At 46.2% G+C, this 72,089-nt stretch overlaps 1 protein-coding gene across 1 annotated transcript; it reads right to left on the reverse strand.

Moving 5' to 3' along the window:
• Window positions 1-3,913: 3,913 nt before the first annotated feature.
• SFXN1 (sideroflexin 1) lies at window positions 3,914-43,902 on the reverse strand. The gene is made up of 11 exons (XM_069764083.1): window positions 43,773-43,902; window positions 27,483-27,656; window positions 20,853-21,023; window positions 18,852-18,950; window positions 15,550-15,625; window positions 14,458-14,543; window positions 13,420-13,547; window positions 11,133-11,182; window positions 10,991-11,040; window positions 10,708-10,755; window positions 3,914-9,667 (listed from the first exon to the last, which is right to left on the reverse strand). Exons 2-11 carry the CDS (start codon window positions 27,644-27,646, stop codon window positions 9,571-9,573), a joined length of 969 nt encoding a protein of 322 aa, XP_069620184.1. The 5' UTR covers window positions 27,647-27,656; window positions 43,773-43,902; the 3' UTR covers window positions 3,914-9,570.
• Between the last annotated feature and the right edge of the window lie 28,187 nt (window positions 43,903-72,089).

A 72,089-nucleotide genomic window follows, 5' to 3' on the forward strand; every position in this document is an offset into this window, starting at 1 on the left:
ACACGTTCCTGATTTCCATCCTTTTTTGTTCAGGACTGTTTTTTAAAAAACTGCAGCTCTTGGCAGAAAACGCAGGTCCTTTTTTTGTCCTTTTTTGATGCGTTTTTTGATCCTTTTTTTTTATGTAGTTTTCTATGCAGAGTCTGTGTTTTCTAGGAAGTTTTTTAGGGTTAAAATGGCTGAAAATACCCTAACCCTACCCCTAACCCTATTCTAACCTTAGTGGAAAAAAAAAAAAAATTCTTAATTTTTTTTTTATTGTCCCTACCTATGGGGGTGACAAAGGGGGGGGGGGGGGGGGGGGTGTCATTTACTATTTTTTTTTTTATTTTGATCACTGAGATATAACCTATCTCAGTGATCAAAATGCACTTTGGAACGAATCTGCCGGCCGGCAGATTCGGCGGACGCACTGCGCATGCGCCCGCCGTTTTGCAAGATGGCGGCGCCCAGGGAGAAGACGGCTGGACGGACACCGGGTAAGTATAAGGGGGGGAGATTAGGGCACGGGGGGGGGGGCGGGATCGGAGCACGGGGGGGCAGCCACACTCCGCCCACGCACTTCCGCCCGCTTCCCCGCACTTCCTGCTGCAGCGGTTCTGCACCACAAACCGCAGTAAAACCCGCAGATATTTTTTTCAGGTCAATGGGTGCAGAACCGCTGCGGCTCCGAAAAAAGAAGTGACATGGTACTTCTTTTTTCCCGCAGCTATTCAGCGCGGCTTTTTTTTGATTTTCCGCATTGTGGGCACAGCAGTTCCTGTTTTCCATAGGGTACAATGTAATGTGCCCTGAATGGAAAACAGCTGCGGACCCGCAGCGGGAAAATCGCGGCAATTCCGCATGAAAAAAAAGAATCGTGTGAACATGGCCTTAGTGTTCGGAGATTTAGTTTTCATCACGGCAGCTGAATGATTTACAGCTATTAACCAGGCTGAGTACATGTGGGGGTTGCCTGGTTGCTAGTTAATCCCCACATGTAATCAAGCTGGCTAATAGCTGTAAATCATGCTGCTGAGGCGATGAAAACTTAATCTCCGAGCAGTCAAATACTCGGAGACCACCCGAGCAACGAGTACACTCGCTCATCACTAGTGGTGCACGTTTCTATTATACTTTTCCTCTGACTTTTCCACTCCTGGTTTTGGCTTACAAATACTGAGGTAAAGTACTGACAAATTACTGAATGTGTGAACGTGGCCTTAATGTTCTGGCTGATCCATATCTGCTTTTCTGTTAGGAATACTTAATTTGCTTTAATTGATACATCGCCATCTAGTGGAGACATTTGATATTTCAGTAATCATCACAAATTGAGTAATTGGTCTGTATTTTACCTCAGTATGTGTAAGCCAAAACCAGAAGTGGATCAAAGTATAACAAGAACATGTCACCACTTCTGTATTGTAGTAGGTCTCCTGGTTATGGCTTATAAATACGGAGGTAAATTACTGACCAAATACTGAACGTGTGAAAGTGGCCTTAATGCACGCTTGATGTGTAAAGCTCCCTCCCTGCTGCTATCTCTAAGGCCTCTCTCACACGTCAGTGTCACCAGTGGGTGTGCTGACAGTTTTCACATGTCCTGGAGACACGGACATGTCAAATTAATAGGTCTGTGAACATGTTTTTTTTACGGACTGTGTCCGAGTGACCCACACATGGACATGTCCGTTTTTATACAGCTGCACCAATCACACAAACCCATACAAGCCAATGGGTCCATGTAAACAAGTACTGCACACAGATGCCGTCTGTGTGATGCATCAGTATCACATGGACGGCCGCCGGGGAAGATGCGCTACAGTAAGCGCTGTTGTGGGTGATGAAGACACTCATAATTCTCCCCTGCTCTACTGGCAATCGGCGTGAGCAGAGGAGAAATCCTCATACAATAGACTACTGGCATTACAAGTGAATGGATTGTCTTATTTAATGCGGAGACAAAAATCATTATAGAATAATGAACATGATGCAAACTTAAGGGGTTGTCAGGCCTTGAGGTACAAGTCTGCAATCACTCTATATGACTGCAGATTTGTGAATCTTCGGCGCATGACCACAAGTATATGAGTTGCATACACGTGGTCAGGTGTCAGCTAGACATGCGCGACCTCAGTCAATGGAAGAGTATTGAGCAAAGTTGGACATGTCTAGCCTGAATATGGCTGGAAATTGCATATTTGCGGTCACATGAACGCCTGCTGCCAGCACATCCTCATAGCGCTAAGTGTGCATTCTGTGAGGATTCACAAATCTGTAGTCACAAAGAATGACTGCAGACTTGTACGTTAAAGCTGGATAACGCCTAAAATCCTTGGCATGTTCATTATTCCTTTGGATTCTGAATGGAAAACGTAAAAGTTAGCTCCATTGAATGAGATCAGGGCTAATCCACTTGCACAGCTGTTGTCCAAAACAATGCAAATATCAAAGTTTAGACTATGTGAACATAACATTAGGTTTATACACATCATAAAGTGTGATCCGCTGCTCTTCATAATTCCTCTTTTTACCAGAGATCAGCCAAAAAAAAAAAAAGCGCGCCTCTTGCTCTTGCAGAGGTGGTCATGTATTATACTTCAATCACAAATTAATTTTTTAAGCCAAATAATAGAGGTGACTCAAAAGAAAATGTCACAAAAACTAAGGCCCCAATTCATGAAAGTAATTACACCTTTGAAAAGCTTAAAAGTTTTTGCACACTGAGTAGTTAAAAGGTTTTGGCATTTTTGCCAGCTTCACTCAGCTATGTCAAACACACGAATGGTGACGTGACCCTACATCTTGTCTAAGTCAAGATGGGTTGTGTCTTTAGTTACGCCAGAAATCTTACTACTGGAGTAAGATTAGGATAGAAAAGTGATATACGGCACTCCCGGTGAGTGACTCTGGTGCCTAGGTAGGGTTCCAAGCCGTAATCTAGTAGTAGCAATAAACCGGACACTCAGGATAGTTTGAACAGATTTATTGGCAATCCACAATTTAACGTTTCGGTCACTTTAGACCTTCATCAGAACAGATTGCCGTGCGAGAACCGTCAGATAAGAGCGATGACACAAGGCGATCCGAATCGCTGGAGAAAGGTTCTCGCACGGCAATCTGTTCTCATGACCGAAACATTAAATTGTGGATTGCCAGTAACTGTGTTAGACATTCAAACTATCCTGAGTGCTAGGTTTATTGCTACTGTTGTAGTAAGATTAGTGACAAGGTGTGCACACGTCAAACGCTCCTCATTCACTAAGAGCGTCTGACTCCAACACGCACCCTTACCAAGGCCGGAGTGAACACAGCTTGTCTTGATGAATCGGGAGTCAAAGTGACATTTCTGCTTTGCCATTCGCTTTCCCTGCAGTCAAATGTATTAAGTTTAGAAATCAATCCTCCACGTTCTAGTAAGGCTACTTTCACACTAGCGTCAGAATCTCCCCGTCGCAATGCGTTGAGCAGAGATTCCGACGCTAGCGTTTGACGCACTGCACAACGGGTGAGGCGGATGCATTTCTCCGGCGCATCCGCTGCCCCATTGTGAGGTGCGGGGAGGTGGGGGCGGAGTTCCGGCTGCGCATGCGCGGTCGGAAAAAGTGGTCCGTCAGGAGCAAAAAACGTTACATTTAACGTTTTTTGCTCCCGGCGGTCCGCTACAACACGGTGCAACCGTCGCACGACGGTTGAGACGTGTGGCAAAGCGTCGCAAATGTTAATCTATGGGGCAAAAACGCATCCTGCAAACAACTTTGCAGGATGCGTTTTTTGCCATAAACGACGCATTGCGACGTATTGCAAAAAACGCTAGTGTGAAAGTAGCCTAATCCAATATCGAGTATCCACAAACCGGAGCAATATTTTCCATTCAGGAGTATGAACAGCCGGACCTTTATATAGCATTCAAATAAAAAGCAAACAAATATTGGATTTGTCCAGCCTTGGTTTATTTTATTTTCACTAGTTAAACTGAGAATTAAGAACATTTAAGATTTTCCTAACATTTTCTCACCACGAATACGGAACATAAGATGCAGTTGTTCACGGTCTAACATTATTTAGGTAACACGGCAGACAAAGTCACTTTTTCTTATCCCAGTTTTAGATCTTATTGCACATAACTTGGAGATTTCTCCCTCTAGAATATCTCACAATTACAGGAGTTACGTTTTCCAGTTTGTTCTTTCATGATACTACAAAAATGAATACAATTGATAAAAACATTAAAAGACTGAAGCTTTGGGTATGACGGTCTCAAAGTTCTTTGGTTCAAAGTAAATAAATACATGATTTGTACAGGAAAAAAAAAAAAAGATGTTGGCAAGAGTTTAAAAAGAAGTCTTATGGGAATATTAAAATACACCTTAAAAAAACAAAATCACACATAAAAGCGGATTTATCTATATATCAGTTTTAAACAGATGTTGAGGGGAGTAAGTACGCCTGTTAATAAATGTGGTACATTGCTGCCTGTTTATTCGCCAGAATTTCTAGGAATATGACTTCCCAATAATTCAGCCATAACTTGAATGGAAATGCAATACCAGCCACGGCCTGTGGACAAGAGTGGTGCTCTTTTTAATCGCAAACAACTCCTAAAAGTGTATTTAAATAGAACTATACAACATATTTTAAGAACGTATCTACCTGAAAACTAAAATTTGGTTTGGTCCAACGGCGTATTTTTGATACAGAAATGCTACTTAAAATCCACAGCACCAGTTATCCAACTTAAGTTACATTATCATGCATCTGTCACCAGGTCTTTGCTATGCAATCTGAGAGCAGCATAATGTAGGGGCAGTGAACCCGCTTCAAGGGATGATTTACTAACTGGGCTGTGTTTTGCTGTGTCAATACAATCAGTGTTTTATTGGCAGCAGATCATCACAACAGGACTAAGTACCTCGTGCCCCCTGGTCCAACCACGCCCCCAAAACGGATTCTAATCTCTATCACTATACGACGTACACAGGAAGCTGCCAATTTGTGGTGTGGGTGGATTATACACAGCTCAACATCTCAGTTCTGCAGAAAAAAAAAAACTTATTCTATCACAATCAGCAAACTAAGTGAATACATTGCCGAATTTAGGGTTATGCTGCTGTCGGATTACATAGCACAAGCCTGACAACAGATTCCTTTTAACCTGAACCGCCAGATTGTGTAGCATATTTTTGTTTTTCTAAGTAAACTGCTTTTTAAAGTGTAACTATTATTTTAAAAAAGCTTTGATATATTATAGGTGCTTTATAGATTAGCTGATCGGTGGAGGTCCAGGTCCTGGGACCGCCACTGATTGGTCAAAACACCGTTCTGAAGTGGACACACAAGGGGGGGGGGGGGGGGAGGGAAGGTACAACAGTAACTCTAAGGGTCTGTACACCACTGTGTGAGTTAATGTACAGACCTATAGACTTACTAATAAACTTGTAGAGCGCTCTGTGTGTCCTACGCACTCATGTAGAAGTGTCAAACTTCAGATCAGTGTTGTGACCGATCGATGGTGGTCCGGTTGCAAAGTCCGACACTATGCAGCACTTGAAATATCCAAAAACTTTTACAAAATGACAGCTACACTTTCAAATTAATTTGAGCTTTACCAACACATTTGTATCGAGAGAGAATAAAGTGAGAAAAGTATGAAGAATAGTCCACGATGCAATGTGTGACATAAACCAGTCAACCACTGGGCATCAGGTTCTCCATGGACCAAGCCCCAAATGTCTAGCTGGAGATACGGTAACAGACCTCTAGAACCACCTTCTGAAGATTCTGTGGGTGTTACAAGGGTAAAAAGAGTAACGATCTGACCTAGACTGAGGTCTCCTGATGAAGCCTCACTGGCTGTACAATGTGGACACTTTGGTTTCCCAGGCGGATAGCCCAAGCAGCTGCTGGACTATTAGTGGGGCTCTTTAGATCTTGGACAAATGTATTATTGCATTATCTGCTTAAACCCTGAGTTATAATTGACCTAGTGAAATGCAGTGGAAAAGGCAGATGATGTAATGGGGGAAAATGCTATTTGTTGTCAGTCATCCCTGGATACTACACTTTACAGAAATATTTTTATCGTAAGGCTTTTTACATAGAACATCTTGCCAACCCTTTTTATACTATATGATGGAGTAACTAACAAAAAGAGTTGAGTTTGGCACGGTTCAGAGTGTCAAAAAAACAAACAAAATAACCTTTCAGCGATGGCACAATCTTCAGATCTGTTAAGAGTTTGCTTTACACCAATGGCACATGACGTGTTCTTCACACAAAGCTTCATGAAAAGACTCAAGACGCTCCTCTTATATTTGTCTAGACCAGTCAGACTGATTTATCTATTTATTACGCTATTCTGTTTATAGCACGACTCACAGAACGCAATATCACAACAACAAGGTTTTACGATGGCAGATTTTCTAAGCGCTACTTCCATTCCTCGGTCATTCCAATAGTTCACAACCTTCACCTAAGAAATTAAATCATTCAAAATACATATTCGGCCCCCACCTTTTACCCCTAGCTCTTGTTCATCACCACTAAGCACCAAAAATATTGAAGAGAATTACTAGATGTATATTGCTGGGGGACGCTACCGGCAAGCAAATCAACCATCTTCCTCACATCTTGGACTCCATTGCCAAAAATATTTGGCTAAATGGCAAGAGAAAAATCACATTATTCCCAATTAGAGACCCCTGTGAACAGAATATACATTAAAACAAATTTATCGTAATTCAATATTTTTCATATATTCCCGGTATGGCACTGGAAGTCGGAAGAACAGAGACTATTAGAGCTATTGTTCGATGTTGATGGGATCTGTTAAGTCAAAGATAAACCTTAAAGGGAACCGGTCATGTGAAAAACCTCTATTAACCGGTCAGGAGACCTGCAGCAGAACGTACACGGTGGGCCGTACTTGGACTACGAAGGGTGGATGTGGGAAACTGGCCTAATACAAATTATGCAGTAGAATATTTCAAGTTCTCACAGTTAAATTGTGATTAACATACATAATCTAAACTCTATGTAAAACTATATATCAAAATCGTTTCTTAATAAGTAGTGCCCCCGTGTGTTTTGAAAAGCAATATTGGCTGGTGGATAAGGGGCAATTGCTTCCGAAAGAGCTTACTATACTAACTAAAACCATCCCTGTATTCACCATTGAAATATTTGGCTGAAATGGTGCAGCAATAATTATAATGATATCAAAAACTTATAAAAAGCAAAAAATACCTTCCAAGATTTTATAAACAGTGCAAACGATCCGGCAAAAACTGTGCTGTGATGATTAATGAAAATAGTCGGGAGCAGAATGATGTCTCTTGAGCAGTACGTGTAACAGCACAGGAGGATTAAAGAAAAGGCAGCTTATCGGGAGTTGGATCGTAGGCACCGAAGGGACACGTAGCTCTCAACAGGCAGAGATGCTCTGCTCCTTAATCTTATGGGGTAATGACTGCCGATACATTAGATCGCTATGTGCCTGATCGCTGTCTGTATGAGATAGCTGCCGCCATACTCTTCTAGCAGAAGAAACAGGCTGGACCCTTCTCGTTCCTGACACCAGGTTTCAGAGGTCCATCAGGAGGCCTCATACTCAGTTGGTCAATTCTCGGTTTGGCTGGATTTAATGTAATTCTAATGTGTAGGAGGGCCTTAGGTGTCAAAATGTGTACCACTTTAAACAAGTTCACTCAAGAAGTACCAGGATTAAGAAAAATGCATAAACCCATGAAGGTCTACTATGCAGTCGCTGTTCTTGGATTGTATGCAATATGGAGCTGCAGGACCCGTCAACAGCCACTATAGAGCACAGAGCTTGGCGTTCTGGCTCCAAGCACTATTCATCTCCAGGTACTGCCAATATCACTTGAGCGGTGGGGCTCCAAAGTGTCAAATCGCCACCAGGCTGATCTTGATGCCCAATCCCAAAAAGATAGGTGATCAATACTTGATGCACTTCTACAACTCTGATGATTTATCAGAACCCTATTTCAAGCTTAGAAGGAATATAATGGTCAACTAATGGGCAAGAACAGGCACGGCAGACAATAGGGTTGGGTGAGGAGCACCAAAAGGCCTTTTTAGATCAGAGTGGGTACTCATCTTCAGTATTAAGGAGTGTTTGTTATGCTCCTCTGAACAGACACAATTAAGATCCAGTATGTGATCACCATAAATTAAACTATTTGGCACAGGAAGTCGGAGCCTAAATATAAGTATGAATACCCTGCTTATGGCCATAGGTGTGATTAGCATAGAAATAAAAAACATCTTGTGCCTTCTATACTAAAAAAGGCAATGGATTTGCCATTGTAATACATTATATAATATATATATTGGAATGTTATGGCACCCATGTTGTCAACCTTTGAAACGTGTGCACTTAGTGGTTTCTGTTTAAGTAATGGTCACAAGGAAGTGACCTTTGGCAGTCAGGACGATGATTCCCAGTTGGGGTATGTGTAGTAAACCATAATTAATAGGCAAATACAGAAAAGTTACATTGAGTTGTTGGCAGTCAAAGTCAAGGCTCGCAATAAGAAAAAGTTTACACTGATGTAAACTGATGTATGGATATGTGCAACAGTTTATGGGTCCCGCTAAACAGGGCCTTTCTTGCTGACCGTAAAAACTAAAGCACAGAATTTACGATTAAGCGGCTGTCCTGGGCCATTCCGGTCTATGAGCTGTGTCTGGTATAGCCTCGTTAAAAGGGTTGTCCACTAGTAAGTAGTACATCTCCTCGTCACTCTGAATGTTTGCTCTCGTTAAAATAAAAACACCTAGGATAACCTCCTGTGCTGGCGCCATTCCAAAGGTGTCGGTATTCGTGTTCCCGAGCCTCATGTGAGGTTATTACGTCACGTGTGCCCGGCGCCCAATCAGCGCTGGCATCACTGTCCGCACCACCAGACGAAAAAGTAATCAAGAGGAAGTGAGAGCTGTGGCTGGCCGCTCCCTTCCTCTTCATTACTAATATGTTCAACAGCGGGGACAGTGACGCCAGCGCTGATTGGGCACAGGTCTCACGCTGGAACGGCGCTGGCACAAGAGGGTATTATAGGTGTTTATTTTAATGGGGGGCAAACATTCAAAGTGAGAAGGGGTGTCCTAGTAGTGGACAATCCCTTTAAAAGAGAATGCGACAGTGAGGCAATACTATATAGCTCATGGACATACGTGATACACTTTCATAAAGAAAAATTAATAGAAGTCCTAGGTGACCTTTCTAAAATCTGTCCAAAATAATAAAAAAGTGTATATTTGTTGTACACATACTACGTTTTTTTCCTTTTATTACTCACTACTTGCTTCCATTTGTTTCAATGCCCACATTATCTCCTGATAATATTTATGAGGACAACTACACGATAATGCTAATTGAGATGTACAACCCTGTTAAAAATCAAAATCAAAATGATTTCTACTGTATGGTGAAATAATACTTAAAAATAAAACCTGCAAGTTTGAAAACCTATAAAAAAAAATACTTTGTGTTCGTCTTTAAAACGGGTTTAAGACTTGCTTCCTTTCTCCTAGGAGCTCGGCATACGCGAGAGAGTGTGCTCAGGATTATAACCCTTTATTAAAGTACACCCTCTCCAGGCCCGGGCTGTTCTCTTTAATTTGTGCTTGCAGTCCAGGCTCCAGTCGGGACACAGACATTGAGCTATGTAAAAAAAGGAAAAAAATAATTTATTAACAAGGGAAGTGTAATCTTTGAGACGCAGTGGGACACAAAGACAATGACGACTAAGTAAACTCAGTAGTGGAAAAGCTGAGTAAAGGGGGAAGCTAACTTAGTTTTATGGACATGTTTATGATTGCACTTCTATACCTGAGTAAAATATGTTATTTTTTTATAGAACAAATGTATTTTATTGCAACGAACTGTAAACTGAAAAAAAAGTGTCAATTAGTGTAAAATTGTACATCTTTGACACATTGGTCTCCCTCTTTTCTAACATTGGTAAGTGCACTAATTAACATACATAATAGCAATAATTAAGATATTAGACTTCGGAATTAATATTGGAAAGTGTACTACCATCCTTATCCAAACATATTCGAGCCCGCATCTTTCCTGGCAGATGATGACTGTTTGGCGCCTCTAGAAGCTGCGGGTGGAGTGGGGCTCCGTTTGCGTCTGTCAACCTTTAAACACCGCTATCAACATCTGACAATGGCATTTACAGCGTGCGGCACAGGGCGAGTTATTCTATGTGTGATTGCGAGACACTGATAGGTTGCCATGATGGCCAGGGGTCTGCTGAAGACCTTGGGTTTCTGCCATGACTGAACGCCAGCCTACAGCTGGCATTCAAAGGAGACCGTGTTTTGCGCTATACATAGCAGCATTGTAGTATTGCTGTATATAGAGGAAGCGATAAGTCCCCTAAGGGGACTAACAAATACATAAAAAAAAAAAAATACCCCCCAAAAATCCATAAAATGTTCAAATCACCCCACTTTGCCCCCATTGAAAATATAGAACTAAAAATACACATATTTGGTATTGCTAAGTCCGTAAAAGTCAGATCAATCAAACTATAAAATTAATCAACACAATCGGCAAAGGGCGTAATGAGAAAATAGATCGAAACCCCAGAACTGTGGTTTTTCGGCTGCCGCAACACTGCAATAAAATGTGTTAAGAGGCAATTAGGACATTGCGTTGAAGAAGGGGAAAGTGCCTAAAATGAGTCTTACCTGTTCTGTGGAAATAATGCACAGCAAAGTGGTGTTGCAAAAACCAAGCTAAAAATAAAGAGGGGGAAAAAAAAATAAAAAAAATCGAGATGTTTAAACATGTTACTTTACAATTGTCAGAAACCATTTCTAACATTACTATATTCTACCAATTTAGAAACTCAGAAGTATGAGAAACTCACAAACACACTATTTTACAGCCTGGATTTCCGCTCACGCCACTGCGCCTCCTCTTTGCCTGCCCTATCTATTTGTAAGAGACCTTTATACCGCCACGACTTACCAGAATCCCACTAATCCCACTTGTATAGGGGCGCTCATCCATGGAAAGCGCTAAATCCAAAAAGAAATGCAAACCCGTGTCAGACATGAAGGCCAGCAGGCTGGAAGCGACTAATGTGCACGGAACAAACGGCCACTATTACCTTGAGGAAAGCTTTCTTTTCCAGACTGTTCATTATAAATGGGGGAATTGCTGTAAATGAGGAGAAAGGAAACATACGGATATTAGTGGGTTCTGGGTTTACATCAATTCTGCATGGGGGGGGGTGTCAGGGCTGGAGTGGTGCTTTAAATCTAAGCCCTGTGCCCCTTGCCTTATACTCACCCTCTGGCATCTTCACCTTTAGTCAATGCCACTCCGTTCTTGCGGCGCCATCTTGTGAGCACAGATTCTGACTGGCTGCAAGTCAGAAGCTACGCCACAAGTTCTCAATGCAAATCTATGAGAGCCAGAACAAGGCTTTCATAGACTTACATTGGAAAGTGACCTCTGCGCCACTCCATGAAACACTGGAGCAGTCAGCAGGTCACAAACAGCAAGAGACCGACCGGAGCAGCAATGATAACTGATGAAGATGCCGGAGGGTGAATATAAGATACGAGGCAGGAGACTTAAAGCACCACTCCAGAGCAGCTATAATAATAAAAAAAAAAAACAGCTGGAGTGGCGCTTTAATACTATACATTATTATAAATATTACCAACATTTATAAATAAAAGCGAATCTGTCAGTGTTTCTGCGATGCAATATGACAACAGCATGATGTAAGGACAGAGACCCTGATTCCAGTGATGTATTACTTAGGTGTAACAGTTATGATAAGAGTCACAGTTTTCTCTGCTACATATCTAGCAGAGCTGAGAATGCTGAGCTGTGTGTAACCTCACCATGAGGTTATGTCCCGAGGAAGAGGTCCTGCAAGACCTCGAAACGCGTTGACCTTCAACCTGTTTGAAATAAAGCCTCAAGAATATCGTCCGCCATTCATGTTTATCAGCAGCACAGATTTGGACACATACACCCAGTTTCACCTATAACCTCGTCACGTCACAGCTTTCTGTGTACATTGTATAATGACAGTAAGCAGATAGTCGGTGGTGGGAGCGTGGTTGGACTAAGAGGCATGAGGCCAGTTGTCCTGTAGTGATCATCTGCTGATAAATCACTGATTGTATTAAAACAGTCTAGTAAGTGACATCATTGTCATCAGGGTCTCCGCTCCTACATTATGGTGCTCTCAAAATACACTGTAAAAACCTGGTGACAGATTGCCTTTAATAGATGTATAGAGAGGTCCAGTGTGTGGCATAAAGCTCTTCTACATACAGTGATTGCAGTGATGCTCTGTAATAAACACAAAGACTACAATCTGATATCTACCAATTTTAATCCCTCTGGACAATTCTTGACAATAAGCAAATGATAAACCATCCCCATTGGGACCTCCAGTAGTGAGTGTGGAATCCTGACAGTAAGTGTTCAATTTTCTTGCAGCACCCCCAGAAATGGAGATGTACATTGAAGAATGATTCAAAGGGACAGAGCAGTCCCTCCAGAAAAAGACCCTCTTTATAAATGCTTCAAAGCCTGGCATAGAGAAGATGAACCTGAGCAATGGACCTCTGCTCAATCAACTCTGCATTCCCATGACAATGGGTTTTCTTATCCTGATAATCCCTTAAAAGGGGTTTTCCCATCTCCAAGATCCTATCCCAATATGTAGGTGTAATATTATTATTATTATTAACTTTCTCATGTACAGCACCATGAATTAATGGTGCTATATAAATAAATAGTAATTCGCAAATACATCCAATTATAAATGGAGTATAGTTCTTCTGACTCGCTACGTTGCTTACCCCATGTGCTGGGCATTGCAGTAGGTTAGGTATTCATGGTTACGACCACTAATAGCTAAATAACTAATTGTCACTATAGGGGTGGTCGTAACCATGGATACCTAACCTACTGCAATGCCCTGCACATGAGGTAAGGGATATAGCGAGTCAGAAGAACTATACTACACTTATAATTGGAGGTATTTGCTAATATTTTTACACCTACTACATACCGGAATAGGCTCTTGGAGATGGAAATACGCCTTTAACTTCATTTTTAATATTTAAAAAAATAAAAATGAAGCTAAGCAAATCTTCTATGAAAAGCAAGATGGACCTACTAGTGTTATATAACAACCATGGCTCTTATTGGTCTCCCGCCGCCCTCCTAAATGGAGAGAAGGTGCTCTACATACTAGATTTCCACGACCCTATAGGCCGTGACAACTACTGCTGCATGTTACTGGGCCGTACAGGAGACATGCTCTTCACTTTCTCTGCCCACCTATTAGTGAGAGGACTCTACCACGGTTCATCACTCTCGCCATGACACCAAACACTGCCATTAATGCATGTCTATGTAACACGTACCCATGCCTGGAGCAGCCATAAGGATCCTAGAGACGACCACCTGAGTGATGGCTTGTTTAGCAGCGTTGGCAGATTCTCCAATCCGGTTTCCATTTTCATCTGTGACAGGAATGCCGTACTTTAATTCCCTGTTACAGGCAATACAAAAAAAATGTTGTTACTGTATATGGCCATTCCTTCTCACATGGACCAATATTAGCCTTCGTGGGTTTACTTTGTACATGAAGCCATATACAATGGCCACCACTGGTAGCAGACAGTAGACGGCTCAGCACAATGGGCACACTGGAAAATGTGCAGTCATTGGGAAAACTGTGGGTGTCACCAGAATCATGCATACTTGTGGTTGGCCAATGGCGGCACAATTTGGATCTTCTAACCTTCGGCCATAAGTTCCCCGGACTACTCAGTCCTCTTTCCATGTTCTCTCTCCAGACTCTATGGGTCACACTGCGCTCTGCGGGACTCAGGAGGGGCTTTTACAATGCATTTGCTGAGCCATGAATCTTTGTCTATGGCGCGTCAGAACAAGGCTCCATAGGTTTACATTGTTAAAGAGACTTCAGGCCTACGCATAGAGCACAGAGTGAGCAGGAGAGTCTGAAGAGCAGTCACGTCACTGAGAAGAGGAGCAGAGCTTCCAGAGGAGTATATAACACATATACATTAGATTACATACATAATAAATACAAATCTTCCTTGGAAGGCTTCTTTAATAATGGAGTTGCGTCCAGTACGCCACTTGATTCTTTTTTACAGATGGGATCTTTTGTTCAACTAAACGTACAGATTTATGGCGCAGACTGAATGACTGTATTTGTGTGTCTGTAGGAAGCCACTTCACTGAGGAAGTACAGCTAGAACTGTGTTCAGACCAGACATAAGAAACCTACAAAAAGATATTCTATTGGATTAACCAGAAAGAGAAGGACCTAAAAGGAGGCCAAAGTGATTAATCAGACCCTAGTGAACCTAAAGGAAAATACAGCCCCGGTAACAAAGGGACATTCTACTTACTGAAAACATGACGCTTCTTACCGTTGTCTCATCAACGGGATGTTGATACAATTAGCAGCAGCTACAGCAGCAAACGGGACAAATCTTCCTATTAATGGTGAAACGTGCTAATAAAAAAAATATAGAAAGAGAGAGAGAAAAAAAAAAAAAAAGATATTGTCATCTGTCAAATTCAAAATATCCATGACTTGTCCCAAATCCCCATTTGTTATACTGCTGTGGATTTATACATAATGTAATGTGTTACTTATAAATATTTAGTACATTGTTGGAGAAAATCCTTACAATGGAAAATTGGAACCTTCATAATACATACACTAGATTTTAAAAACAGCAATAGGCTGTTTTATAGTTCAACGTAAAATAGTGAGAATCACATAGTGGACCCACATCATAAGCAACGCCTTGGGGTGGCAGAAGGTACTAGAAGACAGACGATACAGCCTGTGAGCATACATGAAAGCATCCAAAGCCTTCCATGCCGACTGGAGAGAAGGACACTGGTCTTCCTAGTCATTAGAACACCTTCTTTTCCTCCCAAACTACAAGCTGGAGGTGCTGTTTCGCTGCCTTGTTCATGCACCTGGAGTAGCTGATTTGAAGGAAAGGTCTGGAACACATCTGTGCTCCAGTGTGAGCTCAAACAAACGACCTCAGCGTACAGAAAATAGCTAAATGTGCAGTTTCCATCAGCTACACTAAGTGAATGAACAAGGCAGCTTAAACAGCACTTTCAGCATGAAACAAAAAAGGAAGCAAAAATTAGGTAAGAGTATATTATAAAGATTCATATATATGCAGAGACTGAGTTGTCCATTAACCACTGTAAGAAACGGTGTAGATATTCTTCCAAGTCACACCACAGAATGGAACAGCATTTTCAAGGAAAAAAAAAAAAACACCACAAAAGAAACTGCAGTAAAAACAAAAAAATTGGTGATAGACATAAGCAAAGCCGCACATATATTCAGGAACCTTAACACGCTCAAGACCTATTTTGTATGTTACCTGGATCAGGCATCACCTGCTGGACATGAAAGGTTAGAAGTGAGTGGTGATGAAATGGGTCATTAGTAAATGGAGCCATAATATAAGTAGGAACGCATGAAGTACCTTGGTTAGTGCGTTAAGTCCTAGAGCTGTGGCAACAGCACCTGTGGTGGCAGAAACATAAGCTGTTCCCAGTTGGCTAAAACAACAAGAGGTAAAAGTGTTTGCACAGGTAGGGGAACAGCAGGAAACCATTCTACGAAATGTCAATAATGAAAGTGAAGGGGAGACGTAGATTGCTTAGGCGCTGTGTTAGCGCTGTTACTGCCTCCAAATACGGGATCCCAACATCTGCAGATGGATACAGGCTGCGAGGGGTTGGCCACTGCTAGGATAACCCCTTCTTGATCAAAATGTCTGGCCCCGATAACATAATAAAGCCTATACTCCCCTCCGGTGCTGATGCCGTCCCCCCGATGTCTGCACTCGCGGTCCTGGGACACTCATGCCCAATCAGCGCCGGCGTCACTGTCTCAGCCTCCGGACAAATCGATCATGAAGAGGAAGTCCGGGATGCAACTGATCCCTGGCTTCCTTTTCATGTTTGATCTGTCCGAAGGCTGAGACAGTGACGCCGGCGCCGATTGGGTGCTGGAGTCACAACACCGCATAACAACCCCGGGAACGGCGCCGGCATGGGAGGTGAACATAAGCTTTACTATGTTATTGGGGCCAAGCGAGGGGCATGGGACAACAAAATCCCTATTGTAAGTGGCTAATAGACCATGGATTTAAAGCAGAGCTCTCCGCTTATTTTATTCCCACTGCTTCCAAGTAATTCGGATTTTGCTCTTCTTAAAGTTGCCATACACTTTCAGGAGTATATGTTTAGTGCTAATATTTATGGTCCGTACCAAGAGGGTAATAATACAGAGCAAACTAAAAACACGCCCTTGGTAATAACCATAAAACTTACCACTAAAAAAAAAATCCATATGTCTGGAACCGTATGGTGGATTAAAGTAAATCTAATATATAATTGCCTAGAATACTACTTCCTGCAATTTGTGCCAACTTCCGTGGCTTTGTCCGGAGCTAATGTCCGGAGATAAGTGACGTCAACAGTGTCCAGTGTCTGATTGGTTGCCGCCTGCTGCGAGCGACCAATCAGAAACGTGCCGTACTGTGACACACTCCGCCCGCCATTTTGGTGTGATTTTTGAATTTTTACCTCACAGCAAGTTTCTACTGCGTGGAGGCGGGCCCAGTGACGTTGCTCTTCAAGCTCCTGCCGAATTTCGTCAAAAAAATGATACCATTTACCAAAACTATATATATTTAGTTGTGAAGTGGTTCAGTGACATTTTCACACCAATTTTGAACTTTTGTTTGGTGTTTTCTCCATATACTGCCTATTATTTTTGTTCTTTCTTACTATTATTTATTAACTAGATGGCAGCCCGATTCTAAAGAATCGGGAGTCTAGAATCCATATATACTTTATTTATTCAAATGTAAGAATAATACAATTAATAAATAATAGTAAGAAAGAACAAAAATAATAGGCAGTATATGGAGAAAACACCAAACAAAAGTTCAAAATTGGTGTGAAAATGTCACTGAACCACTTCACAACTAAATATATATAGTTTTGGTAAATGGTATTATCATTTTTTTGACGAAATTCGGCAGGAGCTTGAAGAGCAACGTCACTGGGCCCGCCTCCACGCAGTAGAAACTTGCTGTGAGGTAAAAATTCAAAAATCACACCAAAATGGCGGGCGGAGTGTGTCACAGTACGGCACGTTTCTGATTGGTTGCCGCCTTGCTGCGAGCGACCAATCAGACACTGGACACTGTTGACGTCACTTATCTCCGGACATTAGCTCCGCACATTAGCTCCGGACATTAGCTCCGCACATTAGCTCCGCACATTAGCTCCGGACAAAGCCACGGAAGTTGGCACAAATTGCAGGAAGTAGTATTCTAGGCAATTATATATTAGATTGTATTATTCTTAAATTTGAATAAATAAAGTATATATGGATTCTAGACTCCCGATTCTTTAGAATCGGGCTGCCATCTAGTAAATAATAAAATCCTTAGGGAGCAGCGGGAATTCAATATGAGAAAAATCTGGTCACATTTGCCTTATCACAGCAGGTCTCATCTAAGCAATATCCCACAAATAAAACTTAATAAAGACTACAAAGCCAAAGTCAGATCAAAGCTTAATTTTCTAGTGCATATTATTTTCTTAATAAATAACTATGAATATCGTTTTGGGTGTATTTCCATTTAAAAATTCCTGCTTTTGATCTATCCCTCCATTGATGAACAACGCGTGCTTAATCAATTCAGGGCCCCATAGAAAATAGAAAAAAATGTGTAGTCACCTCCCACAATGGCGCCGATCTAGCGATGTTGGTGCTGCTGTTCCCGGCAGGTGACGCGACATTGTTGGGTCACTAGACAGCTGCAGCCAATCAGTGGCCGCAGATCAGCTGCAACGTACATGAAACCCAACGATGTCACATCACCCACCAGGAACAGTGGCGCCGACATCATTGGGGAAGAGAGTATCCACCACTTATATTTTCTAAGCAGGACTTGGCTACTGCATAATATATAGTTATTTTTATAGACTACAAACATCCATGTTAATGTATTATATTCGATCATAGCAGCAATGAAGGATGTACGGAACTCCGGAACCCATTGCTGACCACACAATATTAATGGCATGGATTCAGTGGCAGTGTTAGAGAATGGTTAGATGAAGGAGTCCCATCAATGGACGCCCCTCTGCAGGACGCACTAGCTATTCCAGGCTAGGCTATGAGCCCTAATTCAGGAACATGAATAAAGGAACCCAAAACGTGTCGTTTATGGAGCGCACAAAATCCGTAAGACAGCGGAGAAGACGACACATGCAGAGATTGTCTGTCTGTTAGGAAATCCCTGCATGTGTTGCGATTGTTGAAGAGCCGTGAGACATGCAGCCGCTGGGACTCAAACTTATTATTTGAACATGCTCAGATAACACCTTATCCCACCACATTCGTTCAGCACTAATTTCTACCTAATCATGAAAAATGAATTCCAACTCAAGCTTCCACCAAAAGTACTTGTGGAGCCCTACTATAGTCTACTATATAGTAGCACATTTCCTGGAGTAATAAGGCTCTGCTGTCACAGAGAGACCATCGCATTTAATAGAATGAAGAAGGATTTTCAGCCGTCACCTACTGCAGGCCTTCCGTCATTCCCTACACTATGTGTGACAACAATCGTTTCTGCCTGTTGTGTTCCTGACACAAGGTCATTCATTTCATTCCGGCACATGGCTGCACGCCAATCCTCCACTGGCACAGTAATGAAGCAGAGGCGGCTGGCGCCGAGCCATGTGTCAGACATCCTCCTACCTTCCAGTGATGGGAGCATCTCCACTCCGATTTGTGTAGTTAACGATGGCATTAAACGACTGGTTAATCCACTGCCAAAAGATCACGGCGGGCGTTGTCCTAAAAATAGGAAACACTATGTTAAAGCCTTCAATTGACGTGGCCTACAGGCAGCGGATCGAAAGGCCACATGTGAACATCTGGAGGCCGGCTGCCTTCACATATGGAACTCCGCTGACTCCCGACACATGCACACGCAATGGCCGCTCTTCCTGCACCTCAGATAGGTCTCATGACTGTTAGAATGGTGCAATTCATTTGTTCACACCTATTTTAATTGTGTGCACAAAGACAATTCATTAAAAAGAAAGAAATAATTTAATGTGAAATACTAGGATTTGTATTTGAACTGAAGCTGTACATGCAGAAAACAATCAAAATATTTCCTTTTATTTGAGTGCTGGAGTGGTGCCACTAATGGAAGTTCCCTGATCCTAATATACTTACCAGCTCTTCCCAGCGCCGCTCCCCAGCTTCGGACTGACCGGAGGGAACGGTGGCAAGCTCTCAATGGACGTCTGAGACCCTCGTTCTGGCTTTACACTGAGTCCAGCAAACACTAGAGCGATCCGGCAGATCACAAGACGGCGGCGTGGGACAGAGGTGGCGCCGAGAACGGCTGTACAGTATAACACTAGGGGGCAGGGGACTTCAGATTAGTGACACCACTCCAGCAATACAATTAAAAAAACAAGCTGAAGTGGTGCTTTAAAAGGGAATTGATATTCAGTTTTTAATAGACAAGACTTGTAAAATGTTTCTATATATTTTTGTTATTTTTAACCTTTAAGAGTCCAGTAGGTGGTCCTATTCACTGATTGACAGATATTTCGGCATGCCCACTCGCTTTACTCCCGAAGTAAAACGGAGCAGGAATCCGAGACGTATCTAGGTGGAGCCTTGTGTCATGGCGTTACTGCTAACCTGATTGATACTGGAGAATTAGTCTCCTGTAATCCTTCATACATTGTGGTGATAGCTCTGGCAGTGGGGAGTCTGACTGTCTGTTCTTTACAAGCTGTGAACCCAATAAGAAATTAGAAGCATGGCAAAGGAAGACACTAAGGGATTGTTCACACAGTGTTTTTGCTGCGTTTTTTTCCCATACACGAAGCATTTTACAGTAGCGGCAAAATAAAGGAGATTTCTAGAATTTTAAAACCCGTAATATGTCAATTCTTTCATCATTTTTGCTGCAATATTTTACCTATTCAATTGAGTAATAACCCAAATTATATAAAAAAAAAATCAAATTTATTTAGAATATATAAAAATAGAACAAAAATTATACAGGATAATAAAATAACATGTAAGAAAAGGGGACACCTGGTATAAATATAAAAAAAAAAAAAATAGATTACAAAAAAAGATACAAAAAAACAAAAAAAAACAAAGTTGGTATACAGACTGATTAATAAAGAACGAAATCCTGGGTATATAATGTAATAATACAGTATATAGTTGTACATACACAATTCATATATATATGTGCAGAGGTGGATCTCAAAAGTAGAATGTATGGCCAGAGTGGTCAAGCCATGTATACGAGATTACATGTATACCAGACAGTATTGCATTATATAGTGAAAAAGATGTTCAGCGAAGTCCACCCACAAGCTGGACTTTATAACAGGACCACAATGGCGGAGGGGTTAGCAGGTTGAATCGACTGAAAGGAGCTGAAGAATCACAAGCTCTCGGGTCAGACTGAGCTCACTGACAGATTCTCAGCTGATCCATTCTGCATCCAGCAACAGACAGTGCAACACAGTGGTTTTAGAGGGCAAATGAATTAATTTTTGCCTAAAATACATGTATTTGAGTTAAAAAAAAAAAAAAAAAAAAAAAAAAAAAGGTGTCTATATAAAGGGTGAAAAAACGGGTTTTTAGAAAGCCGGAAATCTCTTTTCTCACACCTAGAACAGTAACAGGAGTTCTCTTAAATATCCTATTGAGCCTTACCTGTAAAACGTCATCATGCATCCTGTGATGGTCATGTTCATCGGTACCTGAGCGGACATCCTTCCGATAAGAATCATCTTTTCACCAGTATCGGGGTGAAAGGCGGAATCATACACGTACTTTGCTCTCCACAATTCATCCTCTGTGACTCCAGGCTGCACAAATCCATTTCTGACAAATGGAAAAACAAAAATGTTTGTTAGATCTGTCGGTTTATTACTGACCCAGCCCATTTGTCGGGCGTGGGAGAATTTATTTTCCCCCCAATGTGGCTTTTCCATAGGCAGAGTGGTGCTCCCTGACTTTTTTAGAATATTCCTCAGGTAACGATGAATGTCTCACATGTGTACGAGTGCGTCTGCCTTTATGTGAAGAAATATAGAAAGTGGAAGGGGTTTGGCTGATGTGGACAGCACAAGCTGCTGAACTCTGTGATTGGCTGCAGCGGTGACCTGCGTTGTGGCCGTTATGTCGCCACAGCAGCCAGTAGAAAGGAGCCGCAGCAGCACCAGCAGCGGTGGAAGGATGAGAGCTATCGGATTTTATCATTGTAGTTGACTGACAGGGTCGGGTTCGGGCAGCATGAATCTAGTGACATGTTCCTTTTCATTTTTGGGGCACATTTTATAGTTTGTATATGTGTTTTAGGTGCAAATGTATATTATTAGAAAAAAAAAATCCAGTTGGTCACAAACTTACCCATAGGAGGACACTGCTGTCAATAGCACATCAACAACTGTTAGGTTCTTCTTTCGGGAATATACAGTCATGAGAAAAAGTAAAGGGGTTGAAAGGTCTAAATTGATAAGTCTGCAGAATTTTGAGTCATGTGACTGCAGACTTATGAATCCTCCCAAGCGTGCGCATTGTGCTCTGTGGGTATTTGCCGGTTTCTGAGCCGGGACTGGCAGGTACGTATGCGCTATACAGTGGGCATGGCCTTGCTTCATGCAGGAATACATATAACTCATACAAAACCTCTGGTCACAGCTCAGAAAACCAGCACAGTAGTTTTGTTGGGGGGATTCATAAGTCTGCAGTCACACAGACACATTTTATAAACGTTTATTTCAGCGTGTGCAAGGAGCATAACTAAAAGAGCCACCTTGTCAGAATGCTGCATTAGTGCTGCACAAGGTGGCTCTTTTAGTTACAAACTCCTGAGGGGGGGGGGGGGGGGGGGGTGACAGGTTCCCTTTAAGTTTTACTAATGACGGTATATCTAATGTAGGGCGCACTTACTTTAGAAGTGAAATCCGTGTATTTTATGGTTTACATTTTTAACCACTTCACCAGCAGACAATTTTCCGTTGTTCCTCCCCGTCTTCCCAGAGCCATATCTTTTTTATTTTTCCAGCTATATAGCCATTTGAGGGCTTGTTTCTCGTGGGGCAAGTTGTACTTTTGAATGACACCATTCATTCTACCATATAGTGTACCGGAAAACCGAAAAAAAATTAAAGTGCGGTGAAATTGCAAAAAAACAAAGTGCGATTACACAATGTTTTTTTTTTTTTTTAATTTATCATGTTCAATATATGGTAAAACTGATTTGATAATATGATTTCCCAGGTCAGTATGAGAACGCATATACCAATCATGTATAGTTTTTATTTCAATTTCTGCTTTTGACGCCATTTTCCGAGAGCAATAACATTCTCGTTTTTCAGGATCTAGGGCTGGGTGAGGGCTTATTTTTTCACTCTCAGCTGACGTTTTTATTGATACCATTTTGGGGTTGATATGAGGTTAACATTTTCAACTTAATCCACATTTTTGATCTCTCCAGTCTTGGCAATTTTGTAAAGTAAGCAGAGGCCAGGCCCAACCCCCCGACCTGAAAGTGACGACTATTTTGGGGGGGGGGGGGGGGGGGGAAAGGCTGGTTTCTGTTCACTGTGTTCTTTCCTTACAATGTGCTGTTACAGTCTCGTCACTTCTAATCAGAGCCGGTGAGGAAGCGCACTGTCACTATGCACTCAGAAGAATATTGCACAGTAAGGATGAGCTCATACTAAGCATATGTTGGAATTGAGAACGGACGCATGCTCAGTAGAGTAGTAGCCCAGCCGTGAAATTATGTCACTGATGACGTTTTATTTCACAGTGGGGACAGGGGCTGAGGAGGTGACCGCATTTAGGAGCGCTGAGGAGGCAGCGCCAGGGATAGGGAAAGTGCCAGGCACCACCGCAGCTCCAGTCGAAAACCTCCAAATGAGGATGGACACAGAATAAAAGGTAGAAATCGGTCACAGGAGCGCTGAAATGAGAATGACACGGGATGGAGTTTAGCCACAACGCGTTTAAACAGAAATACCATCTTCATCAGGGGGAGTTTGACATATGGGAGGAGAATTATGAGAAGAATACAGCAACTAAACAGCATGGATTAGCACACTCTCTGACATACTGATTGGTTGGCGCACAAAAAAAAAAATAACATGATCCCACCGAATCACATGACATGGGAGTTTTTTTTGTTTGTTTTTTACATTAATTACAGTATTAAGGCGAATTTGTCAATTTTTCCCAAATGTTTATATGATGATTTCTGTAAGATAATGTCAACAATAGCTTTAGTAATATAATCTGTTGCTCCATGTTTGAAAAAATGCTGATTTATTAATATGCAAATGAGAGAAAAGAGCTCTGGGTGTGATCAGAGACCTTCCCAAGTTTTACTATATGGCTAGTTTGCAGTGTAGGGAAAAAGAAAAAGTAGTAGGAAGGAAGAAGTTTGGGAAGTGCTATTGAACTGTCAGTAAGGCCTCATTCACATGTCAGTATTTTGCATTAGTGTTTGAAAGCCAAAAAAAAAGGCTGTATTTAAGTTGTGTGATGTTGTTTATGAGGACTGAAATAAAGCAGCTACATTTTAAATAGAAACAGTTCCTGTCATACCTCAGATGTCTCCCAAGGCAATAGCATTGTTACATTTGATGTTAGAAGTGAGGGCAGCGTTCCCAGGGTACACGTGTGACTGCTACAGAAGTACTGCATGTCGTGGGTGAAAGCGTCTATAGGCCAGGGTGCAGCGTTCAACAGCATGGAGGACCTGATTAAACACCTGGTGCAAGTGCAACAGCTACAGCAGCAAGAGATGGCGCAACAGGAGACAAGTAAGCTGCTTATTCAACAGCTCCAGCAGCAGCACCAGAAACAGATCCAGCAGCAGCATGAGCAATAGCACGGACAACAGCAGTAGCAAACTGAGTTACTCACAGAGGCGGTTTGTGGCAGGGCAGCAGCTTTGACTCCAAGGTCAGCTGATTTCAATCTGCAAGGCAGTGAGGAGAGCCTTGGAGAAAATGATCCCAGGTTACGATACAGAGGCCTTTTAAACTGTTTTTTTTAAAGGGTCTCCGATAGGGAGAAATTCCCACCAGAGCAGTCGGCGGAAGTCCTAGTGCCGTAAAAGGCCTACTACGATTTAGCTGTACAGGATACTTAAAAATACGTGTAATTGAAAAAGGAAATTTCGGCACGCTTTGGCATGACAATGTCTGTTAGGGCACATCGGGGTCACCACTATGCATATCACCGTGACAAACCCCATCGTTCACAATTGTGTGATCTGCTGCACCTTGTCCAACAATGGTTGCAGTCGAAGTTCTCTACCCCCAGAGCAGATGGTAGAGCGAGTTATAATGGACCGGTTTGCGCATTCCCTTACAAGCCCAATGCAGACTTGGGTTGCCCAAGGAGAAACCCAAAATGCCGATTACTTGGTTGAAATTGTTGAAAGGTATCAGGGTGTCGACGGTTCCTTAGAGAGGCAACCCACATCGTACTGGGTGTCGCATCGGGGGGCGGGAAGGAGGGGTGGGGCTTTCAAAGTCCAAGAGGGCGGTGAAGGTCATGCTGATTGACTCATCGGGGGATGTAATTTGCTGGACATGTCAGGGCCCAGGTCATACACCTGCCCATTGTTCCCTGACCACCGAGAAAATGAATTGTAGCATGGGAAGCCGGTGTTCATTCCACGCTTGCAGTGTGGACTGTCCACCCGGCGATGGGTCACAGGAATGTTCTGTTAAAGTGAATAGTCTGCAAATAACTGGACTACTAGACTCACTTTAGTAGCCCTCATGAAGGCCAAACTCCCTCTCCAATTGATCCTGGGAAGAAGGAGGGCGTCCGCTGGAATCACAGAATGCTAAAGACTATCCAGCGGCCAGAGTAGTCATTGAAACAGCCCGAGATACTGAGTCCCTTGAGGTCAGCGTGGTCCACGATTTACTGCACCCAATTATCATAGGTTGGAACTTTGTGTTGTTTTGGGAGGAGGGAGAGTGGGGGAAGGGAGAAGACCTCGATTGCTCGGGTAAGAGACAGGTTGACCCTATAGAAGTCTCAACAACCCCAGAAGCTGAATGGCTTCCTTTCTGTGTAATGGTGGGAGATGAGAAGGGTAGTATCCCAAGAGACCTGTCAGTTAACCGCTCACTTCCGTAATCCCCTCGTGCCTCTACCCATCAAGGCAGGACAAGAAAAAGGACCCCGTTGAAACTCCATGTTTGCAGGTTAAGCCAGCAATGTTGGGAACTGCTGCAGCAAAAAAAACGGGACTTGTCCTCAGATGTGCTGGTGTGTACAAATGTCATAGAACACAGGGTTCTGACAGATCCCCATGTGTGGGCGAATTTGAATCCCTACTGAATTACAGAAGCCCGACGAGAACTGATCTCCAAGGAAGTGAAGCGCATGCTGAATCTCGGAGTCATTGAGGAATCTAAGATCGGGTGATCCAAGAGGATTGTCCTTGATCCAAAACCCGATGGGAGAATGGAGATTCTGTAATGAATTATTGGAAGCAGAACGAAGTCTCCAAGTTAGACACATATCAGATGCCACGTGTAGATGAGCTGATCAAGAGACTTGGGCCGGCAAGGTACATAACCACCTTGGATATAACAAAGGCATATTGGCAAATTCCCATATCACAAGAAGCCAAGGAGAAGATGGCTTTCTCTACACCTGACGGATGCTTTGTAAAATTAAACCTGTTAGTCTCACTCATGTCTGTGTGTATGGAGGTATGCAGATCTCCTGGATTGTGACGGCTAAAATACATAATTCCGGTGTCTCAATTTTTTTTTTCTAGTTTTGGATTAAATTTTATATTTTGATACATAGGACTTTAAATGAGCGAAGTGATACCATGTGTGTTTTTTTATTACATTATATTTTATGGGGCAAAACCTTTTTTTTTTTTTTTTTTCACATTTTAAGGGCTCGCTCACACTGGTGAGTAGCCAGCGTATAGTTCGAACAAGTGTTATCCGATGTTTCATTCAATAGTACTCGCTCCAATGTTATTATGTCATCGGAGTGTAGTCCGATATACGCCAACTCACAGAATGGAGAAGATGGAGAAATTAAGTTATCCATCTTCTCTGCACCTGTGATCCGATTCTCGCATGCAAGAGAATCAGATCACAGTAAAATGACACTTGGCTAACGCTCGCAGCAGAGTTTGAGCAGAGGGTCATTTGTTTTTAGCATCAGATTTTTTACATAAGAGAATCTTCGGATGCTACTTGCCAGTGTGAGGGAGCCCTTAAAAACATTTTTTCACTTTTCGCTGTATTTGTTTTTCCGCTTAGGGGACTTGAAGTTGCGTTTGTCTGATCACTTGAACTATACATAGCAGTTTATCAGCACTGTTATGTATATTGATAATCATGGTCTCCTATGAACGCCAGCTAAACGCTGTCTTTCTCAAGTGTTTGTCCTTCAGCAGACCCCCGGCTGTCATGCCAACAAATCTGAGCCATGTGATCATGTCATGGGTGTACCGATGGGTGTGTGTAATGAGGCTTCCCCAAGCCGTTAGGCTTTGACAAACAGGGGCATTTAACATGGCAACAGCCGGGGGCTGAGAACTGCTCCACCCGCAGCTATTGGAGTTAGATAATAGCTGAATAATTCAGCCATCTGATGGCAGAAGTCAAGGACCCGATATATGATGTAACTGTTCGTCATATCAGAATGGGATTAAAGGGGTTGTATGGTCTTAGGCTACAAGTCTGCAGTTACGCTATGTGACTGCAGACTTGTGAATCCCCACAGCGCACACACTGACCTGCAAGGATTCTCCGGAGCTGGGAATGTAGTGAGCGTGACCACAAGCATGCGATATGCATAAATACGGACAAGTGTCGACTAAGTGGATTGAGAGAGGCTTGAGCGTGGTCGGAAGTATGAAAGTCACATGGTCACCCACTTCCGGCGTCGGGGAATCCTCACAGCACACATAGAGTAACTGCAGACTTGTAGGCTAGGACTGGACATCCCCTTTAAGGATTTGCTCACTTGTCTACATCTGTCAGAATTTCTTTTGGCATAGCACAATCACACTGCAATCTCAGAGTTTCCTCTGTATAATTCCCTGTCTGATACCATTACTTTTGCTGCAGGATATCTACCTGACCTGGGGAGAAATATACAACAGATCTAATTCTTTCCTTGACACTGACAGGCAGTTGTGAGAGACAAAACTCGTGTGTAAGAAAAACACATTATATGGCTAAGCTCCCATTTACTGTGCACCCAGCTGGGTAACAGCAGGCATAGACGCAGCCTGGTCCATCACTTCTGCACAACAATGCTTTACTTTGTCGTCCATACCTGTAGTCATGAACAATCTGTCTGGCATGCTCCAGCTGCTCATTTGACAGGAGGATATTTCTTGGATCGGTTACTGTAAAGAAATGCTTTGCTCTTCCAACAAATGTGCTCTGGTCCCAGCGAGGTTCCTTGATGTTAATATTTAAAGATAATTCGCTTGACATTTTTTTGAAACTGTATGGGGAAGAAAAAAAAATATATATCAGTCACTCCCAGTATCAGATCTCCTGCCTGGCGCTACCTGGGGAGTAAGCCATAAATCTACCATCCTAGGACATGAAGAAACAACATTACATTCATGGCATGGAAAGTTATAAATAGGACCATTATAAAGATTTCATGTACAGCCCCACTAGAAATGTATCAATCACAGGCATGGAAGGGCTAAAAAACTGTGGTTTCCACAATTAAAGGGAACCTGTCACCCCCAAAATCGAAGATGAGATAAGGCCACAGGCATCAGGGGCTTATCTACAGCATTTTGTAATGCATTCTGTAATGCTGTAGATAAGCCCCCGATGTATCCTAAAAGATGAGAAAAAGAGATTATATTATACTCGCCCAGGGGCGTTCCCGCTGCGTTCCGGTCTGATGGGCGTCGCGGTCCAGGGCCTCCCATCTTCTTACAATGATGTCCTCTTCTTGTCTTCATGCTGCGGCTCCAGCGCAGGCGTACTTTGTCTGCCCTGTTGAGGGCAAAGTACTGCAGTGCGAAGGTGCTGAGCCTCTCTAACCTTTCAGAGCAGACAAAGTACGCCTGCGCCAGAGCCGCGGCAGGAAGACAAGAAGAGGACGTCATTGTATGAAGATAGGAGGCCCCGGACCCGGACCACAACGCCCATCGGACCGAACCACACCGGGACCGCCCCTGGGTGAGTATAATATAACCTGTTTTCTTACCTTTCAGGATACATCGGGGGGCTTATCTACAGCATTACAGAATGCTGTAGATAAGCCCCTGATGCCAGTGGCCTTAGCTCTTATACGATTTTTGGGGTGACAGATTCCCTTTAAAATTATGGCTATAGAAAAAGTGTCCAGACCAGTCAGAGGGAGCACCTGGGACCAGTTATTGCAGAAGGAAGCTAAGTGGATTTTTTATTTGGATACGGTGGTACCTAGTGGTCTCAGTGACCAAATTAATTATAGTCGTTTCATTTGAATACTTCTTCTGACTCTTCAATTATACCTATTAGATAAGGCTATCTCATTTTTAATCCGCAATCCTGTTATTTATGCTACCTACATATAGGATTACCTGGTATGTGTGATATTTCATCTATGTCATTTACATGTGCTCTCAGCACATGCCCTTCAGTACAGGATGATGAATGTCACACAACTCCAGGCACATTTAAGGGAGGAGAGAAGACCCAAGTGTCACATCACACCATTTGAAAGTTTACATCAGCGTGATCTGTGCGCTAGATGACCTGCAAGGGTTCCTGACCACACCACCATGCACAGGTGTCGTCATCTCGCATGGACCAGGGAGCATCTACACTGGACGAAGGACCAGTCGGCCTCAATGCTGTTCACTACTGACAGTTGATTCACGCTGAGCATAAATGATGGCCGCCAACGATATTGACACGTCAATGAGAGAGCTATGCATCAGCCACTGTTGTCACCAAACGAGCCTTTGGTGGAGGTGGTGCTGAAGTCTGGGCAGGAGTGTCTAGACAATACACAACTGCCCTACACTTTGTGAATGGTACAGTGACAAGCATCTATTACTTGAATAACATCATTAATCCAATAATTGTGCCTCTGTACGAAAAACATAGGCCTAATTTTATCTTCATGGACAACATTGCGCTAGTTCATTGAGGCTGCATCATTAGGGAATGGCTGCTAAAAACTGAGGTACCTCTTATGGAGTGGGTTGCCTTTTCTCCAGAGCTCAAATCCATAGAAAACCTATGGGATTAGCTGAGTCCGCCGTCTATACTCCAGAAACTCAAGGATCTGAGAGCCGCCTGTCAAGAAACCCACTCTTCTTGGGATGGGATGCCATGCCTCAGCAAAACTTGACTTGTCAAAAGCATGAGATGTCGTTGTCCAGCTGTAATTGATGCTCAAGGCCACATGACAAGTAATTGAGACAATTGACATATTTGGTTGGGATATATCAACCACTGTTGTTGGCTTTTGTTTCAATATATTGTTTGAGATGAGTAAATCACCACTGCATGTTTCTACTTAAATGCCCTACTTTCATGATAAAATATCACTGTAGCGTGAACATTTTATGCTTTCCATAAGTTTTGCCTGAAAGCCAAATAACCCTAACTTTTTGTCCCGCCATGACTGTGCACCAAGCAAAGTCCATAAAGGCATGGTTGGATGAGTTTTGTGTGGAGTTTGAATGGCTGCACACAGACCTGACACTATCAAACATCTAGGGGTATGTTCACATAGCGTATGCCACTACATTCAGTGGCTTTGTCGTGGCTTACATCAAAACCCCTGCAAAACGGGGTTCAGGGCTATGTGCGGAAAGGGCCGTTGACTATAATGATGAAGACAGAGTCAGTGTGCTCTGTCATGCACCATTTTCCGCTGTAAATGCCTAGTAAAGGAGGGCAGCAAGATGTCCCCATTTTGAAGGCGACCTCAAAGCCAGGCTAAAAGGATGTGAACAATGGATGCGATTCAAGATTTACTAATTGGATATTAAAGGCTATGTTCACAATTCCCGACATTTCTTTAATTATTTAATGCATTTAAAATTAAAAAAAAAGAAGAAACAATGCAAACATTTATTACAAGTATATTATTTTATGTATACAGCTCCAATGCAAACCGATGTGCGCCAAGCTGACCCTGCCATCATAGTCTCATGGTTTACATAGGTGAACTACACTGTAGAACCTAGAAACTGCTTACAAGGACATCTGAATGTCACTGGCAGATTGTTAGTTACCTATCTCAATTTGAGGATCCTCCAAAGATTCAGATAGTAGTTAATACACTACAAACATATGAGGCTCAGAACCTTTAAAAAAAAAAAAAAAAAAAAAAAACACGCCAGTGAGCAGAATAAACCCTCAGAAACACAGAAACTGGTACCGACAAGCAGCTAACGTGGAGAGAAGGCAAGCAGATGAGTCATACAGCTACATTCCAGATGCGGATATCGAAATAGCTTAATGTTAAGGCCCAAATCCCCTAAATTTACCATGAAAACGCCTTGTCGGGTCTACTTAGTGCACAGTAACACAACATAATGCCAATGTACATTATTATATTATGGTGCTTTTATATCTTGTAAGCAAATAAATAAGTAAGGCTACTTTCACACTGGCGTTTTTTGCCAGACGTCGCAATGCGTCGTTTATGGCAAGAAACGCATCCTGCAAAGTTGTTTGCAGGATGCGTTTTTGCCCCATAGATTAACATTAGCGACGCATTGCGACGCTTTGCCACACGTCGCAACCGTCGTGCGACGGTTGCGCCGTGTTGTGGCGGACTGCCGGGAGCAAAAAACGTTAAATGTAACGTTTTTTTGCTCCTGACGGACCGCTTTTTCCGACCGCGCATGCGCGGCCGGAACTCCGCCCCCACCTCCCCGCACCTCACAATGGGGCAGCGGATGCGCCGGAGAAATGCATCCGCTGCACAGTGCGTCAAACGCTAGCGTCGGAATCTCTGCCCGACGCATTGCGACGGGGAGATTCCGACGCTAGTGTGAAAGTAGCCTTAGAGTAGTAAGTAAGTGGTAAACGCTCTGAGAAAACAGAAACTGTGCCATGCCTAGTGCAGGACAACACTGCAATTCTCTGCTCGTCGTGGTCATGTATTAGTCATTGGAAGGCCACGTCGACACGTTCACTATTTTCCATCAGTATGTGTAAGCCAAAACCAGGAGTCACCACTTCTGTATTTATCACCCGCTCCTGGTTTTGGCTTACAGATGCTGAGGTAAAATACTGACAAAATACTCAATGTGTGAATGTGGCCTTACATAGACACTCCTGTATAAAAAAAAAAAATATATATATTCCTAAGCCCACGTTCACATTTTTGTCAGTATTTTACATCAGTAATTCTAAACCAAAACCCGGACTGGAAAAATCAGAAGTATAACAGAAACACGTCACGACTTCTGCATTTATCACCCACTCCTGGTTTTGGCTTACACATACTGAGGTAAAATACTGACCAAATACTGAACGTGTGAACGTGGCCTTATGCTTTGCTCCTAGTGTTCCTTCCAAAACTGCTTTAGGCCATGTTCACACTATGCGGTTTTTACTGCGGAACCGCGGCGATTTTGCCGCTGCGGGTCCGCAGCTGTTTTCCATGCAGGGTACAGTACAATGTTACCCTATGGAAAACAGAAACCGCAGTGCACATGATGCGGAAAAACCCAAAAAAAACTGAACAGAATTGCTGCGGAAAAAAAGAAGGACCATGTCACTTCTTTGTGCAGAATCGCAGCGATTCTGCACCCATAGAAACCGGTTTTTACGTACCGGTAATAGGATTTTACAGAGTCCACGACAGCACCCACAACGAGAGAGAGGGGATCCGCCCACCTTCCGGACAGGAACCTACAGGTTAAAAAGGGGCGGTCCCCCTCGCCCTCCAGTTTGTGTTCCAGAGTACAAGGGATACAGCCAATGAATCAGTACATGACAATATTATCTTAAACACTACTAAACACCACCACCTCTATAGAGTGATCTCTAAGGCACACCTTCCAACAGAGTGCAGGAATAAGTAATTAAATACGGGGGGGGGGAGGGGGGAAATGTATGGGTGCTGTCGTGGACTCTGTAAAATCCTATTACCGGTACGTAAAAACCGGTTTTCCTATCGCCACGACAGCACCCACAACGAGAGACTTTCAAAGACTATTTAACTGGGAGGGACCACAGCACTAAGTACTGAACGGCCAAACTGTAAACTGGAATTAGCAGATAGATCAAGGCGATAGTGCTTATAAAAGGTGGAAGGTGATGACCAAGTTGCCGCCTTACATATCATTTCAATGGGGTCATCTGCCTTCTCCGCCCAGGATGATGCCATGGCCCGAGTAGAGTGCGCTTTGATGCCCTCTGGTGGTGTTACTCCCCTGGCAGAGTAAGCAAGACATATCGCTTCTCTAATCCATCTAGCGATAGAGTTCTTCGTGACACCAGAACCCTTTTTCCGATTCTGGAAAGAAACAAACAGAGCCCTACTCTGTCTCCAGCTTTGTGTCCTATCCAAGTATTCTAATATCGCCCTCTTTACATCCAGGGTATGATATTTTTTCTCTTCTTCTGAACCTGGATTTTGATAAAAGGATGGTAAATAAATCTCCTGACTTCTATGAAATTGAGTTGCTACTTTTGGCAAGTATGCAGGATCAGGTTTTAAGACAATCTTATCCTGGAGAATTATTAGATAGGGAGGATCTACTGATAACGCATGTATATCACTGACCCTCCTGGCAGACGTTAATGCTAAAAGTAGAGCTGTTTTTAAGGTTAAATTTTTTATCGAAATACTCTAATGGCTCGAAGGGAGGTTCAGTCAATGCCTCAAGCACCAAATTTAAATCCCAAGGGGGTATTCTTACAATATGGATTGGGTTAGAACGCTGACATGCCTTAATAAACCTAGCAACCCATCTATTACCAGCTATATCACTGTTATACAGAGCCCCCAAGGCTGAAACATGAACTCTCAGAGTGTTGACTGCTAAACCCAATTCCCAGCCTTTCTGAAGGAATTCTAAAATAGCTGAAATCGGAGCCTTATCTCCTAATGGTTGTTGATAAAACATAAGGAACTTTTTCCAAATTTTTGTATAGATTTTTTGTAGTGACCTCCTTTCTGCTTTTCAATAAGGTGGCTATTAAAGCATTAGAGAACCCCATCTCCCTCAGAAGCTCCCTCTCAAGTTCCAAGCCGTTAAGTGAAGAGTCTCCAAAGTTGGATGATGAAATGGACCTTGAGAAAGGAGTTCCGGAACCACTGGCAACACCCAAGGATCGGTCACAGACATTGTCCTGAGGAGAGAGAACCAAGGCCTCCTGGGCCAGAAGGGGGCGATTAAGATCACTCTGGCTCTTTCCTCCCTGATCTTTCTGAGAACTATCGGAATCAGACACATTGGGGGAAAGGCATATGCCAGCTGGAAGTCCCAACGGACACGAAGGGAATCCACTATGAATGGTTGGTCTGCTCTGTGTAAAGATGCGAACCTCCTGACCTTCCTGTTCTTCCTCGTAGCAAATAGATCTATTATCGGCAACCCCCACAGATGGACTATCTGATCGAATATCTGTTGGTTTAGGGACCACTCTCCCTGACGAAGGGAATGGCGACTGAGATAGTCCGCCTCTATATTGAGTTCCCCTTTTATATGAACTGCCGACAGGGATTGTAAGCGATTCTCGGCCAGAGACAAAATCTGTGCTGTAGTGTTCATTAGGGATCGTGACCTTGTCCCCCCCTGATGATTGATGTAGGCCACCACAGTCATATTGTATCTGTACATGCGAATTCCTCAGTGATGGTAGTAAGCAAAGAAGAGCCTGATTGACCGCAGCAAGCTCTCTTAGATTTGAGGAATTCTGGGACTCTTGAATCGACCATCGCCCTTGGGTTAGAATGTCTCCCATATGGGCTCCCCAACCGAACGGACTGGCATCTGTTGTAACTATGTTGTCCGGAGTGATGGTCCAGAGAACTCCCTTTGATAAATGTGCTAGATTGAGCCACCATCTCAGATCGTGAAGAGTGGCGGGTGATAAATTGAACTTTCTGCTTAGAGAACCGTGAAGATCTTTCTCTGCTTGAAGAACTTCGTACTGAAGCATTAGAGTATGAGCCTGAGCCCATCTCACCGCCGATATACACGCAGTCAATGATCCCAGTAGAGACATTGCGTCTCTTAAACTTAAGTTTGGAACTTTCCTTACGGCCGTGATCCTTTGAATGATCTTCTGCTTCTTTTCTTCTGGTAGGAAGGATGACTGATCTTCTGAGTCTAGAAGAACTCCTAGGAACATTTGACGTCTTGTGGGTTCCAGTTTTGACTTTTCCCAGTTGATTATCCATCAGAGTTCCTGTAGGGATGATATTATGGCATTTACCCTAGCCGTACACTGAGCAATTGAATTCCCAACTATTAAAAAATCGTCTAGATAGGGCACTACAAGGGTTTTCCTTTCCCTGATATGAGCCATTACTTCTGAAACAACCTTTGTAAAAACTCTAGGTGCCATAGACAGGCCAAAGGGCATTGCCAGAAATTGGAAATGTTTAATCTGATGGTTTACCCATACTGCCATCCTGAGGAATTGCTGGTGATTTCTGTGAACTGGAAGATGGTAGTACGCATCTTTTAGATCCAAGACCGACATGTAGCACCTAGGAAACAAAAGCTTAGTTGTTGATTTAATGGATTCCATCTTAAAAGCGTGGTACTGAAGATATTTATTCAATTTACGTAAATTTATGATAGTCCTAAAGGACCCATCAGGTTTAGAGATTAAGAATAGCGGAGAATAAAAGCCCGTCTTCTCCTGATGTTTTGGTACTTCTTCAATAACTCGCTTTGTAAGCAATTGTTGAATCTCTAATTCTAAGGCCTGTTGTTGGGCCGGAGAGTCCAGCGATGTTATTATAAAATGATTTCGGGGAGTTCTCAAAAATTCTAATTTTAACCCTGACTCGACTACCCCCATTATCCAGGCACAAGAAGTTATCTTTTTCCATTCCTCTGAGAAGAACCTTAGTCTTCCCCCTACTGGTAGATCTGTTCTATCTGTAGTTACGCCTACGTCTTGAGAAAGATGAAGGGTTCTTATAGTATCCACCTTTCTTCTTTTGATCCGATGTTTCCCAGTCACGATTATATCCCTGCTGGTCTGACTGGAATTTTCTGAAGGGCATGCGTCTCCGGAAGGCATTCCTAAAAGTGGGATTAAACGTTTTAGGAAATCCCTTCTTTCTGTCTTCTGCCTTTGCAAGGATGTCATCCAGCACCGGGCCGAATAGGTACTCACCCCTACACGGAATGGAGCACAATTTGGCTTTAGCCTGAGCATCCCCCTTCCAAGTCTTTAGCCATAGTGCCCGTCGGGCTGCATTTGAAAGACCCGCCGATCTTGCAGCCAATTTGAGGGAATCAATCGAGGCATCCGCTAGATAAGCCGCTCCTTCTCTGACCTGAGATAGGGAATTTAACAATTTATCCCTGGGTACTTTAGCTTTAAGCTGTTCTTCCAGCTGAGTTACCCAGACCATAATTGATCTAGCCGTACAGGTGCCTGCGATTGCGGGCTTAAAGGCTCCAGATGATGCCTCCCACAACTTTTTAAGGAGCATGTCAGCCTTCCTGTCTGAAGGATCTTTAAGGAGTCCTACATCCTCTAATGGTAGCGAGCCTGTTTTCGAGGTAGAGGCTACTGCCGCATCTACTTTTGGGATCTTCATCCACTGGGATAAGGTGTCATCCTCAAAGGGGTACCTTCTTTTTGCTGCCGAAGGTAAGAACCCTTTATCCAGCTTGTCCCACTCCCGTTTGACCAGATCTTTAATGGAATCTACCACCGGGAAAGCTTTGCGACTTCTCTGGCTCAGCCCTGCGAACATGATCTCCTGGGTTGTTTTCGGTTCTTTACTCTCTGCAACCCCCATAGTTGCACGGACTGCCTTAATTAAAGTCTCCATATTGTCAGCGGAAAAGCAAGGCCTTCCCTCCTCATCTGAGGAGGATGGTGAAGAACTTTCCGAGCACTCGCCCTCTTGTAACGAAGGGCTAGAATCGGATACCATCTCCATACTGCTCTTCTCATGCCGTCTAGATTTAAGGGACGATTTTATTTCTTCCCTAATTACTTCCCTCAAATCTGATACACGGAGGGGGGCCTCTTCCTCTAACGTACGGCATATACACGTTTGACATAATTTCTTTAAATAGGTGTCAGGTAGTGGCTCCGTGCATAACGCACACTGCTTATGCTTAGATTTAGAGACCTTCTTCCCTACAACAAAGCATAGTATAGAAAACAGTTGTATCAGCCAATGGCTTAGATATAACACTCACCACTGCTGAAAAAATTAGAGTACCGGTTTCTGAGGGGGTGAGGTGCGACGTGACGTCGGGTTGCCAGGGTCCTGCTGCCCGCGTACCACATCACCACTACGAGATCTGCTGCTGCTCCTCTGCTCTCCTTGTCGGTGTTCGGCGTCTCCTGTGGAAGACATGTTGCCGCACACCACTCACCAAGCGCTGCCTTCTTTTCAAAGGTCCCGCGCTCCTCCTCCCGGCCTCCTCCGGAAGTCGTTAGTTCACATCCGGGTCATAAGCGCCGACCTGCTCCTGCAGCGTCGCGCACGCGTGGACGACCCAGGGCGGCGTGCCTTCCCCCGGGAACGCCACCGATCCTTGCCAGACGAGGGGGGAAGCTAGACACAGGACTTCCCCCGACGCTGCTTCCGGGCCCCCGACTCTGCCGTTCTCACCTGGACACCGCACAGAGGCTTGGCGGACCCGGGTAAGCGAACGAAACCTGTAGGCTCCCGCCGTCCAGACAGGAACCTAAACTGGAGGGCGAGGGGGACCGCCCCTTTTTAACCTGTAGGTTCCTGTCCGGAAGGTGGGCGGATCCCCTCTCTCTCGTTGTGGGTGCTGTCGTGGCGATAGGAAAATGCATTGATCCGCTTACTTCCCGCATGGGGCTGTGCCCACCATGCGGGAAGTAATGCGGATAATGTGCGGGTTATACCCGGGGTGGAGGAGAGGAGAGTCTCCTCCAGGCCCCGGGAACCATATTTGTATTAAAAAAAAAAAGAATTAAAATAAAAAATCATGTATACTCACCCTCAGAAGTCTCAGCGCTGCACGCGGCCGTCCGGTCTCAGGTTTGCTATGCGACCAGGACCTTCGGTGACATCGCGGTCACATGACCGTGACGTCACCGAAGGTCCTGGTCGCACAGCATCTTTGGAACCGGACCGCCGCCTGCAGCGCCCAGGAGATCGGGACGTCGGAGGGTGAGTATACCATGATTTTATTATTTTTAACACTACTATTGATGCTGCATATTGCTGCATATGCAGCATCAATAGTAGGGGTAAATCCCGCAGCGGAACCCGCAGGACAAACCGCAATAAATCTGCAGGGATAACCGCAGCGGGTTTGCCCTGCAGATTTATCAAATCCGCTGCGGGAAAACCCGCGGGACAAAAAGGAACGTGTGAATGTGGCCTTAACATTTTATTATACCAGTAGTCATGATGAAGCCGACACTTCAGATTATGGGGCCATTCTTTTTCACTTTTATTTCTTGAGTAAAAAATAGTTCTAATGGTGTTTTTTATTTTTTTTATTTGAGCATTATTTGTTATTTAATTTCCACCTTTTATAAAGGGGTTGTCGACTACTGAACAACCTCTTCTTAACAGCTAAGGTACTCCAGATAAAGTAAAACACCTAGGTACCAGACTGGTGTTGTGTCTCCAGGCAGTTACACGACATTGGCTGCAACGATCACGTGACACAATCTGGGTGCAGAAGTCACGTGACCTAACAAAGTCAGGTGACCGCCAAGCAACACAATGCCGACATCCCTGGAACGTCACCAGTCTGGTAGCTATGTGCTTTATTTTATCTGGGTTACTATAGCTGTTTTGAGGGGGTGTCCAGTATTGGACAACCAGCTGAAGTTAGACCGAGTAAAGTTATTTGTTCCGCATTATGGGATTATTTTTGATTATCTAGACGTTTATGCTTTTTTTTTGTTTTGTAAGTCATATGCAAGTTTTTTTTAATTGTTGCAGAAATTTAAACACAATTGTACATCAGTCCCACAGTGGAGCACAAAGGCTGTCATTTTTTCGTTTTTTACTTTTTTTTGCAGTCAAGACAAAGATCGCACCACTTTTGCAAAATTCAATAAAGATGTTGTCCACTACTTGGACAAGCCCTTCTCGAACACCATGTTCCCTCCTTTTAAAATAGCATCTATACTCACCTACGGTGCAGGCGCCGTTCCAGTGGTGTCGACACCGTGTCTCCCGCTGTATTTTTTTGTCAGGTGATCCCTGCAGCCAATCAGACTAGCGGCAGCGGCTCTCTCTCACTTCCTCCGGATGGCTGATCTGTCTGAAGGCGGGAAGAATTGTCAGCTCATTAGCTGCCAGGATCACTTGACATAACGTCACGCGATCCTGGGGAGAGCTATATTGCCGACACCACTGGAATAGCGCAAGCACCGGAGACTAGTATATGTGCTATTATTTTATAAAAAAGGGAACATGGTGATCGAGAAGGGGTTGTCCTAGTGGAGGATAATCCTTTTACAATATTGTGCCTGGCTCCCATGAATTTGTTGCAGATTCCACCAGCGAAAAAAAACAAACCATGAGACTTTAAGAAAAAAAAAAACGCAAATGATGACTTGAGGCCTGAGTTTTGCTTTCTTAAAACAGAGGGAAGTGATACACGGAGAATTTTCCTATAATCACTATTGGAACCAAGGCCAAGAGATAAGTATTTGTAGAGAGCAGGAAAGGGGGTCTAAAGCCATGTTCCCCAAACTCCTGTCCCCATGGCCCCCAACACGTCATTTCAGGATTTCCTTAGTACTGCACTGGTTATGGTATTATTATCAAGGCATCAGAAATAGTCACAGGTTCGACAAAAACATCACTGCTCTAGAGGAGATCTGCATGGAGGAATGGGCCAACATACCAACAACAGTGTGTGGCAACCTTGTGAAGACTTACAGAAAACGTTTGATCTCTGTCATTGCCAACAAAGGATATATTACAAACTATTGAGATGAAATTTTGTTTCTGACCAAATACTTATTTTCCACTATAATATGCAAATAAAATGTTAAAAAAACAGACATTGTGATTTTCTGGATTTTTTTTCTCAGTTTGTCTTCCATAGTTGAGGTCTACCTATGATGTAAATTACAGACGCCTCTCATCTTTTTAAGTGGTGGAACTTGCACTATTGCTGACTGACTAAATACTTTTTTGCCCCACTGATATATATATATATATATACATACACTAGCTATTGAACCCGTTCTACGCTCGGGTGGCAAGCATTTATATTGGTATATGGTCTCCATCATGTGCTGCTGCCATCCTGCGCCTGTTCTGTCATGTGCTGCTGCCATCCTGCGTCCGTTCTGTCATGCGCTGCTGCCATCCTGCGCCCGTTTTGTCATGTGCTGCTGCCATCCTGCGTCCGTTCTGTCATGTGCTGCTGCCATCCTGCGTCCGTTCTGTCATGCGCTGCTGCCATCCTGCGCCCGTTTTGTCATGTGCTGCTGCCATCCTGCGTCCGTTCTGTCATGCGCTGCTGCCATCCTGCGTCCGTTCTGTCATGTGCTGCTGCCATCCTGCGTCCGTTCTGTCATGCGCTGCTGCCATCCTGCGCCCGTTTTGTCATGTGCTGCTGCCATCCTGCGTCCGTTCTGTCATGCGCTGCTGCCATCCTGCGCCCGTTTTGTCATGTGCTGCTGCCATCCTGCGTCCGTTCTGTCATGCGCTGCTGCCATCCTGCGCCCGTTTTGTCATGTGCTGCTGCCATCCTGCGCCCGTTCTGTCATGTGCTGCTCCCATCCTGCGCCACTATTGTATTATATGCCCCCCGTATGCTGCTGCCATATAAAAAAAAAAAAAAAATACCATACTCACCTATCGTCCGGCTCCACTGCAGGTGTGTCTTCAAGAAAATGGCGCCGGAAAGCGCTGACTGCGCAGGCGCCGATTCCGGCAGCAGGAATCGGCGCCTGCGCAGTCCGCGCTCTCCGGCGCCATTTTCTTGAAGACACACCTGCAGTGGAGCCGGAGTGTGTCTTCAAGAAAATGGCGCCGGAAAGCGCGGACTGCGCAGGCGCCGATTCCGGCAGCAGGAATCGGCGCCTGCGCAGTCCGCGCTTTCCAGCGCCATTTTCTTGAACACACACTCCGGCTCCTCTGCCTGTGACTGGACTCTGTCACAGCAGAGGAGCCGGAAGACGGAGCCGCACGCAGCGCTGGAACGGAGGACAGGTGAATATACTTACCCTCCCTCCTGGCGCGTCCACGGTCCCTGACTCTCCGGTGGAGATCGCGGCATGCGTTCAGTGCTTACGCATACCGCGATCTCCTGGGAGCGTCACTCTGTGGGGGCCAGACTGCGCCGGCGCTTGCGCCAGCGCAGTCTATAAAGGCTTCGGACAGAGTGACGCTCCCAGCGTTATATATATATATATATATATATATATATATATATATATATCCAGAGCTTGAATCTCAGCAAGTGACCATATACAGAAGAACTAAGGAGCCACAGCGGCACATGCCGCTCTGAATATACGCACTGCAGACTTCCGCTTCATTGTATGAAAACCCCTTTAAAAAGAGGATCTGAGAACAGAACGGTGACATTAACACTCCTTCCACTTTCCAGTCTTTTCTCCACCAAGATGTTAGTCTTCCACTAGCTTAGCACCCCAGCAATTAGTGACCCCTGACCTGTCCACCACTAGGGGCGCTCCTTTAAGAAACGGGATGTTTTGCAGACTCAACCCCTTTCTGTTTGGTTGCATGTAATATCTTCTCCCCATGGGTGCTGACAATCTATAGGTAGTCATTGTGGCCATTAATCATTATACTGAACAGAATAAGAAGACGTGGGAGGCCATTTCTGACTATCGGCCGCTGAGTTACAGAAGGAGAATAACGTGTGACACATTTTACTGTACTGCGGAGACAAGAAGGGCAAAGGTTTGTTTTGTCAGTGTGCCGCACAGCCAACATGCTGACAAGTGCAAGTGTTCACAAATCAGCGGATCACATGCTTCATATCCTCAGCCCTGGGGTAACTAGCAGGCATTTGTAAGAAATCATCATTGCTACCATTTATACAAGAAGAAAAGCGCACAGAATCCCTGTCAGTGCACTCATTATAGCAGGTGATGGGGTTGTCTGATATGTTTTCATTTTATTCCATTGTTAATTTTATATACAAAAAGCCAAATAGAAATAGATGCATTTACCCACTGTCACTCCAGCAACGCCTCTCCGCTGCTGACTAAAGTCCTTATTGACAAGGTGCAGCGGTGACATCACGTGACCCCTGCAGCCAATCACTGGGCTTTGAGCTGATCAGAGTGCTAAGCCTAGTGACTGGCTGCAGTGGTCATTTCACCTCTGCAGGCTTATCAACAAAGATCAGAGGCAGCAGTGACGTACTGGCGCGGGGACGGCAGAGGACAGATGCGATTGTCATTTTTATGTACAAAAAAACAATGGCATAAAAAAATTACATGGGACAATCATGGGAGAATAGTAGGGTGAATGTAGTCATCCAGGATAAGAAAATCATGGAATAGTGCAATTTTTAGAAAATAGCGGATATGGTTTTTTTTCTGATTCTAGTTAACCCCTTTATGGGGTCCACAAACATTTCTAAATTATTGTTATCCGTTTATTTAAAGGGAACCTGTCACCCCCAAAATCGAAGGTGAGGTAAGCCCACGGGCATCAGGGGCTTATCTACAGCATTCTGTAATGCTGTAGATAAGCACCCGATGTAACCTGAAAGATAAGAAAAAGAGGTTAGATTATACTCACCTGGGCGGGCGGTCCGGTCCAATGGGCGTCGCGGTCCGGTCTGGGGCCTCCCATCTTCATATGATGACGTCCTCTTCTTGTCTTCACGCTGTGGCTCCTGGGCAGGTGTACTTTGTCTGTCCTGTTGAGGGCAGAGCACAGTACTGCAGTGCGCAGGCGCTGGGCTTCTCTGACCTTTCCCGGCACCTGCGCACTGCAGTACTTTACTCTTCCTGTCAACGGGGCAGACAAAGTACACCTGTACCGGAGCCGCAGCGTGAAGACAAGAAGAGGACGTCATCATATGAAGATGGGAGGCCCTGGACCAGGACCGCCCCTGGGTGAGTATAATCTAACCTCTTCTTCTCATCTTTCAGGATACATCGGGGGCTTATCTACAGCGTTACAGAATGCTGTAGATAAGCCCCTGATGCCGGTGGGCTTAGCTCATCTTCGATTTTGGGGGTGACCGGTTCCCTTTAATTAAAACCCAGATTGGTAAGATAGCTTTTCCCTACGCTCTATGAAGGCATGCGTTCCCTTCCATAGAAATACCCATATTAATGTGCGTGTTAGTTATCTAATGTACAGAAGAAGAGTTTAGCACTTGGGGTCAGAACAGTAATGTCAATCTTCAAATCCCAGAGAAACAGTGATCACGGCTCACACAAGTCCAACGCCGCGAGCCCCGGGGCCCGACAACGCCCAGAGCCCGGGAGCCCGACAACGCCCAGAGCCCCGACAACGCCCAGAGCCCGGGAGCCCGACAACGCCCAGAGCCCGGGAGCCCGACAACGCCCAGAGCCCGGGAGCCCGACAACGCCCAGAGCCCGGGAGCCCGACAACGCCCAGAGCCCGGGGGCCCGACAACGCCCAGAGCCCGACAACGCCCAGAGCCCGGGGGCCCGACAACGCCCGGGGCCCGACAACGCCCGGGGCCCGACAACGCCCGGGGCCCGACAACGCCCGGGGCCCGACAACGCCCGGGGCCCGACAACGCCCGGGGCCCGGGGGCCAACAACAGCAGATGATATGATGCAGCACCATGTGAGCCCTTCACTGAGCACTGCTGCAAGTATCAGGTCCGCCATGGTATACACTTACTAATCTTACTGGACACTAGACCGCCTATAACAAATGTCCCACCGTGCCATACACGCGTCTCCTATAATGTCCCAGTGTGACCCAGATCTGAATATTCTCCTTACAATGACTGAAGATTGTCCCAGCATATAAATCAGAGATCCACTGCTAAGAAATGAAAGGGTAACACAGCATTCAGAGCAAGAAGTGTCACTGTAGCAGGGGCTGCACTAATCCGGAGAGGCGGGGGGCACTTATATTAGGGGGTCTTCCTGCAGATCACCACAGGAACCGGATAGAAATATTCATCCAGTCTGCATACAAACGAATACACAGAGGATCGCAGATATTCTGCACATAGGTACAGATGATCTCACAACATTTATATATCTATACAAAGCTACATGCAGCATATGTACACAGATGATCTACACATGATATATATCCTGTACAAACAGGTGCTCGCAAGGTGTGTACATATAATGCATGTATCTATGTGCTGCACCAGTATATGTATGTACACACACACACACACACACACACACACACACACACACACACACACACACACACACACACACACACACACACTCTGCAGCAGGGCAGTAATGGCCGCCTGCAGGGAAGCCGCCCGCTTCCTCTCACCCGATAGTTGTGCACCGAGTCCCGCCGCAGATGCTCTGTCTCCGCTTCTCCTCTCTCCAGCACTGCCTGCCCCTCTGCCGCGGTGGCTCTGCTCCTAGTCACATGGTAGGGTGACGTCATGCGGCTACGGGCTCCTAGTCGGGACAATTTTGTGGCGATGACGCGGTGGAGTGTAACGGGGTCGCAGGCTGGTGAAAGCGGCCAAGTCTCCCACCAGACCCGGTGTAACGGCAGCTCCTAGCGCTGTGGGCTCCGTGTGTACATGTGGCCATAAAAGAAGGCGCGGGAATCGTTTTGTGGTGTAGGCTCCGCCAGGAGGCGCTCTCACTCTCCAAACACCGCCTGTGGGCTAGAAATACACAGGCAGGAAAGAGTGGCTGCAAATTATTCATAGCAATTACATAACCTGAGACGTATTATTTTATTTTAATTTGGGCAAAAGGAAAGCGATTTGAGCTTTTATTATTTTTAACCCCTTTCTGACATTGTGCATTTAATGAACATAGTACAAAAAACCCGAAAAACAACTGTGGGACTGCACTTTTTTTTGCAATTTCACCGCCCTTGCAATTTGTTTCCTGTTTTCCAGTACATGATATGGTAAAACCAATAGTGTAGTTCGAAAGGACAACTCTTCCCGCAAAAAACAAGCCCTCACATGGCGATATTGACGGAAAAATAAAAAAAGTTATGGCTCTGGGAAGAAGGGGAGCGAAAAAAAGCAGAGACGAAAATACCTCTGGGGTGAAGGGGTTAATGCAATGATGTGGAAATTATACAGTGTGAATGCAGTCACTAGTGCGGTTTTTGCAGATTTTGTTGCGGATTACAAAGGATGGACTCTGCTGTGCGACTCGCCGTTCTGCAGTTTGAAAATGTGCATCAGTTTGAGCTGAACAGTATGTGAGTGAGATTTTGGGCTCATACTCGCGAGAAAAACGGACGAGTGCAATCCGATAAAAAATCGGATTGCACTCGGACCAATGTTATTCAATAGGTGACATCTCATTTGCGATTTTTTTTTTTTTTCTCAGCCGAAATCGGACTGAGAAAAAAATTGCAGCAGATTTGTTGCGATTCTCAGACGACACTCGCCAATGTAAGTCAATGGGTGCGAGGAAAAAAAAAAAATCGCACAGCACTCGCACCATGCGACTGCTGTCCGATGTTTACGGGTCAGTGTTCTTTGAAAAGCCGGTAATTCATATCATATCAGTGAGACACACATATATATACTGTGTATATATATATATATATTCATATTTCATACAGCGCTAAATAGCATAAAAGCTGATAATTCAATTGCCGGCTTTTCTATCTCCTTCCCAAACCCGACAGGATATGAGACCTGGTTTACATACAGTAAACCATCTCATATCCCTTATGTTTTTACATATTCCTCACTAATAATGTTCCAAGTGTCTGTGTGCAAAATTTGGGAGCTCTAGGTGTTAAAATAAAGGGATAAACCACAGAAACAACTGGCGTGGGCTCCCGCGCAATTTTCTCCACCAGAGTGGGAAAGCCAGTGACTGAGGGCAGATATTAATAGCCTGGAGAGGGTCCATGGTTATAGGACCCCCACTGGCTAAAAACATCTGCCCCCAGCCACCCCAGAAAAGGCTCATCTCCCGAATAGCGGTAGGATATGGAGTAATAAAGGGTTAATGTCACCTTGCTAATCTAAGGTGACATTAAGCCTGGTTAATAATGGAGAGATGTCAATAAGGCACCCATCCATTATTAATCCATTATTAATAAAGGGTTAAAAAAACACATTAGGAAAAAAGTGTTTTAATGAAATAAATACACAGGGTGTTGGAATAGCTTTATTATACACTCCATCCAAATGACGACCATTGTCTTCTGAAAAAAAGATAAAAAAACAAACAACAATATCCCATACCTATCCGCAGTCATATCCCATGATGTAAATCCATCAGAAGGGGTTAAATAATTTACAACCAGGAGCCTGCTGATGCAGCTGTGGCCCCTGGCTGTAAAAACTGGGGAATGAATGGAATGCAGGGGAATGTAGCTACCTAGACTTGCGGTGCTGCGCCCCCTGCTGGCAGAACCTCATATGAACTCGAGCGTGGGAAAATATTCTGAAAAATTCCCACACTCTAGTTCATATGAGGTTATGCCAGCAGGGGGCGCAGCACCGCAAGTCTAGGTAGCTACGTTCCCCTGCTTCTCATTCATTCCCCAGTTTTTACAGCCAGGGGCCACAGCTGCATTTGCAGGCTTCTGGTTGTAAAATTATTTAACCCCTTCAGATGGATTTACATCGTGGGACATGATTGCGGACAGGTATGGGATATTGCCCGGCTTTTATGCTATCTAGCGCTGTATGAAATATGAAAATATACTGTATATGTGTCTCACTGACATATATATATGTATATGCATGTAAAGAAGCTGCGGAGACACCATCACGTGTTTCTCGACGCAAGCAGTGAATAACCAGGCCTTTCCCCGGGAAGGAACAACCACGGGAAGGGCAGCATCCTATGAAGGAAAGCCACCTATGCCAAGCATGGTATCCATCCACAGACAGCTGTTTCGGGGTTTTTGCCCCTCATCAGTGTGGAGTAGGAATCGTGGTTGTTCCTTCCCGGGGAAAGGCCTGGCTATTCACTGCTTGCGTCGAGAAACACGTGATGGTGTCTCCGCAGCTTCTTTACATGCATCTGCATATTTCCCATAAGGGATGGGGGCAGTGTGCTGGAATCACTGCGTTGAGAAACACGTGATGGTGTCTCCGCGGTGTTGGATGTTTTGGTCTCCCCGAGGCCAATCATCTGTGCCTTTATATATATATATATATATATATATATATATATATATATATCTACCTATACTATGTGTAGACATTTACTGTATTTTTATCTATTCCATTGCGACCTGTCAGTGTGATTTTACTGTAAGCGCCTATCTATCTATCAATCTATCTATCTCATTATCTATCTATCTATCTATCTATCTATCTATCTATCTATCCCATATCTATCTATCTATCTATCTATCTATCTATCTATCTATCTATCTATCTATCTCATATCTATCTATCTATCTATCTATCTATCCCATATCTATCTATCTATCTATCTATCTATCTATCTATCTATCTATCTATCTATCTATCTATCTATCTCATATCTATCTATCTATCTATCTATCCCATATCTATCTATCTATCTATCTATCTATCTATCTATCTATCTATCTATCTTTCCCATATCTATCTATCTATCTATCTATCTATCTATCTATCTATCTATCTATCTATCTATCTATCTATCCCATATCTATCTCATATCTATCTATCTATCTATCTATCTATCTATCTATCTATCTATCTATCTATCTATCTATCTATCCCATATCTATCTATCTATCTATCTATCACATATATATGTATGTTTTGAAAAATATTTTGTTGTAAAACGATGTGTACATGTCAGAGAACTGCTGTATGTAAAAGCTCATGTTAAAATCGAATTGCATGCAGATTGCGTATGGATGTCATGATAAAAAATCGCATTGACATCGCATGACACTCGCATGTTTTACCTCCGTTTTTTCGGTCCAGAAATCTGACCTTTTTTTTCTCGCAAATGGGTATGAGCCCTTTCGTAAATGCTCATCCAATTTACAGGATTTTTAACCCCTTAGAGACAGATAATGTATGCAGCTCTATGCACCTATCAGCGCACCCGTGACATGATCGTTGAGTTTCCATGATAGCCAGAGGTCTGATGAAGATCCCTTTGCCTCTCATGACAGTACTCCTGTGAGATCCAGTCGTGATTTATTTATTTTTATTACTTATTATGCATTGTTTGTTTAGCGCCATCATATTTTGAAGCACTTTACATACATAATCATCACTGTTCCTAATGGGGCTCACAATCTAAAAACCTATCAGTATGACTTTAGAGTGTAGGAGGAAACCAGAGAACCCGGAGGAAACCCACACAAATACGGGGAGAACATACAGATTCCTTGCAGATGTTGTCCTTAATGGGATTTGAACCTAGAACCCCAGTGCTGCAAGGCTAACCACTGAGCCACCATGCTGTCCATTTACATTATACATAGCAGTACTGTGGAATGATTGCAAGTTCAAGCTCAAGCAAGAAAAAGCCCTCAGTCAGCTCCATTTCTTGAAAACTAATTATTTTTGCAAATTTCAATTTTTTTTTAACGACTTAAAACAAAAACTATGCATGTTTGGTATCTCCGTTATTGACGTGAGGAATCATATTGCGAGGTCATTACCGTAAAATGAACACTGTAAATAAAATAACCCCCCCCCAAAAAAAAAATAAAAAAAAAAATTGCGGAATTCTGCCACTTTGTTATTTCACCATATGTGTTTTTTTCCCCGGTTTTCAGTACCTCGTATGATAAAATGAATGGCGATTAGAGATGAGCGAACCCGAACAGTCAAGTTCGGCGTCCGTGCCCGAACACCTACTGTTCGGGCACGGAACCCGAGCACGGACTTCACCGGGAACTCCGTGTTACTGTTTGGGTTCAGCTGCCCGAACACCGGATGTTTGTCGCGCTGTCATGTGCATGGAGATTGACGGTGAAAGCATCCCCTGCCGGGCTGAACTGCTGTGACCAGGGCCGTATTTGCCACTAGGCACTTGAGGGCACGTGCCTAGGGCGGGGCAATGTGAGGGGGCGGCACCTGAGCAAGTTTAAAAAAAAATAAAAAATTTTTTTTTAAAGGTTCGGGGGTCACCCCGCCCACCCACCTACCTCAGCCACGGCTGCTGCGGGGGGAGGGGGTCTCGGGCGCAGGGCCGCCCGCTATCCGGGCATTACTTGTTAGGGTGCATCTGGCGTCCAGAATGGGTGCTGTACCTTTAAGCAGCAGGCAGGCCCAAGTGCATCATGGTCCTGACGCCGGTCATGTGACATGCTGCGCGCTCTTCTTAATGTAGGAGCACTGGAGCAGACTGCAGAGCTGAGCAGCATGCCATGTTTGTGGGAGAAGATACTGAAGTCGGTGGTGAGCAGGGAGAGGAGGCGGGCAGTGTGAGAGGAAGCTGCAGAGAGGAGTGAGGTGAGAGAGGAGACGGGAGTCTGCTGATGTGAGTGAGGAGAGGCTGCAAAGGAGAGGAGATGAGAGGCTGCAAAGGGGAGAGGGGAGGCTGCTAAGGGGAGGGGAGAGGCTGGTGAGAGGAGGCTGCTGAGAGGAGAGGCTGGTGAGGGGAGGCTGCTAAGGGGAGGATATGAGTGGCTGCTGAGGAGAGGAGATGAGAGGCTGGAGAGGGGAGGCTGCTAAGGGGAGAGGAGAGGCTGGTGAGGGGAGGCTGCTAAGGGGAGGATATGAGGAGATGAGAGGGGAGGCTGCTAAGGGGAGAGGAGAGGCTGGTGAGGGGAGGCTGCTAAGGGGAGGATATGAGGAGATGAGAGGGGAGGCTGCTAAGGGGAGAGGAGAGGCTGGTGAGGGGAGGCTGCTAAGGAGAGGATATGATGAGATGAGAGGGGAGGCTGCTAAGGGGAGAGGGGAGGCTGCTAAGGGGAGAGGGGAGGCTGCTAAGGGGAGAGGAGAGGCTGGTGAGGGGAGGCTGCTAAGGGGAGGATATGAGTGGCTGCTGAGGAGAGGAGATGAGAGGCTGGAGAGGGGAGGCTGCTAAGGGGAGAGGAGAGGCTGGAGAGGGGAGGCTGCTAAGGGGAGAGGGGAGGCTGCTAAGGGGAGGGGAGAGGCTGGTGAGGGGAGGCTGCTGAGAGGAGAGGCTGGTGAGGGGAGGCTGCTAAGGGGAGGGGAGAGGCTGGTGAGGGGAGGCTGCTAAGGGGAGGATATGAGTGGCTGCTGAGGAGAGGAGAGGCTGGAGAGGGGAGGCTGCTAAGGGGAGGGGAGAGGCTGGTGAGGGGAGGCTGCTGTGAGGAGAGGCTGGTGAGGGGAGGCTGCTAAGGGGAGAGGAGAGGCTGGTGAGGGGAGGCTGCTAAGGGGAGGATATGAGTGGCTGCTGAGGAGAGGAGATGAGAGGCTGGAGAGGGGAGGCTGCTAAGGGGAGAGGAGAGGCTGGTGAGGGGAGGCTGCTAAGGGGAGGATATGAGGAGATAAGAGGGGAGGCTGCTAAGGGGAGAGGAGAGGCTGGTGAGGGGAGGCTGCTAAGGGGAGGATATGAGGAGATGAGAGGGGAGGCTGCTAAGGGGAGAGGAGAGGCTGGTGAGGGGAGGCTGCTAAGGGGAGGATATGAGGAGATGAGAGGGGAGGCTGCTAAGGGGAGAGGGGAGGCTGCTAAGGGGAGAGGAGAGGCTGGTGAGGGGAGGCTGCTAAGGGGAGGATATGAGTGGCTGCTGAGGAGAGGAGATGAGAGGCTGGAGAGGGGAGGCTGCTAAGGGGAGAGGAGAGGCTGGAGAGGGGAGGCTGCTAAGGGGAGAGGAGAGGCTGGAGAGGGGAGGCTGCTAAGGGGAGAGGAGAGGCTGGAGAGGGGAGGCTGCTAAGGGGAGAGGAGAGGCTGGTGAGGGGAGGCTGCTAAGGGGAGGATATGAGAGGCTGGAGATGAGAGGGGAGGCTGCTAAGGGGGGATATGAGAGGCTGGAGAGGATATGAGGGGAGGCTGCTAAGGGGAGGATATGAGAGGCTGGAGAGGAGATGAGAGGGGAGGCTGCTAAGGGGAGGATATGAGAGGCTGGAGAGGAGATGAGAGGGGAGGCTGCTAAGGGGAGAGGGAGGTTGGTGAGGAGAGGGGAGGCTGGTGAGGAGATGAGGGGGCTGCTGAGGAGGGAGGCTGCTGAGAAGAGGGGAGGCTGCTAAGGGGAGAGAGGAGGCTGCTAAGGGGAGGATATGAGGCTGGAGAGGAAATGAGAGGGGAGGCTGCTAAGGGGAGAGGAGAGGCTGGTGAGGGGAAGCTGCTAAGGGGAGGATATGAGAGGCTGGAGAGGAGATGAGAGGGGAGGCTGCTAAGGGGAGAGGAGAGGCTGGTGAGGGGAGGCTACTAAGGGGAGGATATGAGAGGCTGGAGATGAGAGGGGAGGCTGGTGAGGGGAGGCTGCTAAGGGGGGATATGAGAGGCTGGAGAGGAGATGAGAGGGGAGGCTGCTAAGGGGAGAGGAGAGGCTGGTGAGGGGAGGCTGCTAAGGGGAGGATATGAGAGGAGAGGCTGGTGAGGAGATGAGAGGGGAGGCTGCTGCTGAGGAGATGGGAGGCTGGTGAGGAGAGGAGATGGGAGGCTGGTGAGGAGAGGGGAGGCTGCTGAGAGGGGAGGCTGCTGAGAGGGGAGGCTGGAGAGGAGAGGGGAGGCTTTTGAGGAGAGGCTGCTGGTGAGAGGAGAGGCTGCTGGTGAGGAGAGGAGAGGCTGGTGAGAGGGAAGGCTGGTGAAGAGAGAAGAAGGGAGGCTGGTGAGGAGAGGGGAGGCTGGAGAGGGGAGGCTGGTGAGGAGATGAGAGGCTGGTGAGGAGATGGGAGGCTGGTGAGGAGAGGAGAGGCTGCTGGTGAGGAGAGGGGAGGCAGGTGAGAGGAGAGGCTGGTGAGAGGGAAGGCTGGTGAGGAGAGAAGGGAGGCTGGTGAGAGGAGAGGCTGGTGAGGAGATGGGAGGCTGGTGAGGAGATGAGAGGCTGCTGAGGAGATGAGAGGCTGGTGAGGAGAGGAGATGAGAGGCTGGAGAGGAGATGAGCGGCTGGTGAGAGGCTGCTGAGGAGAGGTGAGGCTGGTGATGGGAGGCTGGTGAGGAGATGAGAGGCTGGTGAGATGAGAGGCTGCTGAGATGGCTGCATTCGGCAGGTGGAGGCTGCATCTGGCAGGTGGAGGCTGCTTACGGGAGTGAGGAGAGGCTGCTGAGGGAAGTCTGCGTCCTGCATCCAACAGGGTGAGGCTGAAGAGGTGGTTCCCTTTAGAAATCTGTCAAACCTTGCAACCATGGCAGAATCAACTGACCATGTAATGTGTATGAGATTCACCAGATTCTCACATGACAACTGGAAAGGTTTGCTAAGGCTACTTTCACATCAGCAATTTTCTCCGTTCGCAGCAGATACTGCAGTTTTTCCGCATCTGCCGCGTAACGTATCAGTTACGGGCCGGCAACTCTGCGTTCGGCCTCATTCATTCCCTATGGAACTTGCGGACATGTGCAGCACTTGAGGTTTTGCACTTGAGGCGAGACAAAAAAACACGGCTAGCAGCATTTTTTTTCCCTGTTGCTGCAAGTACCGCATTTGCCGGATCACGGCAAAACCGCAAGCGCTGCGCCGCACATGTCCAAGTCGCATAGGGAATGAATGAGGCCGAACGCACTGTTGCCGTAAGTGATCCGTTACAGATGCGGAAAAACTGCCGCAAATGTCAAAAATCGCTGATGTTAAAGTAGCCTAAGTCACTGCCGATAGTGTCATACTCACCAATGGGGGAGGCAGCACGAAAAGTGCCTAGGGCAGCAGAAACTCTAAATACGGCCCTGGCTGTGACCTTTGTCAGATCCCCGCTAGCAGCGTGAGCGTTTTTCTCGGTGTTAGTGGGGATCTCACCGAGGTCATGGCAGTTCAGCCTGGCCGGAGCCTCAGTGACCGGACATAACCTCAATGACATCACCACCAGTCACTGAGGCTGCGTACTCAGTAGTTCAGTCACCAGTGGTTCTCAGCCTGGACGGTCGCATCTTGGCACCGTCCAGGTTGAAAACTGTTTATCTCCCAGACATGGATTACAGCATGGAACACAATGACGGACAGGTATGGTATATTGCTGTTTTTTTATTTTAGTTTTATTACAGGAGAACAAGGACTGCGATGGAATTAGACAAGGTCGTGAGTATGGTTTAATTAAGATTATTAAAGGAGTCTGTGTCTTTCTTTCAATTAAAGGACTTTATTCTTGCTGTTCCTTTATTTACCATATACCTATAGCATTAGTAATTGATAGGTGTCTTATAGACACCTCTCCTTTACTAAGCCATGGGCTAGATGTCACCTGACAATACAAAGGTGACATCAACCGCACAAATATTAACCCCACTTGCCACCGCTACAAGGCAAGTGGGAAGAGTCGGGCAAAGCGTCAGAATTGGCGCATCTAATAGATGTACCGTTTCTGGGCAGCTGTGGGCTGCTATTTTTAGGCTGTGGGTCTGTTTAGGCTGTTCTGCACCGTTTTGGAATGCAGACTTTGATAGAATGGTCTGCGGGCGTCATGTTACGTTTGCAGAGCCCCTGATGTGCCTAAACAGTAGAAACCCCTAACAAGTAACCTTATTTTGGAAACTAGACCCCCTAAGGAACTTATCTAGATGTGTTGTAAGAATTTTGAACACCCAAGTGTTTCACTAAAGTTTATAACGCAGAGCCGTGAAAATAAAATTATATATTTTTTCTGTAAAAATGATTTTTAGCCCCAATTTTTTATTTTCACAAGGGTTTAGAAGAGAAATTGGACACGAGTTGTTGTCCAATTTGTCCTGAGTACGCTGGTACCCCATATGTGGGGGTAAACTACTGTTTGGCAGAGCTCGGAAGGGAAGGAGCACCATTTGACTTTTTCAACCCATAATAGGAATTGAGATCGGATGCCATGTCGTGTTTGGAGAGTCCCTGATGTGCCTAAACAGTTGAAACCCCCCAATTCTAACTCCAACCCTAACCCCAACACACCCCTAACCCTAATCCCAAGCCTAACCAGAACCCTAACCACACCCCTAACCCTAATCCCAGCCCTAACCATAACCCTAACCCCAGCACACCCCTAACCCCAACACCCGCTAACCATAACCCTGACCACAAACCTAACCCTGACGCAACCCTAACCCTAATCCCAACCCTAATCCCAACCTTGACCCTAATCCCAACTGGAAATGTAAACCTAACCCTAACCATAGCCCCAACGCTAACCCTAACTCTATCCCCAAACCTAACGCTAACGTTAGCCCTAACCCTAACTTTAGCCCCAACCCTAGCCCTAACTTGAGCCTAACTCACTTTAGCCCAACTCTAACCCTAACAAAAAAATGGAAATAAATATATATTTTTTATTTCAATAATATTCCCTGACTAAGGGGGTGATAAAGGGGAGTTTCATTTACAATTTTTTTAAAATTTTGTTCACTGTGATAGACCCTATCACAGTGATCAAAATGAACCAATAGGAAAAATCTATTGTTGCCGGCCGACAGATCTCGGCGGGCGCACTGAGATATATAACGGTGCGGTCACCGTTATATGGTTAATAACGGTGATTGTAACTTCGGGGTCGGTAAACACCGACCTGAAACATGTTCTCTGGGGTCTCGGCTACCCTCGGCAGCCAAGACCCTGGAGAAATTCCAACTCTGGGGGCACTATACACTTTTTAATTACCCTTAACTACCACCGTTAAAAGGCATATTGGCGGTCGTTAAGGGGTTAAAACACCACTCCAGCGTTTTTCTTTCTTGCAGAGCTGTAGTGGTGCAATAATCTTAGATCCCTGCCTCTCGAATTATGCTTACCAGCCACAGTCTTCATATTTTATTGGCACCTCTCTAGTGGGTCTCCAGCAGCTTGTGACCTCTTGGATCCCTCCAGTGTTTGCTGGAACACACCTGAAGTAAAACAATCACTAAGTCTATAAGAGCCAGAACGAGGCTCTCCTAGACTTGCATTGGCAGCCTCATCTTTTCAGTCACAGTGGTACACTCCGCACAGCTTCAGTCACTGTGAGTACATAGTGAGTGGCGGCTGTAACCACTCCCCTTCACTAGCAGCCAGTTCAGCAGTGCATCAGTGCTAAGCCGTTGTTATTCTACGCTTGGTGCATCTGAGGAGCACAAACCCTCAAAACCCTTAATGGTAAGGATAGAAAGCATGGTGCTATATTGCTATTCACTACCTGAATGATAAATAGAATGCCAAGCAAAATTTCAGTGAGAGCTACTTGTCGGATTGCTTGAGAGGCAAATCAGAGCTTCTGATAGACTGGAAAAGGCTTTCAGAAAGATTTAGCAGACTCCGTTGGTACACTGTGAGACATCTGCACAAATATGGCTGTCATGGTCGAGTCATCAGAAAAAAGCCTCTCCTGCGTCCTCACCATGAAATTCAGCATCAGAAGTATGCAAAAGAACATCTAAACAAGCCTGATGCATTTTGGAAAGAAGTCCTGTGGACCTATATGGTTAAAATAGAACTCTGACCACAATGGTCAAAGGTATGTGTGGAGAAAAAGAGCAAAGAATTTGAGGAAAAGAACATCTTGCCAACCATTAAGCATGGAGGTGTATCTATCATGCTTTGGGGTTGCTTGGCAGAGAATGGCACAGGGAACATTTCACGAGTAGAGGGAAGAATATATTCAATGAAATTTCATCAAATTCTTGCTACTAACATAACAACATCTGTAAAAAAGCTGAAGTTGAAAAGAGGATGGTTTCTTCAAATGGATATTGATCCTAAACGCACGTCAAAATCCACAATAGTCTACCTCAAAAGGCGCAAGCTGAAGGTTTTACAATGGCCCTCACAGAGTCCTGATCTGAACATCATCGAAAATCTGCAGCTGGACCTCAAAATAGCAATGCATGCAAGACGACCCAGAAATCTAACAGAGCTGTAAGAATTTACCAAGGAAGAATGGATGAAAATCCCTCAAATAAGAATTTAAAGATTCTCGTCTTGCTACAAAAAATGTTTACAAGCTGTGATACTTTTAAAATAATGGTGCTACTAGGTAATAACCAGGGTACAGGGTGCCCAAACATCAGACCAGTTTCCTTTTTCTAATTTTTTAAATGTAAAAGATGAAAATATATATTTTCCTAAAATACCCCTTTCTGATATGAGACGTAATAATCCATCCGATTGCCCATATGCACTGCTCCTAGCACTTTAACCCCCCGAAATGCTGGAATCTAATGTGATTGCAACATTCCGGTCTGACAGCCCCTCTGCCTTTGGATTGGAGACCCCGTGGTGTGACGCGGAATCACAATCGCTGCCATGGTGACCCCGTGTCATCTTGAGATGTCGTCACCAGAGATAAGAAACTTGCTGATCATGCACAGCGCATGATCAGCAAGTTTCTCTGTCACTGCAGAGCTGACAGTTTCTACAGCATGGGGATGCTTCATCCCCATGCTGTAAAAGCGATCAGCCTCCAAAAAATGATAGTCCCACAGTGGGACAAAGTAAAAAAGTTAAAAAAAGTTACATTATTTTTTAAATAATTGTAATATAAATTATACATACTGTACTGTATATATGTATATACAGTATGTGCATGTGTATCTGTATATATACACTGTGCAGAATTATTAGGCAAGTTGTATTTTAGAGGATTATCTTTATTTTTGATCAACAATTATGTTCTCAATCAACCCAAAAGACTCATAAATATCAAAGCTTAATATTATTGGAAGTTGGAGTGGGTTTTTTTTTTAGATTTGGTGATCTCAGGATGATATCTGTTTGTGCAGGTAACTATTACTGTGCAGAATTATTAGGTAACTTAATAAAAACCAAATATATTCCTATCTCACTTGTTTATTTTCACCAGGTAAACCAATATAACTACACAAAATTTAGAAATAAACATTTCTGACATGCAAAAACAAACCCCAAAAAAATTAGTGACCAATATAGCCACCTTTCTTTATGATGACTCTCAACAGCCTTCCATCCATAGATTCTGTCAGTTGCTTGATCTGTTTACGCTCAACATTGCATCCAGCGGCCACCACAGCCTCCCAGACACTGTTCCGATAGGTGTACTGTTTTCCCTCCCTGTAGATCTCACATTTTATGAGGGACCACAGGTTCTCTATGGGGTTCAGATCAGATGAACAAGGGGGCCATGTCATTATTTTTTCTTTTTTGAGACCTTTACTGGCCAGCCACGCTGTGGAGTAGTTGGAGGCATGTGATGGAGCATTGTCCTGCATGAAAATCATGTTTTTCTTGAACGATACCGACTTCCTCCTGTACCACTGCTTGAAGAAGTTGTCTTTCAGAAACTGGCAGTAGGTCTGGGAGTTGAGCTTCACTCCATCCTCAACCTGAAAAGGTCACACAAATTCATCTTTGATACCAGCCCATACCAGTACCCCACCTCCACCTTGCTGGTGTCTGAGTTGGAGTGGATCTCTCTGCCCTTTACTGATCCAGCCTCTGGCCCATCCATCTGGCTGATCAAGAGTCACTCTCATTTCATCAGTCCATAAAACCTTTGAAAGTCAGTCTTAAGATATTTCTTGGCCCAGTCTTGACGTTTTATCTTATGTTTCTTGTTCAAAGGTGGTTGTTTTTCAGCCTTCCTTACCTTGGCCATGCCCCTGAGTATCTCACACCTTGTGCTTTTTGTTACTCCAGTAACATCGCAGCTCTAAAATACGGCAAAACTGTTGGCAAATGGCATCTTCGCAGCTTCACGCTTGATTTTCCTCAATTCATGGGCAGCTATTTTGCGCCTTTTTTGCCCAACACGCTTCTTGCGACTCTGTTGGCTATTTGCCATGAAATGCTTGATTGTTTGGTGATCATGCTTCAAAAGTTCGGCAATTTCAAGACTGCTGCATCCCTCTGCAAGACATCTCAAAATTTTGGACTTTTCAGAGCCCTGAAATCTCTCTTCTGACCCATTTAGCCAAAGGAAAGGAAGTTGCCTAATAATTAGTCACACCTTATATAGGGTTTTGAGGTCATTAGACAACACACCTCCTCATTACAGAGATGCACATCCCCTGATTTACTTAATTGGTAGTTGGCTCTCAAGCCTGAACAGCTTGGAGTAGGACAACATGTATAAAAAGTATCATGTGAACAAAGTACAACTTGCCTAATAATTCTGCACACAGTGTATATATACCCGTATTTTTCGGACTATAAGACGCAGCGGACGATAAGACGCACCCCAAATTTTCAGAATAAAAATAAGGAAAAAAAAATGTTTCAAATGGGGGTACGTCTTACAGTCCGAATTCAGCTTACCAGTGAAGGGATCGCCACAGGTGGAGAAGTGGTCACAGGGGCCTTTCGGTGGTCCAGGCTGGTGCGTTGGCCTCCTGGAAATCCCATCCCAGGCTGGTGCTCTGTGCTTGGGCAGGGGTGGAGGCTCTGTGCTCTTGGGCAGTGGCTGGGCTCCGGGGCAGTGGCTGGGCTCCGGGGCACAGGCTAGGCTGTGGGGCACAGGCTGTGCTGCGGGCAGTGGCTGGGCTCCGGGGCACAAGCTGTGCTGCGGGCAGTGGCTTGGCTCTGGGGCACAAGCTGTGCTGTGGGCAGTGGCTGGTCTCTGGGGCACAAGCTGTGCTGCGGGCAGTGGCTGGGCTCTGGGGCACAAGCTGTGCTGTGGGCAGTGGCTGGGCTCTGGGGCACAAGCTGTGCTGCGAGCAGTGGCTGGGCTCTGGGGCACAAGCTGTGCTGCAGGCAGGGGCTGTGTTGCGGGGCTGTGGCAGCGGCTCTCTGGGCTCAGTGGAGGCTCCGACGGCATTTCGTCAAAGCCTGGAGGCCCCCCGCTCATCCTTGGATGGCAAGTTGCGGTGGCCTCTGAGAACATGGGCGCCAGGAAAATGGCCACCGGGCCGGGGCACGCTTAGATTCAGATCTTGTTGCCGAGATCTCGCCCCGAGATCTCGGGAGACGAGATCTCGTTGACGAGATTTGAATCTAAGCGTGCGCCGGCCCGGCGGCCATTTTCCCGGCGCCCATGTTCTCGGAGGCCACCGCAACTTGTCATTCACGGATGAGCGAGGGGCCTCCGGGCTTTGACAAAATGCCGTCGGAGCCCCCACTGAGCCCAGAGAGCCGCTGCCACAGCCCCGCAGCACAGCCCCTGCCCGCAGCATAGCCACACCAGCATGGGAAGGGAGGCTGCATCGGGACCGCCGCCGCATGATTTGTAAGTATATTGCGACTACAAGACGCACCCCCATTTTCCCCTTACATTTTTGGGGAAAAAAGTGCGTCTTGTAGTCCAAAAAATACGGTGTATATATATATATATATATATATATATATATATATATATTGTAGGGGTTCCACTCACTCCGCTGCGACGGCTGACACTCAGGAGGCATGTTCCTTTAAAGTTCACTGGGTTTATTGCTTCATAAACCATATGGCAAAACAACAGAAAGCAAATAGCCTTTGGTTCAGGCAAAGAAAAACAAGTGTCCAGTTCATCCGGCTCAGTCCTGAAGCTGTAACACACTCAGGAGGGTTTCACCTCCACACATATCTGCTGTGTAAAGCATTAGCCAGTCTTATATAGAGCTAACCACACCCAGTAACCCATCACATGATTAGCCATGTGGTCTGACATCACCACAGGTCCTGAAATACATATATATACAAGATTATGTGCAAGAAAGAAATACTCCGGGCTACATTATAGCAACAAGGCACTTATGTGGCACATACCTCCCATCGACTACACACTCTTTAGCCATGCTACATACCTCCCCCCTCTGCCTAAAGCCGTGGGGCTTGGCACTTTCCCCCACTAAACAAGGGATTCTTGATAGGGCATCCGCATTACCGTGCAGCTTTCCGGCCCTATGTTCCACATGGAAACTGAAGTCCTGCAGGGCTAAGAACCAACGGGTGACTCTAGCATTTCTACCCTTTGTTTCCCTCATCCACCTAAGTGGGGCATGGTCGGATATCAGTCTAAATTTACGTCCCAGCAGATAGTACCGTAATGTGTCCACTGCCCATTTTATGGCCAAGCACTCCTTCTCAACGACTGAGTAGTTCTTTTCAGATGAGGACAGCTTCCTACTCAGATAGAGAACAGGATGCTCCTCCCCATGTAGTTCTTGGGAAAGGACTGCTCCCACCCCAACATCTGAGGCATCTGTCTGAAGAATAAACTCTTTCTTGAAGTTTGGGGCCATCAGAACGGGTTGCTTACATAAAGCCTCTTTCATTTCTTGGAAGGCTGAATCTGTTTCTTCGGACCACTTAACCATTACTGATTTTGTCCCTTTTAGCAGGTCAGTCAGAGGCGCAGCCATCGTGGCGAAGTTTGGGATGAACCTCCTGTAATATCCCACGATTCCCAGGAAGGCTTTAACTTGCTTCTTGGAAACTGGTTTTGGCCATGTTTGAATTGCCTCCACTTTACTGATTTGGGGTTTTATTTCTCCATGACCCACTATGTATCCAAGGTACTTAGCTTCTTCTTTACCCAAGGCACACTTCTTCGGGTTTATTGTAAATCCGGCCTCTCTTATAGCATCAAACACCGCTTGGACTTTCTCCAGATGACTCTCCCAGTCCGGGCTAAAGATGACGATATCATCTAGGTACGCAGCAGCGTAGGCCTTATGGGGTGCAAGGACTCTATCCATAGCCCTCTGGAAGGTCGCCGGAGCTCCCTGTAGGCCAAACGGCATCCGGACATACTGGAAGCATCCATCAGGTGTCGAAAAGGCCGTCTTCTCCTTGGCTTCCTGTGCCATGGGGATCTGCCAATACCCCTTTGTCAAATCCAAGGTGGATATATATCTGGCATGCCCAAGCCTTTCGATGAGCTCATCAACGCGGGGCATGGGATAAGCGTCAAACTTGGAGACCTCATTCAACTTCCGATAGTCGTTGCAAAACCTCCACTCTCCATCAGGTTTTGGACCAGGACAATTGGGCTCGACCAACCGCTCTTGGATTCCTCAATGACTCCAAGCTTCAACATACGCTTCACTTCCTTGGAGATAACTTCTCGACGAGCCTCAGGAATACGATAGGGCTTCACGTTCACCCGCACATGTGGCTCTGTCAGAACCTCGTGCTCTATGACCTTCGTGTGTCCTGGCAACTCTGAAAACAGGTCCCTGTTTTTCTGGAGTAACTCCCGGCACTGCTGTTTCTGGGTCTTCGATAGCGTCTCTGCTATAGTAACCGCTCCAACCTCACCTTCTGGGTTGCTTAACAACGATGGAGTTACTGTCGGCTCTCTCTCTTGCCACGGCTTGATGAGGTTGACATGGTAAACTTGGAATGGTTTCCGTCTTCCTGGTTGGTGAATTTTATAATTTACCTCGCCAAGTTTCTCGACAACCTCATATGGCCCTTGCCATTTGGCCAAGAACTTGCTTTCCACCGTCGGAACTAACACAAGAACTCGGTCTCCCGGATTGAACTGCCTCACTCTTGCAGAACGGTTGTAGACCCTGGCCTGAGCTTCTTGTGCCTGGAGAAGGTGATCTTTCACGATAGGCATCACCTTTGCAATCCTCTGCTGCATCAGGGCCACATGCTCAATGACGCTTCTGTGGGGCGTGACTTCGGCTTCCCAGGTTTCCTTGGCTATATCCAGGAGTCCTCATGGATGTCGGCCATATAGAAGCTCAAACGGTGAGAACCCTGTGGAGGCCTGTGGAACTTCACGAATGGAAAACATCAGGTAGGGTAAGAGACAATCCCAGTCTCTACCGTCTTTCTCTATAGCTTTTCTCAGCATGCTCTTCAGTGTCTTGTTAAATCTCTCAACAAGACCATCTGACTGGGGATGGTACACCGAGGTCCTCAACTGGGAGATTTTCAGGGCTTTGCATAACTCCCTCATCACCTTGCTCATGAAAGGTGTACCCTGGTCAGTCAGGATCTCCTTTGGCAGACCTGTCCGGGAAAAGACATGGACCAACTCACGGGCTATGCTCTTGGAGGAAGAATTTCTCAAGGGAATTGCCTCAGGATAGCGTGTGGCATAGTCCAGGATGACTAATATATACTGATGGCCCCGAGCTGATTTAACTAAGGGACCGACCAAGTCCATGGCAATTCTCTCGAACGGTACCTCAATAATGGGCAGTGGCACAAGGGGGTTCCGGAAATGAGGAGTGGGAGCAGTTAGCTGACATGTAGGGCAGGACCTGCAATAGTTCACTATTTCCCGGTGACACCCAGGCCAATAGAACCTCTGCATAACCCGTTCCTGCGTTTTTTCCACCCCTAGGTGTCCACCCAAGATATGTGAATGGGCCATGTCCAACACCTTCCGCCTATACGGACCCGGCACTAGCAACTGCTCTACCAACTCCTCCCTTATTTTTGTGACCCGGTACAACAACTCCCCACTCATCAGAAAATGGGGAAATCTTGTGTCTGCCCCCGGCTCCTGTACCACCCCGTCAATAACTGTGACATTATTAAAGGCTTCCCTCAGAGTGGGGTCCCTATGTTGGGCAGTCCCAAAATTTTCACCGGATACCTCTAACTCCAGAATGTCAGATGCAGGGGACACTTCCTCCTCATCCCCAACCAGAACACAAAAAGGAAACCTGTCTGTCTCTGGGTGTGGCGACACCCCTCCAGGGTTCATTGGTTCCCTACTCTTGTTAGGGAGCTCAGAACCTTTCTCCCACAAATCCCAAAACAAACAGAAATCCCGGCCAATAATTATAGGGTGCAACAAGTCCTGAACGACGCCGACTATGTGGGATTCAGTGCCACATGCCGTTTCAATGTCCACCCTGGCCATAGGGTAGTCCTTTGCATCACCATGTATGCACCGCACTCCAACCTTCTTTCCCGGGAGCAGGTGAAGAGGAAAAGTGGCCCTCACCAGGGTCACTAGGCTCCCCGAGTCTAACAGTGCCATTACTGCTCGACCGTTCACCTTTACGGGACACGCTTGAGGTCCCTCGTTGGGCGGAGAGTTCACACTGCAGGCTGGATACGCAAAGTATGAACAACGGCGTCCCATGCTGCAGTCCATCTGCTCAGTGGTTTGGGAACAACGGGCAGCTATATGTCCTGGCCTGTGGCACTTCCAACAAATAATATCACCCGTGGGGACCTTGGGCACCACCTCCCCCGCCCTTTGTGACCTTGGACGCACCACCCCTTTTTGGGACTCAGCTGCCTTCTGGGACCCCCAGTATGGCATGGGCTGCCTCCCGAAGGAGCCTTCCAACCCTTGGTATCTCTCAACCAGTCCGATCAGCTCGTCGGCATTCTGGGGATCACCCTGGGCAACCCAAGACTGTATAGGCCTTGGGAGGGAATGTACAAACCGATCCATCATCACCCGTTCTACCATCTGTGCAGGAGTAGATGACTCTGGCTGCAGCCATTTCTGGACCAGGTGCAACAGATCAAACATTTGGGAGCGAGGTGGTTTGTCCCGGTGATAGGCCCAGCCGTGAACTCGCTGTGCCCTGACAGTCAGTGTCACCCCCAAACGTGCGAGAATCTCGGCTTTCAATTTGTGATACTCTTTGGCATCCTGCAAGGTCAAGTCATAGTACGCCTTCTGGGGTTCTCCCGTCAGGTATGGCGCCAATACCTCTGCCCACTGCTCTGGCGGAAGTTTTTCCCTCTCACCGACCCTCTCAAACACCGTCAGGAATGCCTCAACATCATCCCCGGGGGTCATTTTCTGCAATGCGCGTCTTACCGTCTTCCGGACGTGGGTGTCATCAGCCAGACCTGGGGTTGGGGCGCTCATCTTGCCCTGGATGGCGGTTGCCAGAAGCTGCATCTGCTGCCGTTGCTCCTGCTGGCTTTGTTGCATCTGCTGCCGTTGCTCCTGCTGGCTCTGTTGTATCTGCTGCATCAACAGCCTGTTGGTCTCTTGCTGCCTTTGCTCCTGCTGGCTCTGCCGTTGCTCCTGCTGTGACTGTAACTGAACCAAGTGTTTCAGCAGGTCCTCCATTTTCCCTGGCGATGCTTTCTGACTTGCAACAGACTTGACCCAGGACATTAAGCAATGGACTTACGTCTCTGCTGGGACCGCTGCCCGCATTCTCCACCAATTGTAGGGGTTCCACTCACTCCGCTGCGACGGCTGACACTCAGGAGGCATGTTCCTTTAAAGTTCACTGGGTTTATTGCTTCATAAACCATATGGCAAAACAACAGAAAGCAAATAGCCTTTGGTTCAGGCAAAGAAAAACAAGTGTCCAGTTCATCCGGCTCAGTCCTGAAGCCGTAACACACTCAGGAGGGTTTCACCTCCACACATATCTGCTGTGTAAAGCATTAGCCAGTCTTATATAGAGCTAACCACACCCAGTAACCCATCACATGATTAGCCATGTGGTCTGACATCACCACAGGTCCTGAAATACATATATATACAAGATTATGTGCAAGAAAGAAATACTCCGGGCTACATTATAGCAACAAGGCACTTATGTGGCACATACCTCCCATCGACTACACACTCTTTAGCCATGCTACATACCTCCCCCCTCTGCCTAAAGCCGTGGGGCTTGGCACTTTCCCCCACTAAACAAGGGATTCTTGATAGGGCATCCGCATTACCGTGCAGCTTTCCGGCCCTATGTTCCACATGGAAACTGAAGTCCTGCAGGGCTAAGAACCAACGGGTGACTCTAGCATTTCTACCCTTTGTTTCCCTCATCCACCTAAGTGGGGCATGGTCGGATATCAGTCTAAATTTACGTCCCAGCAGATAGTACCGTAATGTGTCCACTGCCCATTTTATGGCCAAGCACTCCTTCTCAACGACTGAGTAGTTCTTTTCAGATGAGGACAGCTTCCTACTCAGATAGAGAACAGGATGCTCCTCCCCATGTAGTTCTTGGGAAAGGACTGCTCCCACCCCAACATCTGAGGCATCTGTCTGAAGAATAAACTCTTTCTTGAAGTTTGGGGCCATCAGAACGGGTTGCTTACATAAAGCCTCTTTCATTTCTTGGAAGGCTGAATCTGTTTCTTCGGACCACTTAACCATTACTGATTTTGTCCCTTTTAGCAGGTCAGTCAGAGGCGCAGCCATCGTGGCGAAGTTTGGGATGAACCTCCTGTAATATCCCACGATTCCCAGGAAGGCTTTAACTTGCTTCTTGGAAACTGGTTTTGGCCATGTTTGAATTGCCTCCACTTTACTGATTTGGGGTTTTATTTCTCCATGACCCACTATGTATCCAAGGTACTTAGCTTCTTCTTTACCCAAGGCACACTTCTTCGGGTTTATTGTAAATCCGGCCTCTCTTATAGCATCAAACACCGCTTGGACTTTCTCCAGATGACTCTCCCAGTCCGGGCTAAAGATGACGATATCATCTAGGTACGCAGCAGCGTAGGCCTTATGGGGTGCAAGGACTCTATCCATAGCCCTCTGGAAGGTCGCCGGAGCTCCCTGTAGGCCAAACGGCATCCGGACATACTGGAAGCATCCATCAGGTGTCGAAAAGGCCGTCTTCTCCTTGGCTTCCTGTGCCATGGGGATCTGCCAATACCCCTTTGTCAAATCCAAGGTGGATATATATCTGGCATGCCCAAGCCTTTCGATGAGCTCATCAACGCGGGGCATGGGATAAGCGTCAAACTTGGAGACCTCATTCAACTTCCGATAGTCGTTGCAAAACCTCCACTCTCCATCAGGTTTTGGGACCAGGACAATTGGGCTCGACCAACCGCTCTTGGATTCCTCAATGACTCCAAGCTTCAACATACGCTTCACTTCCTTGGAGATAACTTCTCGATGAGCCTCAGGAATACGATAGGGCTTCACGTTCACCCGCACATGTGGCTCTGTCAGAACCTCGTGCTCTATGACCTTCGTGTGTCCTGGCAACTCTGAAAACAGGTCCCTGTTTTTCTGGAGTAACTCCCGGCACTGCTGTTTCTGGGTCTTCGATAGCGTCTCTGCTATAGTAACCGCTCCAACCTCACCTTCTGGGTTGCTTAACAACGATGGAGTTACTGTCGGCTCTCTCTCTTGCCACGGCTTGATGAGGTTGACATGGTAAACTTGGAATGGTTTCCGTCTTCCTGGTTGGTGAATTTTATAATTTACCTCACCAAGTTTCTCGACAACCTCATATGGCCCTTGCCATTTGGCCAAGAACTTGCTTTCCACCGTCGGAACTAACACAAGAACTCGGTCTCCCGGATTGAACTGCCTCACTCTTGCAGAACGGTTGTAGACCCTGGCCTGAGCTTCTTGTGCCTGGAGAAGGTGATCTTTCACGATAGGCATCACCTTTGCAATCCTCTGCTGCATCAGGGCCACATGCTCAATGACGCTTCTGTGGGGCGTGACTTCGGCTTCCCAGGTTTCCTTGGCTATATCCAGGAGTCCTCGTGGATGTCGGCCATATAGAAGCTCAAACGGTGAGAACCCTGTGGAGGCCTGTGGAACTTCATGAATGGAAAACATCAGATAGGGTAAGAGACAATCCCAGTCTCTACCGTCTTTCTCTATAGCTTTTCTCAGCATGCTCTTCAGTGTCTTGTTAAATCTCTCAACAAGACCATCTGACTGGGGATGGTACACCGAGGTCCTCAACTGGGAGATTTTCAGGGCTTTGCATAACTCCCTCATCACCTTGCTCATGAAAGGTGTACCCTGGTCAGTCAGGATCTCCTTTGGCAGACCTGTCCGGGAAAAGACATGGACCAACTCACGGGCTATGCTCTTGGAGGAAGAATTTCTCAAGGGAATTGCCTCAGGATAGCGTGTGGCATAGTCCAGGATGACTAATATATACTGATGGCCCCGAGCTGATTTAACTAAGGGACCGACCAAGTCCATGGCAATTCTCTCGAACGGTACCTCAATAATGGGCAGTGGCACAAGGGGGTTCCGGAAATGAGGAGTGGGAGCAGTTAGCTGACATGTAGGGCAGGACCTGCAATAGTTCACTATTTCCCGGTGACACCCAGGCCAATAGAACCTCTGCATAACCCGTTCCTGCGTTTTTTCCACCCCTAGGTGTCCACCCAAGATATGTGAATGGGCCATGTCCAACACCTTCCGCCTATACGGACCCGGCACTAGCAACTGCTCTACCAACTCCTCCCTTATTTTTGTGACCCGGTACAACAACTCCCCACTCATCAGAAAATGGGGAAATCTTGTGTCTGCCCCCGGCTCCTGTACCACCCCGTCAATAACTGTGACATTATTAAAGGCTTCCCTCAGAGTGGGGTCCCTATGTTGGGCAGTCCCAAAATTTTCACCGGATACCTCTAACTCCAGAATGTCAGATGCAGGGGACACTTCCTCCTCATCCCCAACCAGAACACAAAAAGGAAACCTGTCTGTCTCTGGGTGTGGCGACACCCCTCCAGGGTTCATTGGTTCCCTACTCTTGTTAGGGAGCTCAGAACCTTTCTCCCACAAATCCCAAAACAAACAGAAATCCCGGCCAATAATTATAGGGTGCAACAAGTCCTGAACGACGCCGACTATGTGGGATTCAGTGCCACATGCCGTTTCAATGTCCACCCTGGCCATAGGGTAGTCCTTTGCATCACCATGTATGCACCGCACTCCAACCTTCTTTCCCGGGAGCAGGTGAAGAGGAAAAGTGGCGCTCACCAGGGTCACTAGGCTCCCCGAGTCTAACAGTGCCATTACTGCTCGACCGTTCACCTTTACGGGACACGCTTGAGGTCCCTCGTTGGGCGGAGAGTTCACACTGCAGGCTGGATACGCAAAGTATGAACAACGGCGTCCCATGCTGCAGTCCATCTGCTCAGTGGTTTGGGAACAACGGGCAGCTATATGTCCTGGCCTGTGGCACTTCCAACAAATAATATCACCCGTGGGGACCTTGGGCACCACCTCCCCCGCCCTTTGTGACCTTGGACGCACCACCCCTTTTTGGGACTCAGCTGCCTTCTGGGACCCCCAGTATGGCATGGGCTGCCTCCCGAAGGAGCCTTCCAACCCTTGGTATCTCTCAACCAGTCCGATCAGCTCGTCGGCATTCTGGGGATCACCCTGGGCAACCCAAGACTGTATAGGCCTTGGGAGGGAATGTACAAACCGATCCATCATCACCCGTTCTACCATCTGTGCAGGAGTAGATGACTCTGGCTGCAGCCATTTCTGGACCAGGTGCAACAGATCAAACATTTGGGAGCGAGGTGGTTTGTCCCGGTGATAGGCCCAGCCGTGAACTCGCTGTGCCCTGACAGTCAGTGTCACCCCCAAACGTGCGAGAATCTCGGCTTTCAATTTGTGATACTCTTTGGCATCCTGCAAGGTCAAGTCATAGTACGCCTTCTGGGGTTCTCCCGTCAGGTATGGCGCCAATACCTCTGCCCACTGCTCTGGCGGAAGTTTTTCCCTCTCACCGACCCTCTCAAACACCGTCAGGAATGCCTCAACATCATCCCCGGGGGTCATTTTCTGCAATGCGCGTCTTACCGTCTTCCGGACGTGGGTGTCATCAGCCAGACCTGGGGTTGGGGCGCTCATCTTGCCCTGGATGGCGGTTGCCAGAAGCTGCATCTGCTGCCGTTGCTCCTGCTGGCTTTGTTGCATCTGCTGCCGTTGCTCCTGCTGGCTCTGTTGTATCTGCTGCATCAACAGCCTGTTGGTCTCTTGCTGCCTTTGCTCCTGCTGGCTCTGCCGTTGCTCCTGCTGTGATTGTAACTGAACCAAGTGTTTCAGCAGGTCCTCCATTTTCCCTGGCGATGCTTTCTGACTTGCAACAGACTTGACCCAGGACATTAAGCAATGGACTTACGTCTCTGCTGGGACCGCTGCCCGCATTCTCCACCAATTGTAGGGGTTCCACTCACTCCGCTGCGACGGCTGACACTCAGGAGGCATGTTCCTTTAAAGTTCACTGGGTTTATTGCTTCATAAACCATATGGCAAAACAACAGAAAGCAAATAGCCTTTGGTTCAGGCAAAGAAAAACAAGTGTCCAGTTCATCCGGCTCAGTCCTGAAGCCGTAACACACTCAGGAGGGTTTCACCTCCACACATATCTGCTGTGTAAAGCATTAGCCAGTCTTATATAGAGCTAACCACACCCAGTAACCCATCACATGATTAGCCATGTGGTCTGACATCACCAGAGGTCCTGAAATACATATATATACAAGATTATGTGCAAGAAAGAAATACTCCGGGCTACATTATAGCAACAAGGCACTTATGTGGCACATACCTCCCATCGACTACACACTCTTTAGCCATGCTACATACCTCCCCCCTCTGCCTAAAGCCGTGGGGCTTGGCACTTTCCCCCACTAAACAAGGGATTCTTGATAGGGCATCCGCATTACCGTGCAGCTTTCCGGCCCTATGTTCCACATGGAAACTGAAGTCCTGCAGGGCTAAGAACCAACGGGTGACTCTAGCATTTCTACCCTTTGTTTCCCTCATCCACCTAAGTGGGGCATGGTCGGATATCAGTCTAAATTTACGTCCCAGCAGATAGTACCGTAATGTGTCCACTGCCCATTTTATGGCCAAGCACTCCTTCTCAACGACTGAGTAGTTCTTTTCAGATGAGGACAGCTTCCTACTCAGATAGAGAACAGGATGCTCCTCCCCATGTAGTTCTTGGGAAAGGACTGCTCCCACCCCAACATCTGAGGCATCTGTCTGAAGAATAAACTCTTTCTTGAAGTTTGGGGCCATCAGAACGGGTTGCTTACATAAAGCCTCTTTCATTTCTTGGAAGGCTGAATCTGTTTCTTCGGACCACTTAACCATTACTGATTTTGTCCCTTTTAGCAGGTCAGTCAGAGGCGCAGCCATCGTGGCGAAGTTTGGGATGAACCTCCTGTAATATCCCACGATTCCCAGGAAGGCTTTAACTTGCTTCTTGGAAACTGGTTTTGGCCATGTTTGAATTGCCTCCACTTTACTGATTTGGGGTTTTATTTCTCCATGACCCACTATGTATCCAAGGTACTTAGCTTCTTCTTTACCCAAGGCACACTTCTTCGGGTTTATTGTAAATCCGGCCTCTCTTATAGCATCAAACACCGCTTGGACTTTCTCCAGATGACTCTCCCAGTCCGGGCTAAAGATGACGATATCATCTAGGTACGCAGCAGCGTAGGCCTTATGGGGTGCAAGGACTCTATCCATAGCCCTCTGGAAGGTCGCCGGAGCTCCCTGTAGGCCAAACGGCATCCGGACATACTGGAAGCATCCATCAGGTGTCGAAAAGGCCGTCTTCTCCTTGGCTTCCTGTGCCATGGGGATCTGCCAATACCCCTTTGTCAAATCCAAGGTGGATATATATCTGGCATGCCCAAGCCTTTCGATGAGCTCATCAACGCGGGGCATGGGATAAGCGTCAAACTTGGAGACCTCATTCAACTTCCGATAGTCGTTGCAAAACCTCCACTCTCCATCAGGTTTTGGACCAGGACAATTGGGCTCGACCAACCGCTCTTGGATTCCTCAATGACTCCAAGCTTCAACATACGCTTCACTTCCTTGGAGATAACTTCTCGACGAGCCTCAGGAATACGATAGGGCTTCACGTTCACCTGCACATGTGGCTCTGTCAGAACCTCGTGCTCTATGACCTTCGTGTGTCCTGGCAACTCTGAAAACAGGTCCCTGTTTTTCTGGAGTAACTCCCGGCACTGCTGTTTCTGGGTCTTCGATAGCGTCTCTGCTATAGTAACCGCTCCAACCTCACCTTCTGGGTTGCTTAACAACGATGGAGTTACTGTCGGCTCTCTCTCTTGCCACGGCTTGATGAGGTTGACATGGTAAACTTGGAATGGTTTCCGTCTTCCTGGTTGGTGAATTTTATAATTTACCTCGCCAAGTTTCTCGACAACCTCATATGGCCCTTGCCATTTGGCCAAGAACTTGCTTTCCACCGTCGGAACTAACACAAGAACTCGGTCTCCCGGATTGAACTGCCTCACTCTTGCAGAACGGTTGTAGACCCTGGCCTGAGCTTCTTGTGCCTGGAGAAGGTGATCTTTCACGATAGGCATCACCTTTGCAATCCTCTGCTGCATCAGGGCCACATGCTCAATGACGCTTCTGTGGGGCGTGACTTCGGCTTCCCAGGTTTCCTTGGCTATATCCAGGAGTCCTCGTGGATGTCGGCCATATAGAAGCTCAAACGGTGAGAACCCTGTGGAGGCCTGTGGAACTTCACGAATGGAAAACATCAGATAGGGTAAGAGACAATCCCAGTCTCTACCGTCTTTCTCTATAGCTTTTCTCAGCATGCTCTTCAGTGTCTTGTTAAATCTCTCAACAAGACCATCTGACTGGGGATGGTACACCGAGGTCCTCAACTGGGAGATTTTCAGGGCTTTGCATAACTCCCTCATCACCTTGCTCATGAAAGGTGTACCCTGGTCAGTCAGGATCTCCTTTGGCAGACCTGTCCGGGAAAAGACATGGACCAACTCACGGGCTATGCTCTTGGAGGAAGAATTTCTCAAGGGAATTGCCTCAGGATAGCGTGTGGCATAGTCCAGGATGACTAATATATACTGATGGCCCCGAGCTGATTTAACTAAGGGACCGACCAAGTCCATGGCAATTCTCTCGAACGGTACCTCAATAATGGGCAGTGGCACAAGGGGGTTCCGGAAATGAGGAGTGGGAGCAGTTAGCTGACATGTAGGGCAGGACCTGCAATAGTTCACTATTTCCCGGTGACACCCAGGCCAATAGAACCTCTGCATAACCCGTTCCTGCGTTTTTTCCACCCCTAGGTGTCCACCCAAGATATGTGAATGGGCCATGTCCAACACCTTCCGCCTATACGGACCCGGCACTAGCAACTGCTCTACCAACTCCTCCCTTATTTTTGTGACCCGGTACAACAACTCCCCACTCATCAGAAAATGGGGAAATCTTGTGTCTGCCCCCGGCTCCTGTACCACCCCGTCAATAACTGTGACATTATTAAAGGCTTCCCTCAGAGTGGGGTCCCTATGTTGGGCAGTCCCAAAATTTTCACCGGATACCTCTAACTCCAGAATGTCAGATGCAGGGGACACTTCCTCCTCATCCCCAACCAGAACACAAAAAGGAAACCTGTCTGTCTCTGGGTGTGGCGACACCCCTCCAGGGTTCATTGGTTCCCTACTCTTGTTAGGGAGCTCAGAACCTTTCTCCCACAAATCCCAAAACAAACAGAAATCCCGGCCAATAATTATAGGGTGCAACAAGTCCTGAACGACGCCGACTATGTGGGATTCAGTGCCACATGCCGTTTCAATGTCCACCCTGGCCATAGGGTAGTCCTTTGCATCACCATGTATGCACCGCACTCCAACCTTCTTTCCCGGGAGCAGGTGAAGAGGAAAAGTGGCCCTCACCAGGGTCACTAGGCTCCCCGAGTCTAACAGTGCCATTACTGCTCGACCGTTCACCTTTACGGGACACGCTTGAGGTCCCTCGTTGGGCGGAGAGTTCACACTGCAGGCTGGATACGCAAAGTATGAACAACGGCGTCCCATGCTGCAGTCCATCTGCTCAGTGGTTTGGGAACAACGGGCAGCTATATGTCCTGGCCTGTGGCACTTCCAACAAATAATATCACCCGTGGGGACCTTGGGCACCACCTCCCCCGCCCTTTGTGACCTTGGACGCATCACCCCTTTTTGGGACTCAGCTGCCTTCTGGGACCCCCAGTATGGCATGGGCTGCCTCCCGAAGGAGCCTTCCAACCCTTGGTATCTCTC

The sequence above is a fragment of the Ranitomeya imitator genome, chromosome 4, assembly GCF_032444005.1.
Source record: "Ranitomeya imitator isolate aRanImi1 chromosome 4, aRanImi1.pri, whole genome shotgun sequence".
NCBI lineage: Eukaryota > Metazoa > Chordata > Amphibia > Anura > Dendrobatidae > Ranitomeya > Ranitomeya imitator.

Coding starts and splice junctions, on each gene's coding strand:
- SFXN1 (XM_069764083.1), bottom strand. CDS start 27,646: ATGTCAAGCGAATTATCTTTAAATATTAACATCAAGGAACCTCGCTGG. Junction 11,041..11,132: donor AAAAGAAAGCTTTCCTCAAG/GTAATAGTGGCC, acceptor TTTTGGATTTAG/CGCTTTCCATGGATGAGCGC. Junction 9,668..10,707: donor GCATTATTTCCACAGAACAG/GTAAGACTCATT, acceptor TTTTTTACATAG/CTCAATGTCTGTGTCCCGAC.